This window comes from Lactuca saligna, chromosome 8 (genome assembly GCF_052625555.1).
Source record: "Lactuca saligna cultivar CGN05327 chromosome 8, ASM5262555v1, whole genome shotgun sequence".
In the NCBI taxonomy this organism is placed as follows: domain Eukaryota; kingdom Viridiplantae; phylum Streptophyta; class Magnoliopsida; order Asterales; family Asteraceae; genus Lactuca; species Lactuca saligna.
The window spans coordinates 82,154,098-82,226,186 of NC_136424.1; the positions used below are offsets into that span (position 1 = coordinate 82,154,098).

The 72,089-nt window shown below is 37.0% G+C and overlaps 1 protein-coding gene and 1 long non-coding RNA gene across 3 annotated transcripts; one reads left to right on the forward strand and one right to left on the reverse strand.

The window, feature by feature from the left end:
• The first annotated feature begins 48,020 nt into the window (after nucleotides 1-48,020).
• LOC145008768 (uncharacterized) lies at nucleotides 48,021-50,913 on the forward strand. Of its 2 annotated transcripts, XR_013663630.1 has the most exons (4): nucleotides 48,021-48,902; nucleotides 48,991-49,250; nucleotides 49,822-50,341; nucleotides 50,452-50,913. It is a non-coding gene; the product is annotated as an uncharacterized LOC145008768 (long non-coding RNA). The 2 variants fall into 2 exon arrangements; XR_013663629.1 differs by having other exon boundaries at nucleotides 48,035-48,902; nucleotides 49,822-50,913.
• Nucleotides 50,914-51,118: 205 nt separating this feature from the next.
• LOC145008767 (UDP-URONIC ACID TRANSPORTER 1-like) lies at nucleotides 51,119-53,616 on the reverse strand. Its single transcript, XM_078967381.1, has 4 exons — nucleotides 52,925-53,616; nucleotides 52,534-52,637; nucleotides 52,023-52,251; nucleotides 51,119-51,648 (listed from the first exon to the last, which is right to left on the reverse strand). Exons 1-4 carry the CDS (start codon nucleotides 53,381-53,383, stop codon nucleotides 51,502-51,504), a joined length of 939 nt encoding a protein of 312 aa, XP_078823507.1. The 5' UTR covers nucleotides 53,384-53,616; the 3' UTR covers nucleotides 51,119-51,501.
• Nucleotides 53,617-72,089: the final 18,473 nt, after the last annotated feature.

Consider the following 72,089-nt stretch of genomic DNA (forward strand, 5'->3'; position numbering starts at 1 on the left):
CTAGGATTTCGGTGGCATATTTGTGCTGCGAAAGATGAATTGATTTTTTCGTTCGTGTGACTGAAATGCCAAGAAAGTAGCTTAGGGGACCAAGATCTTTCATTGCAAATTCCTTGGCTAATAGTTGCATGAATTTTTGGCGTAAGTGGGGTGATGATGTCACGAGCAAGATGTCATCTACGTAGAGAAGTAGGAAGGCCGTATGTGATCCGTTCTTGTAAATGAACAAAGAATGATCACATTTGCTGTGTTTGAATCCCAAAGTGAACACGTAATCAGCGAATCGTTGGTACCAAGCCCGGGGCGCTTGTTTGACGCCGTATAAAGATTTCTTGAGTAAGCAAACATGGTCCGGATAGGAGGGATCGCGAAACCCTGGGGGTTGGTGCATGTACACAGTTTCATGTAGGTGCCTGTGTAAAAATGCGTTTTTCACGTCAAGTTGGTGAATTTGCCATGCATTTGAGAGAGCAATGGAAAGAATTGTCTGTATTGTTGTTGGCTTCACCACGGGACTAAATGTCTCCCCACAGTCAATTCCTTCCTTTTGAGACCTGCCATCACAAACCAAACGAGCTTTGTATCGCTCTAAAGAACCATCAGACTTAGTTTTGTGGCGATAAATCCACATACTCCGTACCACATTCATATTCGGAGTTTTTGGGACTAACTTCAACGTATTATTGTCAATAAGGGCCTGGAATTCATCGTTCATGGCTGTATTCCAATCCGGATTTTTGAGAGCTTCCAAAAAAGTTTTAGGTAAAGGTGAAATAGACGATGTAGAATGAAGAATGAAAGGTTGTTTTGGTTTAGAGATGCCGGACATACTTCTGGTGTGGATGGTTCGATTGGAGGTAGATTGTGACATGGGGGGAGGGGGGTTGTTGGTTGCTGTATGACAGGAGATGGATGTGAAGCCCGATTAGAACGACGTGAATAAGTAAACTGGATGGGAGGTTTTTGAGATGGAGTGGGATTAGTGGTTGGCAAGGATTCAGAAGAAGAAGACCATAAGGAAGGATGGGGATCTGATTCAGTTTGAGATTGAGTGGAAGTAGTTAATGGTGAAGATGGCAATTTTGAGAATGGGAATATTGTTTCGTCAAAAATGACGTGGCGGGATAGGATGATGGTACGGGTTTGGATGTCATAACATTTATACCCCTGATGGTTGGATGGATAACCCAAGAAAACACAGGGTGATGACCGTTTCTTTAACTTGTGTGTAGTAGTAGGAGAGGTGAGGGGATAGCAAAAACATCCAAAAGTGCGTAAATGAGAATATGTGGGTTGGAGATTGTATAGAAGGTGAGTAGGTGTGAGTTTATGTAAGAGATTACTCGGAAGAATGTTGAGAAGATAAGTGGCGTGTTGAAGAGCGTGTTGCCAAAAATGTAATGGTACCGTGGAGTGAGCAAGAAGAGTCCGCAACACATTATTTATTGAACGGATTTTTCTTTCCGCTTTGCCATTTTGCGTAGATGTGTGTGGACAAGAGAATCGAAATTGGATGCCATTTTGAGAACAAAACTGATGGAAATTATGATTGTTATACTCGCGGCCATTATCACATTGTATTGTTTTGATTGTAAAGTGAAATTGGGTTTTGATGAGTGTGAAAAATTGAACGAAAGTGGAATAAACTTGAGATTTGTGTGCAAGTGGGTATGTCCACAAGAAATTAGTTTTGTCATCTAAGAATAACAGATAATATCGATGACCACTAGAACTTAGCACAGGTGATGTCCACAAATCTGTGTGAATTATATCAAAACGTAAATGTGTGATAGAATTTGAAGCATAAAAAGGAAATTTAGATTGTTTTCCAAACACACAGGAAGAACAAACAGGAGATAAAGTTTTAGAACTAGAACTAAATTTCAAAGTAGACTGTAAAGAAGATAAAATATCAGATCACGGATGTCAGAGCTGATGGTGCCATAAATCCTTGGTTATTGCAGCAAAAGTTGAGGGTGTTGTAACTTGGGATGATGATTGAAGTGTGAAAGGATAAAGATCGCCAGAACTATTGCATCGAAGAAGTGGTGTCCGCGTCTCGAAATCCTTCACATCAAAACCGAAAGGGTCAAATTCCACAGAAAGATTATTGTCAGTGGTGAACCGACGAACAGATAAAAGATTTTTGATAATATGAGGAGCATGAAGAACATTTTTGAGAATTAATGGAGGGAAAGGGTAAGGCAAAGTTTGATGTCCGGTACCTTGGATTGGAATAGTGGAACCATTACCGACAGTAATATTCCGAAAAGGGCGATTATTTTGATAAGACGTGAAGTTACCTGAATTATTTGTCATGTGGGAAGTAGATCCTGTGTCCGCATACCAATTTGTGTCAGGTGGGTGGAGCGACATCGTGTGGAAAGCCTGCTCCAAATCAGTTGGCATGTAGCTGGAGTCGTAGGTTGCATAGGCCTGCTGGGGTCAGCTTCCAAGAAGACCAGGTCCATTAGATGGAGGTCTGGTGTTACCAAGTTGTTGTGTAGGATAAGGGCACGGTGGATAGGCCCATGGTGAGTAGTTTTGGAATGCCCATGGAGGTGGTGTAAGCCATGGTTGATAGGAGCGTGTACTAGAACCCGAACTATGTTGAGGTTGATGTGAACCGTTGAGGAAGCCCCGTCCCCTGTTGTTGCTCGATCTACCCCGACCACGACCTCCTCTGCAACGACCTCGTCCACGAAAAGAGTTAAAATCAGGTTGTTGTTGATTGAATCGGTTGTTGTTGTCGTTGTTTCTGGGGTTCACAGGTGTTGTGGATGCTGTTAAACCGGTTGTGGTGGCGCTGATGTGAGGTGAAGGTGCAGCTGCGGCTGCTTGATGAGCTTTGCGAGATTCTTCCATGATTAGTTTTGATCGGACTGCATAAAAATCAGGAAGAGGAGTGGTTTGTTGTATGAGCATGGCAACACCTTCGTAGCTTTCATTAAGACCGGCAATTAGTTGTAAAACGAGCCTTTGATTGGATATCAGGTTTCCCACGTTGGCAAGCTGGTCCGCCAACATCTTCATAGCTTGGCAGTAGGAGGAGATGTTGGGATGATGATCAAGGCGGGTGGAAACGAACTTGCTGTCGAGATAGACAACCCTTGAACTTTGATATCTTGAAAAATATTTTCGAGAGCTTACCAAGCCTGTAAAGCAGTAGGCTGAGGTTTCAGGATGGTATGAAGAAGATCATTGGAGATTGTACTATAGATCCACTGAAGAACAATCGCGTCTAGACAAGACCAGATTTGAGATTCAGAGGTTACTGTGGCCTTTTCGGCCTCAATGGCAGTTGAGGAAGAGGGGGCGGATGGTGGTGGCTTGACTTCAGGGTCGATGTGATTTTCAACTTGGAAAGCACGACAATGTATTTTGAACAACTCAGCCCATGAGGTGTATTGACCGTTTTCCATTTCAAGAGTGAATGGAATGAAGTTTCTGATGTTTGTAACAGTGATGGCTGGGTATTTTTGGGATCCATGGTGGAAGAAGATCATATAGAAGAAAGAAAGAAGTTCGGCGGCTGAGAAAGGGTTTTTAGAAGATTATACGCTCTGATACCATTTTAATAATCTATTAAATGCGTGTGTATTTCATTAATAATACAAGTATATATACATGCTGTGATACACTGGATATGAACGATATCTTTACTGACTAATATCCCATAATACTAGGAAACATTATCTTGCTGTGTTGATACTATAATCTCGGCTAATAGGGACATTATGCCAGCCTTTGCTTTCATTTCGCGACTTTCCTCAAACTGGAGGAGGAAGAAGTAATTTTCGAGGAAGAGGTAATTTTCATGGAGGTTCAATGGTACTTCTCAAGAAACATAGTTGGGTTTAAAAACCTTAGAACATGATTGCCATATATTTTTTGGGGAATTGTTGAATTTTTAAAAGAGTAAATTACATGAATGGTCCTGTGGTTTGGAGTAATTTGCACGTATGATCTCGATCTTTTTTTTTTAACTCGACGGTCCCTACAATATGATTTTGTTGCGTCTCTGGTTCTGTCACACATACAAAGACTATATTGTCCTTATCTATTTTTTAATTATTTTGTTATTTGTATTTTTTTTCTTCTATAATTTATTTTTATTTGTTTATGGGCCTTTGTTTATGAGCTACCCAATAATTCTTTCCATACTTCCACCCATTTATGTGTTGCCGGGAGGAAAGCGCCACCTCACCCGCGTTGTTAGATTTAATCACCAATGGAGTAGATCATCACCATATTTTCCACCAAGAAGACACCAAACTGAACCCATTCAAACCAAAATGCATTCCAAACTAAAATCCATTCAAACAAAAAATCCTAATCAGAAATCGAACCACAAATTCATATGAGAAGAAAGAGAGAACATTTATATACGTCGGTGTGGCTGCAACGGCGAATGTACCGACATCGGATATGAAAGCGAAGGTGTAGATATGCAGAGATGGTGCTGATAAGCGAAGTAGATGGTTGATGGTGCAGATCAGCGACTTTCGAGTCAAGATCGATGAAGTTCAAAGATTTTCGGAGGCTTTAGAAACAGATCAACGATGCATGAACGTTTCAAGCGTCTATGTTGTGGGGGTTTGACGACGTCCTATGTTTTCTAGAGGCTTTATAGTACAAAGGTTGTTTTCGGTGTCCGGCCTGGTGGTCCGGCAACATCTGGTTTACGTCGGTTTTAGAGTTGATCAACGACGTATGAAGGTTTCAGGCAACATAGGTTGTTTTCGCCGTCTGGGCTCCGATGTTCGGTGATATCCGGTGGTCACCGAAACCTATGTTCGGTGGTCAACTGTTACTCTTGAGAGAGAGAGAGAGAGAGAGAGAGATTAGAATATCTGATATGGAGTGGGTTTGGGTGGTGGTAAATGTGGATTTGGGGCTTAGGTTATTTTATTTATTTTATTGTTTAAATAATAAATAAGTAGATATTTAAATAATAATTTAATTATAAAAATTAGGTGAGGGAAGTATAGTTTTTTATTATGTGGAAGGAACTAGAGACGCAACAAAAAGATATAGTATGGACCTTCCGAGTTAGAAAAATAAGTTAGGGATCAAATGTGAAAATTACCCCAAACCATATGGACCATTTGTGTAATTTACTGTGGCATCCCTAATTTCTCGGCCAGAAAAGACCGATTTGTTTATGCTTGTTTTTAAAATCAGAGTACTCTTTTAAAGAAAACAGTTGCGGAATTTGTTCACAAAACAAGATATGATCATAACTTATCAAAACATTTCTCGAAGAGAATGTATTTTCATTTAATAATAAAACCTCGAGATGTCATGTTCCGATACAGACATATAAGCATAAACAGAACTTATATTTAATTACACAATTGATTTATATCTCCTTTAAATCTCTCTGTGAACTATGTCTTCGTATTAATACCTGTGATACAAAGAAAACTAAGTGGGTCAGGCTTGGGAGCCTGGTGAGCATATAGGGTTTTCATCCTACAATGTTATATCATATATTTATAAATATAGAACATTCAAACTTGTTCAATTTAACCATATAAAGGCAACTCTTATCCCACCCCATCGATCCTCACAACGACACGATCTAAACTCTCGTATCTAAAATTTTCCTCTTTACCCGATCCCTACTCACGGATCTAAAACTATTATCTTCACCCGATCCATAATCACGGATCTAAAACTAACCTTTTCACCTGATCCATACCTACGGATCTAAAACTAACCTTTTCCCCTTGATCCATACTCACGGATCTAAAACTAACCTCCTGATCTGATCCATACTCCCGGATCAATAATTGTACCCAATCCATACTCCCGGAATAAGGACAATTAACTATACCTTAATCCTGATATGATCCATACTCCGGGATCCATAATTGTGCCCAATCCATACTCCCGGACTAGGGACAATTAACTATACTTTAATCCTGATCTGATTCATACTCCCGGATCAATAACTGTGCCTAATCCATACTCCTGGACTAGGGGCAATTAACATAGTCTTAATCCATACTCCCGGACTAATAACAAGTTTTATCTCTTTACCTAATCCATACTCCGCTGGATAACTAGATCAACAACAACAACATCGGGGCCTCTCACCTGTTTATCACACATCAACTATCTACCCATGTTCTACCCAACATATTAGTAGATAAGAATATATATTTTTATACATATTTTAAAACCTGTATAACATTCTCATTCAATACCTATTCCACATAACAGATGAGACATACCCACATAACACGTATTTCATAGAGAATAAATCAGATCTATGAGATAGAAGAAAGTGAATATACATTCACGCATATAATAACAAAATATATACATAACACGTATTTTATATTAAATACTTAATAATTATGCGTTAGAAGAAAGTAACCACACACTCACTTGATTAGAATATGATCGAACAACACTACGACTTGTAGAAGTAGTATTCTTCGGTAGATCTGGAAGATCTTCACAAAAACCGGGCTCCTCGCGGGCAGAGCTTCGGCTCGGGAATCACACTTCTCGGGATCTTCGGGGCCTCGGGACTTGCTTCAGGGCTCGGGAATGATACCGGGGCTTCGGGATATTTCTTGCACGAAAAACGATGCAAAAATGCGAGAAAACGGGAAGAAATGGGCAAAGAAGTCGGTTGCCCTCGACACCCTTTTATAGGGGGCTGGAAGCCCATTTACGCTGGGTGTAACTTCACATTACGCTGGGCGTAACGTGGATCAGATCGCTGACCCCCCCCCCCCCCCCCCCCCCCCATGGATAATATCGGTTAATTTATAATTAAATTAAATATCGAAAATATTTAATAAACTTCAAAAATTCATATCTTCCTCATACAAACTCCGTTTTTTATGTTCTTTATATCCCCGCGTAGGTGAGACTACGCTCTACAACTTTTGTTTAGACTCTGTCGGCTAATTTTAACTTTATTTTTATTATTTATTTTTAGTAGGCCGGGACAGGAAAACTCCGTTATAAAATCATAACTTCTTTATCCGACGTTCATTTTCGCCTATCTTTTTATTGTTTTACTCCTATTAACGAGACCTTCGATTCTCATTTAGATTGTTTCGGCTAAAAACTGCTCGGTCTCAAATCGAGTATTCGGGTTGCATACCGTTAAGTCGAAACTTAGAAAAATCATAACTTCCTCATACGAAGTCAGATTTGGGCGTTCTTTTTATGCACGCTCATGGTTTAACGAACTCTACGACTTTCGTTTAGATCGCTAAGTCTAAATATCACTCTAACGTAAATTCACTTTTTACGTCGGTCAGCGTCGTGTTGGTTCTGTCGCGAAACTTTGATAGGTCATAACTTCTTCGTTATAACTTGGATTTCGGCGTTCTTTATATGCATGGAAACCTTGTAATATATTCTATAACTTAGTTAAGATTATTTCTTCAAAATAATCTTCCATCAAAAAGTCATTTTTGACGCTTAACGTCTCTAATTGACTAGCCCGGATCTACAGGCGTTACAATTATCTCCTCCTTAGGATGATTACGTCCCGGAATACTCAACGAAATAGGACTTGCATAATGATTCCACACGTGATTTATTCATCCTTGGTAATAACCGTAACTTCTATGTTTCCTCGAAAGAGTATTTAACTCTATGCCTTTCTTGATCGCAGAAGATGCCCAATCTTGCATCAGCTTATCGTACTATGTTGTACTTTCAATCGTGACCTTCAAGTTACCAAATAAGTCCTTATTGTGGACTCCTTCTTCTTCTCAGGATAAATACTTTCATTTATCTATTGTAACAAACCGATGGGTCATGCTCTATTGACCTCTCACCGCATGATGCGACGCTTACACTCGGTCTTTAATAAAGTTAAATTCCAAGATGGAATATACCTTTCTTCATATTCTAATGTGATATAATCACATTTCAGCATGTAGCATTTCTACCTGCAAACTTCTTTTAACAACGAGCGCGACACTATCAATCGCATTAACTTCAACCTTCTGACTTAAGTCAGATGTTACATCTAACTTGGTCCTCTAGACCACGTAACATACTCCTCGTAGTCGAACTCAAATTTAAATATGACCACTAGGGTCGGAACAAAAACCATATTACTAGTCATTACCAAAACAATGGTAATGACATACCAGAATAAAGTGGAATCAATTACTAGCTTCTTGGTAACCTTGTGACTTTCCCTGATCCAAGTGCAAGTCCTGTGCTTCCGGTAGTATATGCATCTACTATCTTTCACACCTAATCATACTCGTCCCAAGTATTGTCCCGCAGTCGACCAAGTCACCATACAAGTAAATCACAAAACAGTTTAACACATACGAATGTGTCCAAGTAATCATAAACCATTTCCCTAGACTCTATTAGGACTTCTTCATTGCTCAATCTTCAATCATCAACTCTACTTCAACTCGATTAGTGATGAAAATATCAGACGATGAGACAATTTCAAGAATTTCACCAATCGTTCCATCATCCTGCCAATCGAAGGTGTACTTTAGATGTACCGTACTCCTCTAAATGTACTTTTATTTCATAAGACATACTCTAAAGGCAAGATACCACTCTTACGATATCTTCTGATAGGTGTCATCCACTATCATAAGCCTTCTTCATTTCCTCCATTTACTCAATTTCTCTATGAGTCTTCACCATGACCCCTTGTACATCCAAGCAGACATTCGGTGTACCAAGCGAGAATTTTAAGATAAGAAAGATTTAATTATGATAAACGTATAAATCTCCTTATCACCCGGAAACGTTTACATGCTAGTTCTAATATCGTAGCCATACGCTTAGAATCCTAAACACATAAGGTTTCCATATCCGGTCAGCAACAGACCATAGATCCGAACAAATAATAGCATCAATATAGCTATCACACAAAACATTTAGCACATAAAAGCTTTTTAGGCATCATTCCAAAAATAAACTAGTGCTTGTGTCAATTTAGGTGTACTACCTAACATATTTTAGACACACTCCTCACAATCATTACTTAGCATTCTAAGTTTAAGTCTAGAAATTTCCTACAAATTCCTAGTTCGCTTAAACTAATGCTCTGATACCAACTGTGACATCCCCAATTTCTCGGCCAGAAAAGACCGATTTGTTTATGCTTGTTTTTAAAATCAGAGTACTCTTTTAAAGAAAACAGTTGCGGAATTTGTTCCCAAAACAAGATATGATAATAACTCATCAAAACATTTCTCAAAGAGAATGTATTTTCATTTAATAATAAAACCTCAGGATGTCATGTTCCGATACAGACATATAAGCATAAACAGAACTTATATTTAGTTACACAATTGATTTATATCTCCTTTAAATCTCTCTGTGAACTATGTCTTCGTATTAATACCTGTGATACAAAGAAAACTGAGTGGGTCAGGCTTAGGAGCTTGGTGAGCATATAGGGTTTTCATCCTACAATGTTATATCATATATTTATAAATATAGAACATTCAAACTTGTACAATTTAACCATATAAAGGCAACTCTTATCCCACCCCATCGATCCTCACAACGACACGATCTAAACTCTCGTATCTAAAATTTTCCTCTTTACCCGATCCCTACTCACGGATCTAAAACTATTATCTTCACCCGATCCATAATCACGGATCTAAAACTAACCTTTTCACCTGATCCATACCCACGGATCTAAAACTAACCTTTTCCCCTTGATCCATACTCACGGATCTAAAACTAACCTCCTGATCTGATCCATACTCCCGGATCAATAATTGTACCCAATCCATACTCCCGGAATAAGGATAATTAACTATACCTTAATCCTGATATGATCCATACTCCCGGATCAATAATTGTGCCCAATCCATACTCCCGGACTAGGGACAATTAACTATACCTTAATCCTGATCTGATTCATACTCCCGGATCAATAATTGTGCCTAATCCATACTCCCGGACTAGGGACAATTAACTTAGTCTTAATCCATACTCCCGGACTAATAACAAGTTTTATCTCTTTACCTAATCCATACTCCGCTGAATAACTAGATCAACAACAACAACATCGGGGCCTCTCACATGTTTATCACACATCAACTATCTACCCATGTTCTACCCAACATATTTGTAGATAAAAATATATATTTTTATACGTAGTTTAAAACCTGTATAACATTCTCATTCAATACCTATTCCACATAACAAATGAGACATACCCACATAACACGTATTTCATAGAGAATAAATCAGATCTATGAGATAGAAGAAAGTGAGTATACATTCACGCATATAACAACAAAATATACACAGAACACATATTTTATATTAACTACTTAATAATTATGCGTTAGAAGAAAGTAACCACACACTCACTTGATTAGAAGATGATCGGACAACACTACGACTTGTAGAAGTAGTATTCTTCGGTAGATCTGGAAGATCTTCACAAAAACCGGGCTCCTCGCGGGCAGAGCTTCGGCTCGCGAATCACACTTCTCGGGATCTTCGGGGCCTCGGGACTTGCTTCGGGGCTCGGGAATGATATCGGGGCTTCGGGATATTTCTTGCACGAAAAAACGATGCAAAAACGCGAGAAAACGGGAAGAAATGGGCAAAGAAGTCGGTTGCCCTCGACACCCTTTTATAGGGGGCTGGAAGCCCATTTATGTTGGGCGTAACTTCACATTACGTTGGGCGTAACGTGGATCAGATCGCTGACTCCCCCCATGGATAATATCGGTTAATTTATAATTAAATTAAATATCGAAAATATTTAATAAACTTCAAAAATTCATATCTTCCTCATACGAACTTCGTTTTTGACGTTCTTTATATCCCCGCGTAGGTGAGACTACGCTCTACAACTTTCGTTTAGACTCCGTCGGCTAATTTTGACTTTATTTTTATTATTTATTTTTAGTAGGCCGGGACAGGAAAACTCCGTTATAAAATCATAACTTCTTTATCTGATGTCCGTTTTCGCCTATCTTTTTATCGTTTTACTCCGATTAACGATACCTTCGATTCTCATTTAGATTGTTTCGGCTAAAAACCGCTCGGTCTCAAATCGAGTATTCGGGCTGCATACCGCTAAGTCGAAACTTAGAAAAATCATAACTTCCTCATACGAAGTCAGATTTGGGCGTTCTTTTTATGAACGCTCATGGTTTAACGAACTCTACGACTTTCGTTTAGATCGCTAAGGCTAAATATCACTCTAACGTAAATTCACTTTTTACGTCAGTCAGCGTCGTGCCGGTTCTGTCGCGAAACTTCGATAGGTCATAACTTATTCGTTATAACTCGGATTTCAGCGTTCTTTATATGCACGGAAACCTTGTAACAGATTCTATAACTTAGTTAAGATAATTTTTTCAAAATAATCTTCCATCAAAAAGTCATTTTTGACGCTTAACGTCTCTAATTGACTAGCCCGGATCTACGGGCGTTACATTTACCCTTTTAAAAAATGTTGTCACATTTTTCGGGACGATTTCTTGTTGGGCCTTTGTATTTATAGTTTGAAGATTGATAAGATCTATTTTTCGGCGACGAGCTTCCTCCATTGATTCGGATTTTTTTTAAGAAAAAGTAGAGTTTTGTCTATTTTTCTGCAAGTACGTCTTCACTACTCACTTTTCTGGATAAAGACATCGCCCGTTTCCCTTTGTTCCTTCTTGGTGGTCGATGAAGTTGGAGTTTTGATGGCCCCTCCTCCTCGATGTCATCAAAGTCGTCATTGAGGTCAAGGCCAAAACCCACATCCAATTCGTAAGTTTTTGTCATTTTGTTGGAGTCGGTGGTTGATTCTGAATGTGCTGACTCCAAATTAAGGACTCATTTTTTTACCCTTAGGACAAATATGAAATATCCCATTCTTTTTGGTGGTCGAATGGTTTACCATTGTTGGTAACTTTGTATTCATAGCATGTGGTTGATAAAATATTGAAATCGTTGCTAGCACTTTTGTGCATATTTTTAAGATTTTCAAATACGTCGTTAAATTTGGTGCAAGCCGCTCGTAGGTCACGCCATTTTCCATTGACTGCATTGTATGGGCGATCTGTTTCCCTTCCTAATAGCACCATTTTCCATTGACCTGATTGTGTGTTGCCGAATTGCACATTTTGTGATATGAAAATCCAAGCTTTTGATAAAGCGTTATCCTCGTCCTCACCCCAAACCGTAGCTCCTTTTTCTTTTAGTTGCCTTCTTCAAGATGGTTGTTGTGTTTCTACCCTTTTCATCATCATCATTGTTGAGGTTTATAGGTTAGGATCAAGATAATGATACATGAAATGGTTGTGTTTTGAAATTGTTGAAAGGTTGTGGTTAGAATTGGTGAGAATGTTGTTGTTGAAAAGCTTGAAATTGGGGTTGATTGAAGTGTTGTGGTTGTTGTTGTTGGTAGTAGTTTGGGTGGTATGGAAAGTTGGTGAATAGAAGTTATTGTTGAATTGAGGATGTTAACAATTACATATAATTAAGATATGCATGTGCGTCATTTAAAAGTGTTTGGAGTGGTTGGAATGTTTGGAGTGAGTGAAGTATTTTGATTTGGATCCATAATTTGAATAAAAGATGAGAAAATAGAAAGATGTTGTGTGTTTTCTAGTGTGAAATGTAAAATGTTTGGTATCTATAGTTGTAGGATGTATGGTTTAAATTTGTAAATTCAATAATTTTTTTAAACACAAACAGATACATGCGATTCAACGGTCCAATATTTAACCGTTTTCTAAGTTTATTCGTTCTTATTGGTTGTCTTCGTGCGTAGAGGGTGTAGCGTCACAACACACCCACACTCTTTGAATCGGTGTTCACGTGTGGCTAGATGTGCCACATAGGACCTCACGCATAGTTTTGCCCCCCACATCGAAAGACCTAACATCGGAAGCTACTATTCATATACCCTTAGGTTATATGAATAGACTTTAAAAATCGTCAATGTCTTTTTAAATAGTATCTAAAAGTTATTATGTCAATCCCCTTAGGCGATCCCCAATGGGGATTTAATGGTGAGTTTAATGGGGAAAAAGGGAGTTGAATACATAAACCCACCATTGTGGGTGGAGTTCAATGAAGTGGGGTTTAATCCCCATTGAACGGTGGTATGCAATTTTTTTTTTTTTTTTTTAACCATTTCACCAATAAAATTTTTTATTTAAATAATTATACCCTACATATATACACAAGGTATATGTCATTATTTTTTTATTTATAATATTTGTAGTTTACTTTATGTTATATTGAATAATTTAAATCATCAAGGTAATTTATATTATAATATTCTAAACAAAAAATATTTAAATCTTAAAAATATTTTAAAACAATAACATATACAACAATCATTAATTAATAATTTACAATTTGTAACTTTTAATTTCTAATTAACGTAATATTATAGTTTTACAACATTATTTAGAAAAATATATAATTAAATGTTGATGTGGAAATTCATTAAACTTTTAAGGGTTTAATGGAGTGTAGAGTTTAATGAATAAAATGATATAGTTAGTGGAATGCTGATGTAGCAATCCATTAAACTCTTAAGAGTTCAATGCATTGGAGATGACCTTACACATTTCATTCTTTTCTTTATTTATTATTTTTTTTTATTCATTCACATTGTCCTATCTGGAAATCTAACAAAACAAATAATAATCAAGAAATTTTTAATTGATTTTTATATTTTATTAATTGATAAACAAGTTAATATGATAGATTTTTTTCATGAGACATGCTCCATTAATTGAATTTACTGAATTTTACTATCCTAGGCTAACTTAAATTGAAAATTTCATATCATTAATGTGCTGACAGGCTTTTTTAACACGTGATTAGAAAAAGAGAAAATTATTTTATTTGACCATGTTTTTTCCATTAACGTAAAAACAATTTACTAATTAGGCATTGAAATATCTTGAAAAATGTAGATATATAAATAAACAATTTTAATGTTAAAATGAAAATATAAAACAATATTTATTATACTTGTTTATATTTTTTTATATAAAAAAAATAGTTATAAGTTATCTTTAAAAACATAATTACATAGATAAATCAATTCAACTTTTTCTTATTTAGAAATTTTAAAAATTTTAGAAATTCAAAACAACTTTATAATGTTTAACCTAAAAACTATTATTGTAGTTATTTAGATGTATTAAATAATATTTAAAAACAAAAAAAAAAAAAAAAACTTGTCAGTTAAAAACAAATCGTGTTTAGTGTATTTAGTATTAATAGTATTAATATAAATATTAATAATGGGACAGATAAATTGTAGTATTGTCCTATCATTGTATATACTTTATAATGATTTACATATATTAAATAATATTTATATAAAATAAAATTAATAAAAATAATAGAAAGATAAAGTGGGTATATGAATAGTCTTAGCCCTTAACATCTCTCATCCTATTTTATTATTTACATTAAAATAATATAAAAATTGTATATATAAGATTTCCAAAGCTATACTCCATTTTATATCAAAAAGTATAAATCTATCTGTATATACTTATAAAAGATGTAATTTTACTTACATCACATGCATTTGAAACCTTCATGATTTTTTAATTTCTTTCTAATAATTATTATAAATTGGTTTAAAATGTTAAAATTAATGCAAAAAACTAAATTCTAATCATAAATTATGTAACACATGTTTGGGAAAGTACTTTGGTTATGGATTTTAGAGGCCAAGGCTAGGAGCGTTTCAGTCTTTTATGGGTCATGGGTTTTTATCCATAAGGTTTTTAGGCTTGGGGGGTGTGGCTAGGAGTGTAGGGCTTCCCTCCTGTAACGACCGTAAAATTTAAGCCAAATTAAAACATTTTAATTCATCAAAAAAACATTAAGTTCATACATTTTGTTTCAAAATAGTTTAAACATCAAAGTATCCCCCAGAACCATATCACATAAATCATAAAACATGAGCGGTACGATCACGCCAACGAAAATTGGATACCTTTCTCTGATAACAACACTCATCAACTAAGTGTCACTAGAAGACACTACCTTACTTCCGCTTTACACATTCATTCACTACCTGCGAAAACTGGATACCATTCTAAACCATCGGGTCTTGACCCAGTATTATCACGCTATCTCTCGCCCGTATGACGCCATTTCTCTCAACTCGCACCAATGGAAGCTCATCTCGTTTCCTCCCTAGATCAAATCCCTTACTGTGCTGATATAATGGAACATTTCCCAGCTCCCGAGCAACCCTCCTAAACACCCAGCTATAACGTTCATACACATCGTACCTGGACCAATCAGCCTTGGTCTGGAAAACCAAGCACGCCTACGATGGTCCAACCATCCCTAGGATGGAACACCACTACATTCATAGCTCATGACCACAACCATACTCGAAAACAAGGATCTTGTCCTTGCGTCACCCCTCGAACCCTTTGGTTCGACACAACGGAGTGCAACCCACTCACACCTCCCTATCATGACCTCTAGGTCCTCGACCTCCAACTGTAACTATCCTTATACGGTCCTCAGCACCGGTCCAGACTACTCCTGAGTCTGCTAACCTGTTGTCTCACCCTTCTCCGTCCCAATCTCCAATCTGGAACCACTATCATCCTCCTCTTCCAAGGAGACTAAAAACAGGTATGCGCATCATTCAACATTGCCATAACCTCAACGGGCATCCAACCCGTATGTGTTTCGATGTATCTTGTACAATCCCAGTGCTTACTACCAGCAACTGAAGCACTTTCGATCATCCATTCACACTACTGTTTTCCTTTTAGAGGACCCACACTCCTTCTGGAGCTATATACCTTTCCCTTCCAGGAAATCTACTCAACAACCCTTGCCACACCTTCAAGTGCCACTGTGCTAAACTCCACTCTACACTATCCATGTAGAGAAACTGCTATTCTCGAACTCCCATATACTCCGAATTTGATCACATACTAACTAGGCCCACGCACGGCCTTCAGCCAACTCCATCATCATGATCAATACTTAGGGTCAGACCATATCGATTACCATTTCATGGTGACATATTCACTTATTCTCCTCATACCGATCCACTAACACATACAGAGTCTTCAGCATGACTGGACCGCCTTTCCAGGCCTTCAGCCTATCTGGACCACTCTCGGAACCTTCAGTATGTCTGGATTTCCCTCCTGGGCCTTCAGCCTGTCTGGATCGTTCCCTAAGCCTTCGGCCTGACTGGTACGCCTTTCGGCCTTCAGTCTATCCGGACCGCTCAAAATTGCCGTACGTCACCCTATACCATCCTTCCCGGGAATCTCTCCCATGCAATCTGTTGTAGCCCTATTGGGGTTCCGAACTCCATTCCCGTGCCCGGAATCCTTTCCATGGCCTAACCTAGGCCTCACATCAACCAACTACTTTTCCTGAAACCATGGTCTGTTCCCTGCCCACTTGACTATCCCTTGCTCCAATCATGCCACACTCTCGGCTAACAACACTAATAAATCCAAACAACTAACCAACCCTAGATGCTTGCTGTTTCACCGGAGAATTTTCCAATTCTCCCCACTTAGTGTACCCACTACTAACTTCCGCTGACAAACCGGCATAACGTGATAAAGTTTCCCACTCCACTCCAGGAACCAAATCCCTCCGGAGTGAGCAACCTCCACAGGTCACTCTCCCGACACCGTACATCCCGAACTCCAAGGAAATTTGAATCTCAACTGAACACTTCTCGCAACGCCGTTGCTATTCCAAGCAACGAGATCATATACCATACCTTTCGACCAAGAATCCTTCTGAACGCTTACCAACTACAACTCCTAACTACTAAGATCCCTAAACATACTATGAATCATGAAAAAGGCGAACAGATTTACAATACCACATAGTCAACAATATAACAAGTCATCAAAATGGAAACATACCCGTAGCTGCATCCGACTCTGCCCTGACCTCCTCTGATGTAAGCTGGAAAGCGCGCCCCTAAGCCCTTGGAGGCTCCGCTCCACCCTGACCTCCACTCGTAATCCTCAATGTGGTCGGTGTTGGTGTTGGGTTTTGAGCATTCTAACACTCTTAAGTGTACATGCAACCCTAAATACCTTGGATCTATGTTTTCTCTATTATACATGCAAATATGATCTTTCCAAGGTATTCATCCTAACTAGCATAATAATATGATTCATATGAATATATCAATTTAGAATTACATACCTCTTTGATGTAGAATGTCTTCATGAAGCTTGAGTGCCTAGTGCCCCAAGTGTGACACCTCAAATGGTTTACACAACACCAAATACACATAGAATGACTTGAGAGAACTTCACACTTCATGAAAATCGGATAGCCCTTTCTATTCACTTATAGTGGCTGATTTTGTCAACAATAAGATGCTTATATAGTTAGTGACAATTAGGGTAAACCCTAATTGTCATGGCTTTCCATTTCCTTGCATCCATGGGTTCAAATACACCATGGAGCATCTTATGGGTTTTAGCCCATCTTGACAATCCATGAAGCATTAGCCCACTATACAAGTATGGATGATTTACACAATCAACCCATATATTTAATTAGTCTTCTTTTGATCACTTAATTAATCCTAGATTAATTCTTGATCAATACTAATTAAATAATCTTATTAATATATTAGAACTTATAATATATTAACAAACCTTAAGTGTTATTTCTCTCATTATAGTCTATCCAAATGCATGATGCCATGCAACCCAAATGGACCATGCCGGTTCGGGTCAAGTCTCACCAATTATAGTTATGGACTTAGACATTAATCCAACAGCTGGAGCCTGCACCGGTCTTGCAACAAGTTATGGATAATCGACCCTCAAGTGTCCAACCTGATGACAGTGATAACAGATCCTCATATCCTGAATCGGGACCGACTGACGGCAATCCCTCGCATAGTGCCCTTCTTTCCCACACTTGTGACACGCACCACCGGACCTACAAACTCCGGCATGACCCTTCCCACACTTCTCACAAGTGCGGCTGTTCTGACATCCAACCCTAGTGTCAACGGTTTTGGACCGTTTTGGCACCGACTGCGACTGCACCGGGGCCTGCCTCTGCTCTCGCAACTGCAACTCCATCTCTAACTCCTTCCGCTCGGCGGCCTCCTGCAGCTCTAACAAGGTATCACACCTCTGCGTGGACACAAACTGCCTGATGTCCCTTTTTAGTATACTCAGATATCGGGACATCTGAGCCTGCTCCGAAGAAAACTCCAAACAAAACATCGCCCTCTCAGTGAACATCCTGGTGATCTTCGTTACCGACTCTGAATCCTGATTCAGCTCCAGGAACTCCTGAGCCAACCTCTCTCTCTCAACCCATGGAACATAACGAGTGTTGAACATCTCTCGAAACTGATCCCATGTAACCGCAGCCCGCTACACATCCGAATAAGATCCCGTAGTCAACCTCCACCAATCCTTCTCCCCGAGCCTCAAAAGGTTCAGAGCACATCTCACCCTCTGATCCACAGGGAATGAACACGTGAAGAAATAACCCTCCACATTTGAAAACCACCTCATAGCAATGATCAGATCCTGAACTCCATTGAAAGTAGGGGGCTTCGTATTATCGAAGTCCCGATACTGAAAACCTCGACCGACTCCTCCTCCTACCGTTGTTACAGTCGTGGTAGCTGCCGCGGCAGCCGCCTTTCCAAGAGCTGCATAGCGCTCATCAAAGTACTCAACCATGGCGGTCTTGATCGACCCAAACATCTCCAGCAACTCAGCCCGGAACATAGCAGCAACCTCATCATGTAGGATCTCACGGATCATGGCATCTAACTCATCCGTATTCATCTAACCAATGACCTCAGGTGGTACCGATCCACCCTGATCACCCTCTCCTGATCCCAATCCCGAACCGGATCCTGCCCCGAGACGTCTCGTAATCACCATACTGCAAATGCACCACAAGATATTTGGCATTCCTCATAATAACCCCGAGATCCAGCTCCCAACAAAACCCTAGAGGTTGTAACTTCCTTGATACGCGTAAGGGTCCTATGCTTTCAGTAGTACGGGCCCATACTACCTTCCACACCTACCCATATTTGTATCAAGTATCACCACAACAACCTAGCAATAGCATATACATAACGAACACTCGATCCCCACTCCTAGAGGAGCACCATTATCCCATAACCGACCTACCGGTCTCACGCAACCCTCCCATCCATGAAGCTTCCACCAACCCTGCAGCACTAGTGTGTGCTAGCCATACATAATGTTGGACCCCATAGACTTTTGAATATCCAATCCTACCCTAAGCTCCCAATCAAACAAGAACAGAACATAAGGCCAAATCAAACATTCTTAGGATATAAGATCTTAGTTATGTATAACCATGATGCATACACTAAATAACTACATTAATGATGTCAATTTCATACGAAGGAAACCCTAGGCTAGCCGGCATCATATAATCAGGCAATTCTATCATGCAATTCCTGAAGATCCCTAACCTAGTACTAGCATGTTGTTTTAACATATCACATCATCAAATAACTTGTATAGTTTTTTGGGGTCTACTTACTGGCTCTGGCTGATCGTACCCACTACATCCTCCTTTACTTATTTCGAAAAACCTTTTGAAAACCATTTTGAAAACCCTCCTTGATTTGAGACTGGATTCACACGAATGTTCCTCCAATTCACTCAAACCAAGGCTCTGATACCAACTTGTAACGACCGTAAAATTTAAGCCAAATTAAAACATTTTAATTCATTCAAAACCATTAAGTTTATACATCTTGTTTTCAAAATAGTTTAAATGCCAGAGTATCCCCCATAACCATATCACATAAATCATAAAACATGAGGAACAGTACGATCACGCCTTGGCCTTGCCACGATCTCCTGAAGTACCTGAAACAAAACACTGAACTGTAAGCCCGAAAGCTTAGTGAGTTACCCCCAAAATACCAACCACACATAAACATACTCATAACATAGCACAAATAGAACAATCATGCACATCTTGTCTACTGTGGGACTGGTCTGCCGCACCGGGCCTTCATTCCACCTGGTCCACCCTTCAAGTCTAGCCATGTATATCGAGTCTACAGTGTGATTGTTCCGCCCATACCGGGCCTTCAATCCACCTGGACCACTCTCTGAGTCTACAGTATGACTGGTCCGCCCGCACCGGGGCTTCAGTCGGCCTGGTCCACTTTTCGAGCCTCAGTACGTCTAGTCCGCCCTCTTAGGGCCTTCAGCCTATCCGGACCGCTTGCTGGGCCTTCAAAATATACGGTCCACCCTGGGTATGTTGGCCTACAGCACAAAGAAGGACCCGCCTCAACCCAACACCCCCCCCCCCCGGTCGAACAACCATGTGCACATAAAACAATTAATCACATAACAAATCCTTAACCAGACAACAGTCTGTCAGATCACATAGCATATCAACATCCTAATCAGGATTCCGACCTAACCGGTCAGTAGCGTAACATTACCCTATATACCAGGTACCGACCTTAACCAAGTCACTAACATAACACCATCCCAAATACCAGGATGCAGATCTAGCAAAGCAATAACATAACAAACAATACCCAGATTTCCATCCGATAAAGGGCCAACCTTGGTGCCGTAGACCCTGCTGATATAGTGAGGATAACTCACCTGCAATTGCTGACTGAAGAGATAAAACCAAGCTGCTCCAACCACCGACATGAACCTCACCACAGAACACTACCAAAGAACCAATTCCATAAAAACCAAAATTACCAAAATACCCTTGGGAGTCAAACTGGTCAACTCTTGGTCAAAGTCAAAGTCCTCAGTCAAAGTCAACCTTCCTGGTTGACTCTACTCGCTGGGTTCCCATACCCATAAAACTCTCATTACACAACTTAACTCGCCGAGTCGTCCTAAGACTCGCCGCTTCCAACGATCTCTGAGTCCTATCCTGTCCGACTCACTGAGTCGGCAACCGACTTATTTAATCCAAGGCTTTAACCAAAAGAGTTTGGGTTCTGCGACCAGACTCGCCGAGTCCCAGAACAGCCTCGCTGAGTCCAAGGAAATCTTTAACAGACTCGCCGAGTTGTTCTTCCAACTCGTCGAGTCCATGCTTATGTTCATACAACTCGTTGAGTACACCCATGTGACTCGCCAAGTCCCTCTAGTTCTCAATCCATTCAGAGGCTTTTCGAGCCATGCAGGGGCTCCAAACCATAGATCCACTCTACTACAACCAATCCTCACATAAAGTTGCAAACTTTACGTGAGACCAAGGAGATATAGGCTCAAAACACTCTATGGCTAGGTTTAAGGACTAAGGGGCTTCACCAACAACTTAATGACTGAAACTTTATGACATTATGAACCATCACAAGCCTAGATCTGAAGTAGCAACCTCCGATCTAAGCCTTTAACTCGAAATAGCTCTTAAACAAGCTAAAGAACTCCCAAAACAACCACCAAGGATGAACCAAAAAGGAAATGACTTAAGACAATGGCTCCTTACCTCTGAGATCTGCCCAAACTGATGTAGATCCCAGATCTATACAAGCCCCTTGATGCTAGCTTCTAATTCCTCAAGCTCCTTCCACCAAATTCCTCTTCCAAGCTCCAATCTCCTCAACAATGAAGCCTCACACAAAATTAGGGTTTTCTGGAACTCTCTGGGGGAATAAGAGGTTGGGATAAGGACATAAAGTCCTTTAAATAGGGTGAAAACCCTAAGATTAGGGTTTTTCTCATTCTAGCACCAACTCGTCGAGTCCAGCTTCCGACTCGGCGAGTTGGTCACTTAATTCGTGACCCAAACCCCCTCCGACTCGGCGAGTAAGCGTACCTAATTGTCGAGTCCCTTCTTCGAAATTACTCTCTAAACCCTTAAATTATACTTTTGAAATTTGGAATGTTACACCTCCACCTGTCTGTGGATATAAAGTTCATCGGAAATGGACTTGGAATAAAGGAGTTGTGACAATTGGAAGTTTTTGGCAATATTTGTCCCTAATGGAAATATTTAGCAAGTAAGTCCCATGCATGCAAGGGAGGTATGCACGTGTATGGCTGGGTACGCCCAGCGTAAGCTGGGTTACGCCCAACATATAAAGGAGAAGGATCGCGGGTGCTTTAGGCGTACACCCAACATACCGGAGGTACGCCCAGCGTATGTCCAGGGTCCAGAAACCCTAAATTTTAGGGTATGCCACTATAAAAGGAATGATAAGTCTCAAGGTTTATCCTCCATTTCACCCTTGGACAGCCACCACAAAACCCTAATCCTCCCTTGAGTATTTTTGAAGCTTTGGTGTCCATTAGTGAGCATTTTGGTGTTGTAAACCCATTTTCCAAGCAAGAAAGGGCAAAGCAAGGTCGTAGATCAAAGGAAAAGTTGTAGATCTGGGAATTTTGCCTCTTTCCAGACCCTTTCAAGGCATAAAGTTCTGATCTTGATGATTGTTCTCTTAGATCTCTATTAGGAGGAGTTTATGGACTCTTTTACTCCAAAGAATGGATCTTTTGATGAAATCTCGTGTTTGAGCTTAGGGTTGTGTAACATCTGGATTTCTAGGTACCATATTTTAATTGTTTATTTTAAGTTATGAGGAGGGACTTGACGAGTTGATGCTTAGACTCGTCGAGTAGGATCGCGATTGGCTGACTGGATTAATGAACACGCTCGACGAGTCAATAGGTGGACTCGATGAGCCCGTGCTGTGGATGGAAACCCTAAATCCTTGGGCATGTGCCCTATTTAAGGGAACGTATAGCCTTGATTTGCGGCTACCAGTCCAGAGAGAGAAACCCTAGAGAGCTTGGGTGAGTTGTGTGTGAAAGAGAGAGAGAGAGAGAGAGAGAGAGAGAGAGAGAGAGCTTTTTGATCCTTTTTGTTGTGGCTTTGCAAAGAAGAAGGTGTTTCCAGCAAGAGAGGGTTAAGGGGATTTTGATTCTGTGGTTTTCAAGCTTGGGTCTTCATTGTTGAGGTAGTAAATCGATCCCTTCTTCTGTTTTGTACAAGATCCTTGAATCTAGGGTTTTCTCTACCCCTTTATTGGCTTGAATTGATGCATATGTTGTCCCTTTGAGTGTTAGACTCTGGATCTGGACCTTTAGAGGTCCAAAGAGCATTATATATCCTGCTTTATGTTGTTCCATGGAGGAAATGAACCTAGGATGCCATTTTAGAAGCCATTTCACCAAAAGAAGCCTTGGGTGCATTGCATGAGTGTCAAGATTTGACCTTTACGTGATTATTGGACATGAGGAAGTCAGATCTATAGGTTAGAGAAGCATATCTGACCTCAGAAGGTCGTTCGGGTGATTGTCATGGAAGAAACTTGTCGAGTCCATATGGGGACTCGATGAATCGAGTTGGTTTGCCCCGTGACTCGTGACCAGTAGTAGTCATCGAGTGGAAGGTTCACTCGGTGAGTCGAGTGAGGTTTAGAAAGATCCAACGGACACGCTTGGACTCGTTGAGTCACCTATGTGCACTCGACGAGTCTGGTTAAAGTTTAATAGTTGACTTTTAGGGTTGGGTCAACATTTGGACTTTTGAACCATTAGAAGGGTAAAATGGCCTTTTAGCCTTCTGAGAGAACTTTGGAACAGACTAGTTTAGCCTGGAGAGTCGTTATTGATTTGAGATGATTGCTTATGTTTTTAGGTAGGGCTAGGTCATTGTTACGAGGTTCAGGGATACCGAGCATGTGAGTTACTAGACAGTATATGAGGTGAGTCTTCTCACTATACTTTACCTATAGTGGTAACTATGTATGACCAGAAGGTATTATATGGTATGCGGAGTATGTGATATGTGTTGTTATGTGATATGTATGTGTTATGCTATGTTATGAGTACCATGATATGAACTGGAAGGTCAACAGTGTATGGACCGGAAGGTCATGATGATGAGGACCGGAAGGTCATACGGGTAGGGCCGGAAGGTCTACCAGAGTTGGGACGGAAGTCCCCTGAGACACATGGATTGGAAGATCCCATAGATTTACGGCCTTGAGTGGAGTATGTGTTGCATGTGGTATTTTGGGGAACTCACTAATCATTTATGCTTACAGTGTTATGTGTTATGTGTTTCAGGTACTAGCGATGATCGTGGGAAGGCGTCGGCATGATCCGTACACACTGGCAGAAGATTTGTTTTATGATCTTGGTATATGTTTTATCATGATAGAATTTGTTAGATTTGAGATTTGAGAATATTGAATGAGTTTTATGTTATTGAATGTCTTCATGGGTTCATGCATGATATCTAGCCATTTCCATGGAAGTGTGTTGTTACAATTCAAGTTTGGGCTCTTTTCGTAGGTTGCAAGCCACCAAGTTGTCGACTTTATGGATTAAGACATTAATGAGGACTTGCATCTGTGTTTGTAGCTTCTGTTTTGTAGTATTAAGCACTTAATGGAAAAGTGGCTTAACAGGGTTGTACGCTGGGCGTACAAGAAGGTACGCACGGTGTACAAACCATCAGCCAGTACGCTTAGCGTACATAGATGTACACCCCGCGTACATATCAGATTTGGGCTTTGTGTTTTTGGGCCTCGATTTGGGCCAATCTTTGGGTATTTGGGCTTTGATGGGACATCAAGAGTCAGTTAATATGGACCAAGTATATGTTTTGGGCTTAGGGTAAGGCCCATTAGGGTGATTGGGCCCAATTTAGCAAAGTGGGCCATTAGTGGGCCACTAGTGGGCTTGGGAAGCCCATCTAGTGTTGGGCCTTTTTATATTATGATTTGTAGCCTTAGTTGGACCAAGTTGGGTACCCTAAGGCGAATTATTGTTTTGGACTAAGTGATATTTTTGTCATTGATAGCTCGGGGAGTCGAGAGATCAGCATTTCGGGGATCTGCCAGCTAGCAGCAAGGGGTTATTCGCAGGATTCTATAATCAGCTTTGCGAGGTGAGTTTTCTCCAATAGGAACGGGTCTAAGGCACTAATACCGGCCCGTTTATGTATGTTAGTGTATGTACAATGCCAGGAAAGGCCCGAGGAAGGTTTATATGTATGTTTCTGAGCTACGGTTCGATATCAGATGGTACCCGAGGCAGTAGTGTATGTTTAGTTATACTTGTTGTCTTTTTGATACTTGTATATGCCTGGTATGGGGGTGAGTGTGGGTGGGGGCCCGTATCTCATCACTAGCTGAGGGTGGACAGGGTTCCATATCTCATTGGTAGTAGAGTAGTGGCGGAGCCCAAGATAGGCGAGGCCTTGAGGCTAGCAGTTATAGTATAGCGATTGTTTGTTATGTACTATCATGTTTATACATTATTGTTGTATGTGTGTAGCGAGCAGGGCTTGGAGAAGGACGAGGCCTAGTAGAAATAGATATGTATACCGAGCGAGGCTCGATGCTAGGCGGGTCCTGATGTCGGATTCTTCCGATGCCTAGTTGGGCCGGATGTAGCGGGCTAGGCCCAATGTTTGTAGTATGTGTTTAAGTGTTTGGTATATGGTAGTATGGGGAACTCGCTAGGCTTTGTGCTTACAGTTTTCAGTTTTGGTTTTAGGTACTTCCGGTAGCGGATGGAGGAGCTCGGGATGACTGCATTGCACAGACCAAGAAGATTTAGCCTGGGAGTCTTTTACTCTAATAAAAGAACATGTTTTGAGATGATACCCTGATTTGATATAACAACTTTTGTTTATGAATGATATGATTTGTTTATTATGGTTTTTATTAATTAATTGAAAACAAATTTTTGCACCGTATTTTTGGGACGCTACAAACTAACTAAACTATAATATTAAAATATCATATTTTACTTCGTTAACTAATATTTTCGTATTTGAGCAATTGTCATTTTAAAGTCAAAACTTTTGTATAATTTATGATTTTATGCAAAGTAATTAAATTATTAATTTCAATATAATGTTAAACGGTTAATTTAAATCAAATTTTCAGTTAAACTTGAAAAAATCAAAAGACTATTTTATAAATAGTTAAAAGTTATAAATTATAGTGTTAAACCTAAATTGTAATCCTAAAATAAAATAAAATAAAATAACATGAAACTATTTTTATAATCGTCAAGAATTTTCAAATAAGTAGCTTAAAAATAACTTACGAATAGTTAAAAGTAATATTATATATAAAAAAGAAAAACATCATAAATGGCCCCTATGGTTTCCAAAAATATGAAGTTCAGTCCATGTGGTTTAAAAACATCATAGATGGTCCCTGTGCTTTTAAAACTTTTGGCGATTGGTCCTTATTGCTAACTCCATTAAATTTATCCGTTAACTAAAGGGCATTTTCGTCTTTTCACGATCACATGGACCATTTATGAAGTTTTTCTCTTATTTAATATTATCATTATCATTATTATTATTATTATTATTATTTAATATTCAAGGTCTCTCTCTCTCTCTCTCTCCATGACCACCATCAACCTCCCAAGATCCACAAAACCATCGCCACCTTTTACCATCATGAATCACCTTATTCCTCCATTCACCATCAGCGAACACCGTTCCCAGCTCCACAATCTCCATTCCAGCCACCGTTTCACGAAGACCCACCTTCACCATTTCACCACCATGACCACCAAAACCACCACCCATCACCACCCTTATTTCCTCAAAACTTCCAGCCACCTTACCCTACAGGCCTACTCCATAAACCCATAGCAATTGACCTTCAAACAAACCTTCACAGTGTGACATCCCCATTTTCACGACCAGAAAAGATCGATTTTGTTTATGCTTTATAAAAATCAAAGTACCTCTTTTAATAAAAATGTTGCAGAATTTGTTCCCAGTAAAACATGATAAATACTTTATCAAAGCATTTCTGAAGAAAAGTATTTTTATTCATTTTAAAACATTTGGGATTTCATCGTCAATACAGAAACATAAGCATAAACAGAACTTACATTCATTATTACTAGTGATTTATATCTCCTTAATCTCTCAGTGTAATGTGACTTCATATCAACACATGTGATATAAATAAACTGAGTGGGTCAAGTTGGGAAACCTAGTGAGTACATAGGGTTTTCAACCCACAATAAATAAGTTTATTAACTTTATCAAACCAAACAAACCCGATTACCCGTTCTTGTTATCCTCACTTTACGTCCCTAAAACATCTAACCCAAAGGACCTAGTCTAAGGGACTTTAATCGGTGTGACAACACATACTTCGGGGATTCCTCAGTAATTCATGTCAAATAAGGCAACCATGTGGGGGATGGAGTACTGCTGGTGAGCACACAGTTCAAATAAACATACAGTTCAAATAAACACCTACAGGTTATGAGTCTGCTAGCGTTCCACTAGACTGTCTAGAATAGTCCGTGGTCGTCATCTATACTCCGCGAGATGACTGGATCATCAATAACATCTATAATGAGGCATCTCATTATTTTATTTTGTCACACAACAAATATTACATCTACCCATGTTTTACCCAACACATTTTGTAGATATAAAATACATATACAGTTTAAATCATTTAAAACATGTATAAAATCATTCATCCAACATAGATAGCAAGTATACAGATAATATGCACACGTAGCACGTAATTTATATAAAATACTTCATATCTATGTGTAAGCTGAAAGTAACTATGCACTCACTTGATAAGGTGGTGACTCGGTACTCGGACAACGCTTCGTTTACTTTAAAATAATTTCCTTCGACGAAACCTACTATTATTACCACTAGAGTTTAGTATATTATTTGTCGAGACTAATTAATAGTCTAGCTATTATTACTATTATATAAGCATTAAACAATACTTATATAACCCAGAATAATAGCCCAAGTACTTATTATAAGTTCCTAATAATGTTACTATAGTTAAATAAACGCTATATTAAAAATAGTGTAAGTGTAGCTCACTTACAACGGGTTTTATAGAAAACCGGACATTGCTTGGAGAAGCGTTCCCGAGCCGAAAATCTCTTCTTCTCGGAGCCGTCGAGTTTTTCGGGGCTTCCACCTCGTGCTAGGGAGGTTCCCTAGGCTTTTCGGGGGGTTTCGGGGCTAGAGAGAGGTTCTAGAGAAAGAGTAAAGAGAAGAAAGAATGGAAAGGTGTGAAGAAAATGAGGGTGAGAGATGCTCTATTTATAGGGTGAAAAATAGTTGAACTTGGTGCCACATATCACCATCTAGTGGCAAGAATTGGGGATAAAGCAATGGCCAAGATTGTGCCACATCACCCATTTTCGCACAGCACACTTCCGACTTCTAAAATCTGTAACTTTCACATAAGACCTCCGTTTTTGACGTTATTTATATCCACGTGTAGGTAAAATAAGATCTACAACTTTCATTTTGACTTCGTTGACTAATTATTAACCGATCTTAAATTTAACAGTACGAGGAGATTATACTGTTAAATGTCGACGTAAAATTCATAACTTCTACATACGGACTCCGTTTTCGTCTGTCTTTTTACCGCCGAGTTCGTATTAATGAGATCTTCAACTTTGATTTAGGTCGCGTAGGCCAAAAATCGATCGAACAAAAATTCGAGTTTCGGACCGTGCACTACTATGTCAAATGTTAGAAAATTCATAACTTCCTTATACGAAGTCATATTTGGGCGTTCTTTTTATGGACGCTCTCAGTTTAACATATTCTACGAATTTTGTGTAGATTAATAAGGATAAAAAGTTCTCCATCGTAAATTCACTATTTACGTCTCCCGGTGTCGTGCCGGTTTTGCCGTAAAACTTCGACGGACCATAACTTATTCGTTATAACTCGGATTTCAACTTTCTTTATATGAATGAAACCCTTGAGATGTATTATACAACTTGGTTAAGATTTTTTATTCTAAATAATCTTTTGTCAAAAATTCATTTTCGACCCCTATTATCTCTAAATTGACTAGTCCGGATCTACGGGCGTTACACACAGCTTGCTAATTCCAGTCTCCATTCACTTACCTTCATCAACTTCTTCTCTCCTCTTCATCCCCCTACACCACCCACACAAACATCACTACCCAACGTCACCTTTAATCACAAAAGACCTCCCATATTCCTCCATTATCATCGTCCCAAATAGCTACAAATGTAAATAATAAAAGATAAATGAAGAGGCTAGTCTATTTAGAAAGCAGAAAAAGGAGAACTGTGATCGAGATTAAAAGAAGAAGGAGGAGGAGGATGCGACGTTGGGTGACTATTTTTTGTCGATCGGATTCTATGAATTGAAGGGGGATCCGATTTCTAGTTTGATACTATTTTTAGTTCCTTGGCTGTCTCTCTCTGGTATGTTTAATGGAATCAACCACCGCCAGTCATCCTTCTCCGATTATCCCTCTCACCATTGATGTGAAACCTCGTCGATCTAACCCTTTGTCGATGTTTCAAGGTCCGGTCTTGCCGATCTAACCCTTATCGGAGTTGCCTATTAAAGAAAGCCCAAGCATCGCCGGACCCACACCGACGATGAACAGATTTGAAAGGGGTTGACGATTGGAAGTCAACTGAATGGAAAAGGGTTGACGACCCAGATTAGGGTTAAGTGTTCTTACTTAACCCATTAAGGACTTAATTGTAACAACGCAAATTTTTAAACAAAATTTTCATTTAAAAATCCCATAAATCTCATTAACTCATTTCACAAATCCCAAGTATCCAAATTACTGAAACACAAAGTTCATAATTAATTGATTATAAATCCAGGATCCTCAAAACATAACTCTCTCTTGTGTGTACAATCAAGTATGCGCCTTCGTGTGATCCTGAGAATGTTGGATTAATGTCTAAGTCCATAACTATAATTGGTAAGACTTGACCCGACCCGACATGGTCCATTTGGGTTGCATACCATCATGCACTTGGATAGACTATAATGAGAGAAATAAGACACTTATGGTTATTAATATATTATAAGTTCTAGTATATTAATAATAAGAATAATAAGATTATTTAATTAGTATTGATCAAGAATTAACCTAGGATTAATTAAGTGATCAAAAGAAGACTAATTAAATATATGGGTTGATTGTGTAAATCATCCATACTTATATAGTGGGCTAATGCTCCATGGATAATCAAGTTGGGCTAAAACCCATAGGATGGTCCATGGATGCTCCATGGTGTATTTGAACCCATGGATCCAAGTAAATGGAAAGCCATGACAATTAAGGATTTACCCTAATTGTAACACTATATAAAGATCTTATTCTTGACAAAATCGGCCACTAGGATCACACTAGAAAGTGAAGAAAAGGGCTAGCCAATTTCATGAAGTGTAGAACTCTCTCAAGTTATTCTAAGTGTTTTGATGATTGTGATTCCATTTGAGGCTTCCACACTATTGGGGCTAGGCACTCAAGCTTCATGAAGACTTTCTACATCAAAGAGGTATTTATTCTATCTTGTTACACTCATTGTTTTGTATGCTAGATTAGGATAATACCTTGGATGTTCTTATTTGCATGTATAATAGAGAAAATATAGATCCAAGGTATTTAGGGTTGCATGTACACTTAGGAGTGTTAGAATGCTCAAAACTCAACAGTGGTATCAGAGCCTAGGCTTGTTTTCTTGTTATACCTGCAATAGAAGCTGAAAAAACGAATTTGTTGTTGTCTGATCATCAGACTCGGGGAGTTCATCAGGAGACTCGGCGAGTCCATGCCTAAAATGTGATCAATTCGATCCAACTCGACGAGTTGGACCCCCAGACAGCATATTTTCGAGGTTTTTGGCTAGAAATGGACTAGGAACATTACCCTAAGTTGTTTTTGAACTTATAAACTTGTTTTTTAATGTGGTAATGTTCATGCTAATCCATTTTCAAAGATAATTGTCAATAGATTCATGTTTTGTATTAGTTTAAGGTTTAGACTAATTACATGAAGAAGTTTGATATGAATTATCTTGTTCTTATGAGTTGCTTCGATTAATAGAAAAGTTAATTGAAATAGTTGCTTTCAATCCATTTTAATCTAAGAGTTGAGTATAAAATGTGTTTGTGTAACTTGTCCTCAAGTTACATGAAGAGTCACATTAAAGACTCATAAAACTCATAAAAGTTGGTAATGGTTACAAAATGAAGAGTCTTGTGTCATTGAATATTTTTTATGTCTCCATAACTTGTCCTCAAGTTATGGAAGTTCAAGAGTCACCTCATTAAAGAGTAAAAGTGTAACCTTAATTAATTCCATAAGTTATACAAATATAGAAAAGTTAGTTCTTTTATTAGTTTAAAGTCTTCCATAAGTTATGGAACTTGAAGAGTTTTTTGGATTAAAACTACTTTAAACACATAAGTTATGGAATTAATTAGTTTTGAATAGTTTCAAAACTTGCCCTCAAGTTTTGGAATTTGAAAAGTTTTCTCTTATGAATACTTTAATTCCAAGTTAGCCCTTAGAATTCTAAAGAGTTTAAATTCAACACTTATACTATTTATAACATTAATGGTTAATTATCATATATATGTATAAGAACAAGTCGTTTTACCGTTAGTAGGCCTCATTCACGAAACCGGTCTATAAGGTGGGTATAAGGTTGTTGCCTATAAATTGGCGACTTAATGGGTGTATACTCTCACCCACCGCTTGCTTGACTGGTGGAGGGTCGTTAGCCGAACGGGTAGGACAATGACTTTAAATTCTCATTAAAAGTATAATGATTATTATAAAGTAACTAAATATTTTATTTAATTCGCAATCTTAGTTACGTTAGGAAAAATGTGAATTTGGTGCTAGCCCATGGAATTCACACTTTGTACCTTACCAAGTCGTTGGTGGAGCGTGTGTGGTTAACCGGCACACTAACTTGACTAGTAAGGACCACGAAGGGTGACTTAATGTTTGTCATAGATCAATGGAGCGTGTGTGGTTAACCGGCACATTGATTAGGTGATAATATTAAGGGTACCAAGTGAATTGGTATGGTTATTCACACCTTGTTTTGTGATCCTCGGCATCCCAGACACAAAATTTGAGAGGGCACACTCGAGATTGAAACACGCCATTGAAAAGTTCAATGAATCTCCAAAGATCTAGGAATTTCAAATCCAATTAAAACCTAATAAATCATTTCGTTTATCTTGGTGGAAATTGGTGAATCGTCATTCACCTACCTTCAAATATTTTATAGCTTGGATTACGGCATACCTCTTCTAAGTTATAAAATAGTTTGTTGGGTCCTAGCCTTAATATTTCATATTGGGTGTCATATTAAGGACTTTAAATCAACTATCTTGAATATCTCCCAAAACATGTCTGGTTTAGACATGTATGATCTTCCCAAACTAGCTTTCCTAAATGAAGATGATGTTCCAATGGAAATCATACTTCTTTCACCTCCTCCAATTATTCTCCCTACCCCACAAGTTCTTGAAAAGTTTAAGGTCACTAGAGCCCTATTGGCAAGTAAAGGTCTTGGTGTGGTCACATCTTGGAGATGTAGTCACATATTGACAAGCCGGGAGAGTTGGGTGTCAAAGTCTTGATAAAGTTGGTGGTTCAATCACTTTCTAAGTCACATAGTGAGTTCTTTTGGAACACCTATGAAAAAGACTATGACAAGACCCTTAATGATTTTATCTATTTGTTAAGATCAACTTCCTCAAAACTTGATTGACATTGACAATAGTGACACAGGAAATCCAGAAAAGCATTCTCTTCCCTATGGAAAGGGACCGGCCATAGTCAACTCGGTTGACCAAATGGTAAAGAGAAAAACTAAGTCTGTGATAGTCCCGTGTACCATTATCAAAGGGTCCATATGTTTATATTTCCAAAGAAAGGGGCATTGGTTGCAAAGCTGTCATAATTTACCTAAGGATGTTAAAGTCGATAAGTTTGACTCTACTTCAGGTAAAGTTCACTATCTAACTCTGCTAAGTTTCTATTCTGAGATTCTTGATACATGATGTGACTGGGTCACATGGTGATGTTCTAAGAATCAAAGAAAAAGTGAAGAAACTTAAAGAAAGAATATGCTGAATCTGATCGCGTAGATGGATTTCTATCGCGTAGTTTGAAGATCGGATTCTTGAGCTACTTCTTAGGAGTTATGAGATGTTGCTTAGGAATAGATAACAACAAGTTTTTCATATGGATTGTAAGGATAAGTTTTTCTGCTAAGTTTTTAAAATAAAAGAAAATTTTTGATTTTATTTATTTTGAAATATCCTTACAATGGCATTTGAGGAAAAATTGTTGCTAATATGATTCCATTAAGAGCAAGAGTGGAAATATGAAATTGATTCCTCTATTTGTGGTAGTGTCTGAATTTACCAAATGAAAAAAGTTTTTCATCACCTAAGTTTCAATTGGACAGAAACTTGGAATCATACAAGTTGTATTGTATGATGAATGAGAATTTTCATCTTTGAAAATTAAGACTAATTCTTTGATCACATGTATATGTGAGTCAATTGAAGGACTAAGGAATTAGGTACACTGGGTGTGTGTTGGTCAAGGTCCACCACAAAGATTGATTTGTCATGATTTACTAAAGATTAGTAAATATGATTATACTTATAAGGTTAAGTATAATTCTGTAACATTGGAAAGGATACAATGTATGACAAAGCAAATGAGAAGAATCAAATTAGGCAGAAAGATAAAAGTTTCTCAAATCTGAAAAGATGGGAGAGTACTTTAGTATCATATTACATGATCATCTTAATGATTATGAAACCATATCACAAATTCATACTCTAAGAACGTCTTAGTGCATTGTTATGGCTAAGAAGAGAGGTCATGAATTGTTGGATTGGTTAAAATCAAGAAGATGAGTCATACTTCGTTCCAAAACAATTCTTAGAGTCTTACTCCAAGATTGTAACCTTGAGTGACATAAAGTAAGGTTTAAAACACTTATCAAATGTAGTGTGAAATGTTTCTACTCTTGTACATTTGAGATTGGTAAGTTGTGATGTCTTGGATGAGACAAAGACCAACTAAGACCAATTGTGTGAAGTGTTAGTCTTGATAAGAATCCGCACTATCCCTTGAATATTTTTTTTGTCAAGGAATGGTTCTTGACTGGGGAAACTTATATGTCAAGAGGACAGTGGGAGCCTTAAAGATCCTAAAAGAGTTTCAAGATTTAATCAAGAGTAAAACCTGTAATTTATCACTGGCACACAACTTAAGGTTTGCAACCTATCGTGTTGACATAATTCTTATTTCTGTACCTACTTCAAATAAGTTGAATTTGCATGTGAGTTATCAGAGTTCAACTTGGAAGCATTGGTGGGCCTTGTGCTACCAAGGTGACAAGAAACTAAGATTGAACAAGTCTAATCCATGTAAGGCTGAATTTGTCACTAACCTTATCTTGTGATTATGGTTTTAACAAATTCACATGGATAGGAACTCATACACTTTAAAATCTAAGTGTCATAAGGTTTCTCTCCGATTCATGAAAATGATGGTGAGGAAACGCTCTCACTAAGTAGATTTTACGTAGATAGCAATTGTGTTATTTGCATTTTTCAAAAGTCGTTAGTGGAGCGCGTGTGGTTAACCGGCACACTAACATGGACTTGTGAGAAATGGTAAATGCCTAAGCAATTGAGACTATGATTATGGCATCCCTTTTCATAGTTCTGAAAATTGTTTAGACACACATGTGAGCTATATAAGAAAGGGTGTATGAATCTAAATTTTAGAAGTCCAGCAGACTTCTGGAAATATGTCAGAGCTAGTGAGAGCATAAGTGTTATGCTAATAATCACAATGTTAGTGGGAGCATGATAATTATTATTAGAGTTGCAAGTTAGCAATGTTAATTATAGAAAACAAAAGTTTCAATTCGTGAAGTTTCAGGGGTTGAAAAAGTCGTTTTTGCTATAATTAAGGGAGAGAAAATTATACTTCATTTCAATTCTAGAAGCTTAGATTGAGATATTAATCATCTTTAGTCAAGGATAGATATATATATATATATATATATATATATATATATATATATATATATATATATATATATGAATTCTATGTCTGAATGGTTCGACTTAATATATATATATATATATATATATATATATATATATATATATATATATATATATATATATGAATTCTATGTCAAGGATATATATATATATATATATATATATATATATATATATATATATATATATATATGAATTCTATGTCTGAATGGTTCGACTTAAGGAAATTCTATATATATTGCGTTCTCAAAATTCGATTATCACTACGGCATCCCTCTTCATAGTTAAATTTTGAAAACATGGCAAATAAAATTAAATAAAAAATATTGTAGCAAAAGACTGGTCTAGTATCATGTCTTTATGTCAAACATCATGAATCGTGTCCCATATGCTTCAGATATAGGATCGATTGCATGTGCTATAATACTCATCCTTTCTAAAAGTTTCAAAATGCTTGGGGTATTAAGAAGGGAAAAGGTTTAGAACTGGATATGACTAAAAGGATTAACCAATTGTCGAGGACAATCTAAGGTTTACCAAAGATTGGTTTCTCAAGGACAATTGGAAGTATAGTGATAATTCTGGAAGGACCATATTGACATAATCTGTAAGGAGGTAACTCTTGTTCAGAAGTGATAGTCAAAATGGAATCTGGAAATGTTTCAAAGTTAGAAATTATTCAATCTGTGTTAGATTAGGAAACTTAATGCAAGAAGGATGTTCCCAAGGAGCTGATCTCCTTTGGAATGCTCTGTAATGGTTGTTGTCAAGTCTTTCTGACTTCGTGCATAATCATTACAAGAGGATCAATGCATATAAGTTTAGAATCTAACAGATTTCAGTAAATGACATGAATTTGGAATTCTTGCATTTGCAGTAAGGATTTGGGAGTGTGAAAAGAGAATCATTGAAGTTGTGTTCAATGGATCTAGTTTACAAAGAAAAATATCATAGACAAACATAGTATGCATACTTGGTGTGTGCCATGACTAGTGTTTAGAAAACATAGTGTACATGCTTGGAGCATGGGACAACTATTGTTTTAAATTCAAGAATAAAGTTGATAGTTGAAACAGTATACAATGAATAATGTGTAATCATATGGTGATAAATAAAAGGTGTTTTATTTATATTCATAAGTTCTGAGACCATATTGGATTCAATTATTATTGTGTTTCACTTTGCATGTTTTGACTTCCCGAATAAACTAGGTTATTCTTCCGGAATGACTAGGTTATTCAAACCATCCACAGTCGGTCATATGTTGGAAGTAGATATGAATTAAGACTGTCATGAGTTGGCTTGTAGAGGTCTAAGGTGTTGGACAAAGGGCTACAACACTCATGAGTGCTCATAAGTTCTGAGTGTTGGATTCAACCCGCGCTCATTGGAATCACTTCATGGATTTTATCACGAGTGATCATGAGACGATAATATTTTATATTCTTCAAACCTAGAGATATGAGTTGTTACTATGAGTTGATGGTACATTGATTGCACGAAAACGCATTTGGTAACTCGGTGCTATAAAACGTGCCTTTGTGTATGATTCAACAAGTAGTAGAACAAGCCATATGAGTCGAAGTTTATCCATTCCTTTTACCTTCGGGATAAAAGCGATATCTGTGGGCCCCTCGATGATTTGATGATGACAAAAGGAAGTGCTCGGCCGGGCCAGGACTGATTTGATTTGTTCAATTAGTCAGTCGTCATAAATCGGAAATCGGGAAACAACAAATGGACAGAGAGAATGATTATAATCCATATCTCAGTCCATATGATATCTAGAATGGAGGAATATATGATCCCTTATCTAATGGACAAGTCATTGACAAGGTCAGAGTTCATCTACAAGGTCAGAGTTTGACAGAAGCTTTTGAGAGCTACGATTGCCAGTTGGTACCTGAAGTCATACGCAATAATAGTTTTAGACTTATCCAAGTGGGAGACTGTTGGATTAATGTCTAAGTCCATAACTATAATTGGTAAGACTTGACCCGACCCGGCATGGTCCATTTGGGTTGCATACCATCATGCACTTGGATAGACTATAATGAGAGAAATAAGATACTTATGGTTATTAATATATTATAAGTTCTAGTATATTAATAATAAGAATAATAAGATTATTTAATTAGTATTGATCAAGAATTAATCTAGGATTAATTAAGTGATCAAAAGAAGACTAATTAAATATATGGGTTAATTGTGTAAATCATCCATACTTATATAGTGGGCTAATGCTCCATGGATAATCAAGTTGGGCTAAAACCCATAGGATGGTCCATGGATGCTCCATGGTGTATTTGAACCCATGGATCCAAGGAAATGGAAAGCCATGACAATTAAGGATTTACCCTAATTGTAACACTATATAAAGATCTTATTCTTGACAAAATCGGCCACTAGGATCACACTAGAAAGTGAAGAAAAGGGCTAGCCGATTTCATGAAGTGTAGAACTCTCTCAAGTTATTCTAAGTGTTTTGATGATTGCGATTCCATTTGAGGCTTCCACACTATTGGGGCTAGGCACTCAAGCTTCATGAAGACTTTCTACATCAAAGAGGTATGTATTCTATCTTGTTACACTCATTGTTTTGTATGCTAGATTAGGATAATACCTTGGATGTTCTTATTTACATGTATAATAGAGAAAACATAGATCCAAGGTATTTAGGGTTGCATGTACACTTAGGAGTGTTAGAATGCTCAAAACCCAACAGAGAAGTACCTGAAACACATATCACATAACACGGTAAGCACGAAGCTTAGTGAGTTCCCCAAAATACCACACACATCTCATTAGCCACTCGAGGCTATAACTCAATAAGACCCTCTGGTCAATGTGTCTCGGTGGAGACCATCCGGTCCCACAACTCGAGTGGACCCTCCGGTCCTGACTCAATAAGCTCGTAATACTAATACTCAACATAAATCACAAAGACATAATGCAAGATATCACAATACTCAAGTAAGCATATAAGACCCCCTAGTCACACATAGATACCACTCATGGTAGGTATAGTGAGAAGACTCACCTCGTAAGCAAGTAAGCAAATACACCTCGTGCACGAATCACCAATCTAGCCTCCGCCTAACACATATGATAATTATCTCTAATTAACACTTAAAATCACAACTCTAAATAAACTCATATTATCCCCTCCCTAACTCTTGGAAAGGGTAAAAGAACATTCTACCCCTCTATGGTCTCACATTTGGTCAAAACCCTAAAAGTCAACAGAAATCAATACTCGAGTCAACAGTCCACGTTGACCCTACTCGTCGAGTGCATCTAAGCAACTCGTCGAGTCCCCTTGTTTCTTCAGAAGATTTATGAAATACCAAATCAACTCGTCGAGTTGACCCATCAACTCGCCGAGTTACAACATGATCAGATTCATCAGGACAAACCCTAACCAGCTCATTGAATCAACTCATCCACTCGTCGAGTCCTTTCAAACTCTTTACTCATTCAGACGATTTCAAGGCAGGAAACCACCTCAAACTCTAGATCCAACCTCCTAAGGCCCAAATAAACTTTACTTCCATGCATGGCACTTAGGGATTAAAATGCCAAAAACATGATCCATATAGGGTTTTACACACAAAGGCTCTACTATGGTTGAATAAAGCTAGGACCTTTGGACTCTATGGACCTCACAAGGTCCAGATCTGATGTCTTAATGCTTAGGAAGCACAAGTTGCACAAAATCTCAAGGAAATATGGAAAAAGCGCCAAAAGTTCCTCATTAACAAGATCTAAACAATATGATGAGCAAGATGATGTATTTGACCTTCCAACAAAAGCTCCAAGTGGATGAACACTCGATCCCACAACCTTTCCTTGTTCCTTTAATTAATCTCACTTCTTATCTTCTAATGATTCACCAAAACACTCAAATATTAGCTCTATCACTCTCTCTTAGTTCAAATGGCCGATTAGGGTTTCACACAAGGAGTTAGGTAGTCGGTGAGGCGGAAATGAGGACATCAGTTCCTTTAAATAGGTCCCCAACCCGGAGGTTTAGGGTTTCATCTCACAGCGCCAACTCGGCGAGTTGGTCCCTCCGACTCATCGAGTTGGTCATTAACCCATGTGGCCAAAATGTCCCTACTCGACGAGTTGAGGCACCAACTCGTCGAGTCGCCCAATCAAACTCATAAATAAATACATAGAAATATTATACCTCGGAGTCAGGATGTTACAATTCTACCCCACTCGAATTAGACTTCGCCCTCGAAGTCATGCTCTAGAAATAACTCTAGGTACTGCTCGCACATCTCAGACCCCGGCTCCTAAATCCACTCGTGTCTCATCCGATACTACCACCAAACCTGAACTTAAGGGCACATCTTTATTCCTCAGGACCTTCACCTTCCGATCCAAAAATTGCTATCGGCCTCTCAATATAGCTCAGGCAATCATCGACCTGAATGTCCTCCAAAGGGACCACTGGCGTCTAATCGTCTACAAACCTCCTCAACTAGGCATAAGGACGGTGTCATGAATCTGGCTCGACTCCTCAAGTAGCTCTATCGTCTTGAGCACTATCTCGATGCTCCCCATCATTTTCTGACTGACCGCACTTCTCACCCGGATGGAACTATCCACTAATATATGGAGCATAAGCTCCCATTATCTCCAATGTGTAACACCAATTCCGAAGACAGGTCAACTCCCGACCTAGAAATGGGACAGCCACAGGCTACTCTTAGCACTTTCGGCGATACAACTCCACAACCGTTCCATCCTACGAAACTATCTCACCCAATCACATTGTACATGCAATCACTAAGTTCTCCTTAACCCAAGCGAATGTTGCAATCGATCTGTAGCCACTCATCCCTTCCAGCCTTGTTGTATACCTATTACTACTATTCATGCGTGTTGTGGTCCTCCCCACACCAACGCGCCAACCCACCCATGTCTAAACATCAGATGGAAACCATAATCACTTGAATGGAATCCATCTGAAAACCTGAAATCTCAATCTGCCTATATTTCTTACGGACAGAGCCAAACTCAAACACAAGAGTTTAATTCTACAGCAGAATTGAACTCGCTCAACTCCACCTGATACTCAACTCATGCCCCAAGATCCGAGGATCTACCTCATGCATTACACTTCAATCCCTCCGACTTACAACAACCCCTTCCCTAAATTGGGATGTAACGGTGTCCGGCCATCACTGAAACCCCACTCTCACTCCTGATCCTATCACCAGATTCTCAAAGTCTCAATTGACGAAGTTACTCAACCCTAAGAACACCTCCATGTCACACGTTGCCTAGAGAAGGCTATAGCTCCCCACAGTCACACAACACTCCCTCACTGGCTCGTGAATACTACGGCTCCCGGTAGTATCACGACACTCCCTTGCTGACTAGTGAATGCTACGGCTCCCCGTAGTATTACAATACCCTCTCTCACTGACTCACGGATGCTACGGCTCCCCATAGTCCTTCAATACTCTCTCTCTCTCTCTCTCTTTCTCTCTCTCTCTCACTGACTCATGGATGTTACGACTCCCTATAGTCTTACAATACTCTATCACTGACTCATGGATGCTATAACTCCCCGTAGTCTTACAACACTCTCTCATTGACTCGCCCGAGGCTCACTCCTGGTTTTCCTCTGATAATCCCAAGTGATTACTCCCGCTCGGATCCACTCGCTCTCTTATCACCCCATAATCTCATCATTAAGTCATCACTACACTGAATTTACTAACTCATGCTCTGCAGCCCAACATAGATAGGTGCAGAAACCACCCAGCTTATGCACCACCGCTCCTAATGTAAATGCTCATAGACAAGGCACTTTTCTCAGCGCAGTTACACCCTTGGACAGTCCTACTCTGGCGAAATATAACTGATGTGTTTCCACTAGAAGAATAGTCACTCGGTACTCTACTTGCCATCTCACAACTCGAGTCTCAACATGACCAAAAATTTAGGACATCAAACACTGGTACCTCGGTACATCATCACAGAATCTCATGATGTCTTGCCTCCACCACTAATTTTCTACTCACGACATCATACTTGGATACCGTGATTCACCATTGTAGGATCTCACAAGGTCTTGCCTTAACCACTAATCTTTCACTCACGGCATCATACTTGGATACCGCAATATACTCCAATCTCACAAATTGAAACAAGAAGGGATCATCAATGACTGAAAACACACTGACAAAAATCCGAAACTTCGTCCTCTACTGATCACAACCCATACGAAACTACTCACACCGACTCTGAGATTGGTTGATAAATCAATTGATATCCCTCCTGGAGTATAGATCGCAATCTATACTTCAAACTAGCAGATTTCTAGTTATTAAACCCTAACCTCAACGACCGACACTCTCCCACTCAGCCCTTGCAATCCGAAAAAAATCCCAACCACAATAAAATTCTCTGACCAACAGCCACTTGTCGTGGATTCACTCATCCTCTCTTAAGCACATACACATACATCATCTCGCCTTGTATCTGACCTTGTCCACCCATTACCCAAGTCTCGTAAGTCCGTGTCCCATATTTTCATAACTCGTCCTTTAACCGCACTTGCACAAATTACTGATCCTCTCAACAGAATACAAGCTCTCCCCCACTTAGGGTTCCAACCATCACTAATTGGTATGCCAAGAGTCTAACCCACAGACTGTTTCACCTGATACACCACACTTGACTCTTGGAACATACCATGTACAACTTGATGATCTTCCCAATAGAGACCAAGCAACTCCAAATATCCTGATTCTCAAGTGAAATCCTCAGAAACTTCCCAATGTGACTGTTTATAGTCACCCGGAATCTCATACCAGCACACTACCGAACCTCTCAACTATCCCGAATTAGTCTTAACCCTCATTTTGAAGATAAACAACTATCACACACCTCATCTCTGATTCCTCAACCGACTTCCTATCATGCGGATTATCACAGAAGAGGGATTCCTCCCCCCTCACCGTCAATGTCCAAAGCAAACGACGAGGGCCACCACCCCGATATACTCCTTTTTATTACCCAAAACTGCTACTAAAGTATGCCTTACTATTCTCCACTAAGGCACATTCTCATCCTCATCCATCTCAGTCCCCACTGCTAACTCCATTATGGTATAAGGAATACCTCGCAGCAGACGTACTCCAAAATACTCTGGTGAAAATACTGCAACCATAAGCTACCCCACCGGGTTTACCTCCAAACTTCGAAACCAGAAACTCGTTATCTCTTTCACTCCACACATAAAACAGAAATAGTAAAATTCTTGTCACAGAAAGTGATATCTTAACTATCGTTCAGACGCTCAACCCAAACCTCAATCCTCCACAAGCATCATCTCTACTTCTCCTTGAGTCCTACGACTCCAACTAGCACTTCACCAGTAAAGCCCCTCGGGATCTAACTCAATTTTCCTCACAATATTCGCTCCACTTAAGCTTGACTGACATGGCCCTCTGTCCCCCCACAATCTACCATCTCAATTCTCAATCTGAACCACCACAACGGGATAACTGATAAAGACAGAAGCACTCCCTGCTATGAATCATAGTATGTGAACCATGTTATCTCTTCTCAACCTGCTATTTAGGACCTCTGGAATTCTCCCTGTTTCAAGTATGGGTCCTATGCTTTCAGTAGTACGGGCCCATACTACTGGGTTTTGTATACCACACCATCCTATGGTGCATATACAACCCTAAATGCCTTGGATCTATGTTTTCTCTAAATATACATGTAATGGTATTTCCAAAGCATTAATCCTATAACTAGCATGCAATTGACATAAACAATATGAAATACTAGTTAGGATGACATACCTTTTATGTAGCTTGAAACCTTGTTGTATTTGGCCTTAAGAGCTTAGCACCAAAAGTATGAATGCCTAAAATGGATCACTACTCACCTAGGATAAAGGTGGCTCTTGAGAGAGAAACTCCATGCACCAAAAACACCTCATGAACTCCAAGAATATATGTGTAGGCATTTTTTGGTTAAGGAGTACATATTTATATGTTAGATTCCAAGGGTTATTGGTATAATCCAAATCCATACACATGGGTATTATGATACATGGTTCATGTAGCCCAACTATTTATGTGTCCATACATAAACTTGGTCCAACATGGATCATAAGCTCAACACATATAAATATAACTAATTACAATAATTAGTCCCCACAGATTTAATTACTCTCTTTTGATCACTAAATTAATTCCAAATTAATTCTTAATTTAACCATTTTAACGATTCACGATTCCTAGAAGATCAATTGTGATATGGTTTTTCATATTCATTAAGATGATCATAAAAGATGATACTGAAGTACTCTTCCATCTATTCAGATTGGTGAAACTTTTATCTTTCTGCCTAATTTGATTCTTCTTATTCGTTCTGTCAAACATTGAAACTTTTTCAACGATTCAGTATTAAGCTTAAACTTATAAGCATAACCATGTTTACTAAACTTTAGTAAATCATGACGAATAGTCTTATCGTTCTTTGTGGTGGACCTAATCAGCACACAACCAAGTGTATATGATCCTCTAGTCCTTCACTTGACTCACATATACATGTGAACAAGGAATTAGTCTTAATTTCCCAAATATGAAAATTCTCATTCATCATACAATATAAGTTTCATGATTCCAAGTTTCTATCCAACTAAAACTTGGTTGATGAGAATCTTTCCTTATTTGGTGAATTATGACACTACCACAAACGAAAGAATCAAATCTATTTTCCAATATTGCTATCAATGGAATCATATAAACTAAAAATTTTCACAAATGTCATTGTAAGGAAACTTAAAATAAAAAAACTTTTCTATATTTGTGAAATATTTTGTGGAAAAACTTATTCTTATAATCCAAAAACATATGAAAAAATGTTTCTATCTATTCCTAAGAAATCTATCATAACTCTTAAGCAGTAGCTCAAAATTCTGATCATTGAACCATGCGATCGAAATCCATCTCTTCACGATCAGAATCAGCTTACTCTTTCTTTAAGCTTCCTTTGATTCTCCAAAACATCAAAATGTAATTATATTACATTATGTATTAAGAATATCCAAATAGGAACTTAATAAAGTTAGATAGTGGACTTTACTTGAAGCAAAGTCAATTTTTTTTACTTTTACCATCCTTATGAACTTTCAGGTAAATTTGGTAGCTTCGCAATCAATGCCTCTTCTTTTGGAAAAAGAAACATATGGATTGTTTGGGAATGGTACATGAGACTATCTCAGACTTAGCCTTTCTCTTTACCATCGGGTCAAACAACTTAACCATGGCCGGTCCCTTTCCATTGGGAAGAGAAAGCTTTTTTGGACTTTTAATGTTACCATTTTCAATGTCCATGGAAGTTTGGGAAGTAGATCTTCCAATCAAATTTGCTTTACCAGTGCTCCAAATCATTGTTGATTCAACAACAACAAGAAAATATGTAAGATCGATAAGGGTCATGTCGTGATCTGTCATTAGGGAGTGATAGGGAACTTAGTCAACAACCAACTTCCTTGAGACTTTGATACCCAACTCTCCCGGCTTGTCAATATGTGACTTTATCTCCAAGATATGAGCATATATAGACATTGATTGCCAATAGGGATTGGGTGACCTTGAACTTTTCAAGAACTTGTGGGTTAGGGAGAATAATTAGAGGAGGTGGAGGAAGTGAAGTATGATTTCCATTCCTATTAATGCACGATAAAGGGATTAATCTTTCACCTTGATCGCCATGTGGAATATCATCTTCATTAGGAAAGCTTTATCCAAAAGGATAAGGAAGACCATAGTTGTATGAACTAGACATCTATGAGGGGGAAATTCAAGCAATATGATTCAAGTCCTTAATATAACACCCAATATGAAATATTAAGGCTAGGACCCAACATAATATTTTATAACTTGGAAGAGGGATGCCGTAATCCAAGCTACAAAATATTTAAAGGTAGGTAAATGACGATTTACCAATTTCCACCATGGAAAAAAGAAAAATAATTTTAGGTCTTAAATGGATTGAAATTCCTAGATCCTTTGAGATTCATTGAACCATTCAATGGCATGTTTAAATCTTGATTGTGCCCTTCAAGTTTGTGACTGGGATGCCGAGGATCACAAACAATGAGTGAATAACAATGCAAATTAGCTTGGTACACTTAATGTTACAACCACCTAATCAATGTGTCGGTTAACCACACACGCTCGATTGATCTATGATTAACATCAATCTACCCTTTGACATGCATTTTCAGTCCCAGATTAGTGTGTCGGTTAACCACACACGCTCCACTAACGACTTAACAAGGGGCAAAGTGCAATTTCATAAGTTACCACCCAATTCACATTTTCCTAAAGTAACTAAGATTGGGAATTTAATAAAGTTTAGTTACTTTATATTTATCATCATACTTTTAATGAAGGGAGAATTAATGTCCTGTCTTACCCGTTCGGTTAACGACCCTCCACCAGTCAAGGAAGCGGTGGGTGAGGGTGGACACCCATTAAACTGCCATTTTATAGGCAGTAACCTTATACCCCCCTTATAGACCGACTTCATGAATGAGGCCTACTAACGGTAAAACTGACTTTACTCTTATACATATATAAAAATATTAAACCTATAATATTATAATAGTATAAGGGTTGAATTTTAAACTTTTAAAATTCTAGGGTTTGATTTGGAATTAAAGTATACATGGGGGTGACTTTACAAATTTCAAAACTTGAGGGCAAGTTTTGAACAAATCAAAAACTTTTGGATTTCATAACTTATGAGTTTAATATGGTTTTTATGGAAGACTTTTCAAATTCCATAACTTGAAGACAAGTTATGGAAGACATAAAACATTTTATGATGACATTAAAAATAGAGACTCTTCCATTTTCATAACCTATGAGACTTAATGTGCTTTTAAACGAAAAACTCTTCATTTTCCATAACTTGAGGACAAGTTATGGAGTTCATAAAAACCATTAAGATCAAATTACCAATTAACACAATAATCAAGTAATTTTTCTATGAACAATATCAAACTCATAAGCAAAGATAATTCATATCAACAATTTTCAAGAACTTAGCTAATCAGATGAACTAACACGAATCTTGAAACTTTGACAATTATCCTTTATTTGGATGAGAATAAACATTACCATAACATCAAATTCAAATTTTATGAACAAAAACATTTTGTGGTAATGATTCTAATCCAAAACAGGGCCAAAAAAAACTAGAAAATTTGCATCCAGGACAACCAACTCGTCAAGTGCATGAGCTGACTCGTCGAGTTGGTCAAATATGTGAGTGGACTCGATGAGTCACTCATCCAAATCGGCGAGTCCAAGGCTAAAAACACGCGACTCGGCAATTTAAGCACTGAACTCTACGAATTCTGCTGTCAGAGTGCGGAAATTTTGATTTTTTTTTTTTTGTTTTGAAAACCAATAAAAACATCAAATATAATAGAAAACAACCCATGACTCTGATACCACTATTGGGTTTTGTATAATACACCATTCTATGGCGCACATACAACCCTAAATGCTTTGGATCTATGTTTTCTCTAATTATACATGTAATGGTATGTCCAAAGCATTAAGGCTATAACTAGCATGCAATTGACATAAACAATATGAAATACTAGTTAGGATGACATACCTTTTATGTAGCTTGAAACCTTTTTGTATTTGGCCTTAAGAGCTTAGCACCAAAAGTATGAATGTCTCAAATGGCTCACAACTCACCTAGGATAAAGGTGGCTCTTGAGAGAGAAATTCCATGCACCAAAAACACCTCGTGAACTCCAAGAATATGTGTGTAGGCGTTTTTTGGCTAAGGAGTACATATTTATATGTTGGATTCCAAGGGTTATGGGTATAACCCAAATCCATACCCATGGGTATTATGATCCATGGTTCATGTGGCCCAACTGCTTATGTGTCCATACATAAACTTGGTCCAACATGGATCATAAGCCCAACACATATAAATATAATTAATTACCATAATTAGTCCTCACAAATTTAATTAGTCTCTTTTTATCACTAAATTAATTCCAAATTAATTATTGATCAATACTAACTGATCGTAGGGTTTCTTTTTATGAGTTATTGGTTGTTATTTAAGGCAATCGATCAAAGGTGAAAGAAATTTGGTTTGTGTGGAAAACAAACTTAGTTTCAATTTTCACACGAGATTTGGTCAAGTTTATTTTTTTTGTTTTTTTTTTTTTTTTAAATTTTCGTTTCACAACACTAATGACTTATTTGGAGTGTTTTTAGGAAATCAATTTAAAATTGAGGTAACAAAGACAACCAATTTTATTCTTTTTGGTAACAAGTCTTTGTTTTTGGTAATTTGAATTAAGAATGGGGTCCCTCAACAAAGAAATATTGTTTTGAGGTGGAGTTTGAAATAAAGCACACAAGATCTTCAATAAAAGTCTCACATGAGTTAACATTGTTCTTGAGGTTTAAGAACAGCATTCTTGTTGCGTTTTCTAAAGCGGAAGTGTAAGGGAAATTGTTTGGTGAAAGATAGTGACTATCTTGATTAGTTTTCTTGGATTGAAGAGGGTTCTTTAAGTGGTAAACAACATGTTACAGTGAAGAATAATATATGGTGGGTCAATATGTTGGATACGATTCATTTTTCCGCAATTAAATGCATCATATACATTTTGTAATAGATATTTTAGAAATAAGTGAAGATTTTTCCTTCAAAAAAAAATTAGAAAAAAACCAAAAAATAATTCCGGAGTTTGAAACAAACCCTTTTCTTTGAAAAAAAAATTTGAAAAGTACTCTAAAATGTTAACAGTTCCCAAATGAGGCGTTCGAGAGAAAATTATTTTATAAAAACTGGAAAAAAAAAATCGTTTTTAAAAAATTAAAAAAAAAAAAAAAACTCATTTTTATAGATTACTTAGTTTCCCTTTATAAAAAATAAAAAATAATAAAAAAAAAAAAAAAAAAAACTCATTTATATAGATTACTTAGTTTCCCTGAAAGGCATAGAATTTCTTTTCGTAATTATACTATATATATTAAAATTATGTGGCCTTAGCTACAGTATCTAACCACAGATACTGTTCCTTAGGTTACTTACTTTACGATGGTTAAGTTAATTCGCACCGCACCACCTCAATGCTCTGCAACTATTTTCGTTTCCACGCGTTCTTCTCTGCCTCCACCGACTTCGTGCTACCAACAGGTGTCCTCCACCGTTTCTATTCCCAATAATATTACTCAACCATATCTTCTCTAAACCGATTCAAGTCCACGCCCTTCTATCATAATCCACCGCTTTCCTTCTCGACGATAATGTCCTCCACCGTTTTTATCCCCCAATACTATTGCTCCGCCACACCACTCTCTTCATCCACGTCTTCTACATGGCCTCAAAGTCCTTCAAAGAATGGATTCCCGTATGTTTCCTGTGGAAGATACGATGTATGGGACTAACGGGATGCTGTATCAGGAGCACCTGCTCGATTATCGACAACGCTTACGATAATCCAAAAGGCCTCAACATCACAAATTTCGGCAATCGCCAAACTACCTCGGCTTAAAATTGTACAAAATTAACTCCATGGAATCCATGATAAGTTCCTTGAACCTCTTCAACTTCATGACTTTTATTATTTCTTCTGTTTCCAGCCTCCACACTTCAATTCCCCTAATTTGTAACTCTTATCTGTTCATTATCAGGGTGATATAATTTATGTGGAGGGGCATTTTGGTTATGATTCAGATTTTTTGGTTCTTGACTCACTTATGCGTCTTTTCATGAATGTTGAAATGGAATCACATGCATTATAAATTTCAAGAATAATGAGAGGATTAGTAATGCAACCATGTTTGCCAGCATTTTCAATTTTCTTTAGATTGTTCCTTAGAATAGGTGATTACGGAAGTGTTTGGACAGAGATATGATCAGAAAATGACCTCGCTTGTGGTGGCATACCAAGTGTTTGTTAATATGTCTGAGTGAACTGCAGTTACCTGATTCTAAAATTAGTTGCGTACTCCAACGTTAGTTTCTCTGAAATCATACTTTTTTCCATGAAATTCAATCATTACTTGAACTATCTTAACAGTTTTCCTCTTCTTGTGTGCTCAGTCAGAAATTGTTGGGCAGAATCCAATGGAAAATAATTGGTGAGAAAGAGAGGGTGAAACAGGGGTGCCGTTTTTGTTGCTATCTACACCAACTGCATCTCACATGGAACATATTTCGTTGATTCACTTGAGGTGGTGATGACAACAACTCCTGGTTGCCACCATCTCCAAACGCTAGCTGCCTCCGCTAAAATCTCCTTCTATCGCTAGCCAAATTCCAGATTAACCCACCACAACTGCTTGAGCAAAAAGATGAAAAAGGTTAGGAGTATGTTGAGCAGTAGAAACTAGAAAGGTTAATACCTGAGTTATTATTCTTTATGTCTTATTTTGACTTTTATGATCAAACTTTTGCCTATGGCTTTGTTTTGCCCAGTGATTTTGCATCACCGAAGTTGAAGTTGATTTGTATAATTTGCATTATGTATCTTCAAGAAAGTTTCGCATATTAATCAGATGGAGACTTAGCAAAATGATTATATCTTTTATTAAGTTTATTTGTATCTTTATGTTTAATGTATCAGAATTGATGGCGATTTGGACACACTAAATTTGAAAACAATTCTGTAAATAAGCCACTAGCTCAGCTGAAGAACACTCACGGCAATTCACTGTTTTTTTTTTTTTTTTAATCATAATCAATGAATGGATGTTTTTCTCCGGTAGACTGGGCATCTTTCTTTTGGATACTTGAAGTTTTGTTGTAAAAGGGATTAGGTATCCTTTTCTACACACTTCAATATTTTGAATGTGTGATTTTGTTTTGTTTTTAATTTGTTGAAGGTCATTTATTCTAAAACTTTTTTTCTTTAATTGTGTTATTTTTTTGCAGCTTTATACACAACATTACCAACACCGGCAGCTATCTGGACATGTTCCCTTCTTGGCCTATGAGAGTTCACCTAACCCCAAGAGTAATTCTTTTTTCCCTTATTAACTTATCTTTGACCATTTCTTTATGCCATTTTATTCATTCTCTTAACTACTAAAAAACAATTTTCAACTTCAATATCTCTCAACAACTCATCCTTTTCTTGTACCCAATCAATCAATTTCATTTTCGTTTCCAAGTTTGAATTTTTAAGGCATTTTTGTGATAAAAAAACATGTTTCTAAGTTAATCAGGATGATTTTTTAAGACATCTTTATACTGTCCAAAATCAAATTTTTTTTAAGCTCACTTTTAAGTTTTTAATATCGTATTTTCTCACATACCAATTTTTCAAAGATTACATTTTGAACCTACTTAAATGATTAAACATTTGTAATTTTGGCAATGTGGATGCGCTTGAAACTATAGCAACTGCTGAGCATTTTATTGCAACTGATATAGAATGGGATCCTACTGGAAGGTAACTTTTTCAAATATGTGTATGTACTAAAATGTGCATTTACGTGACATTGTTTCATTTTTTTAACCTACATATACAACAAATTGATTTTTATATGAATTATGCAAAAGGACAATTCAGTTTCAATTAAGACCAAAAGGTGAAATATTTTAGTCAGTGAAGAAAGCAACATCGTGTCATGAAAGAAAAGAAAACAACGGGTATTGGGTTTGACCAATTTTACTCTTTTCAAAAAGCTTGGATTTGAGGATATTGATACGGTTTATTTAGCACAATTATTCGGGACAAATTGTCTTTTTGCTATTAAGGTTTATGGATACCGAGTTTTTGAAAAGAAGGAAGAAGATGCCACGGGCACATATGGAAAGACAAATTTCGAGAAATTTGCATCATCACCTTAAGGATTTTTTTGGAAGACATATATGTTTCTATTATTGGTAAACTAATTGAAATCATGTTGCTATTATATTGTTTCTTATCGTGATTTTTTTTTTCCTTCAACATTATAGATTATGTACTTTATAACTCCCATCTTTTGGATGTCATCTATGTTACCTGTTATCTTTCTAATATCATTTCTATGTTGTTGTTATGTAAACCTACTTTTCACCATATATTAACTTTTTTAATATGAACGATCACTTCGTAAATATATCAAAGTTAACCACGACTAATCCAAACACTGATAATTAGAAAACAAAAGTCATTACAACCCATGCGGAGCATGGGATCTACGCTAGTTATTAGTTTAAACTTCTTCATTGACACAAAAATGCATATGAAAAACCATCGTTTCTTTTTGTTTATAATGACATGATAACTTTCTTTTGCAAAGGTCTATGAAGCTCGAGATTTTGGTTATCTTTCCAAGAACATGAACTAACCATGTCATAATAATGACCTTTAAAATTACATACCACAAACCAAATCTAAGTTTCACATGAAAGCACTCACAAACTACATGACTTTCATCTGATATATATAGCATGAAAGCTACATGTGAAAGCTTTTTCTCTTATATGTTGACAAAACCAAGGAGTCTATGGTGCTTCACAAAGTCGTTGAATCCAATTCAAAAAATAAACCTCTCTTAGCTCTCACTTCTAAAATCGTAATCAATAACTCAATGCTCTAACTGCTGCTAAAATCGTAATCAACAATCATTTGTATCTCCGCTTGGCTTCTCCATAAGCAACCACCCCCATAACAGTCATCGAGTAACCAGCTATTCCTACAAATGTCACGGGATTTCTGAAAAGAAGTATGGAGATAACAACAGCTACAGCTCCTTTCGCATTCCCAAGTACCTGATGATCACATATTTACATCAACTTCAATTAATCAGGGTGTGAAGTCCGCATAGTTGTTCAAGGGTCAAGTCTGAGTTCGAAATCCAATGTAAATTGGGCTTCCTTATGTCAGCTACTGTATACCTTTTGCAGAAAAAGTATGTGATGAACGTCACTCATAACTTGTTTGACTTTTTCCGTCAAATCGACAAACTATTTTATTTCAATTTTTAATAATAAAAGGCATTGGAAGATAGAAACAATTAGTGTTAATTCTCAATTAAAGTTCATATGTGAACTACTAGGTTTGACCTATTAAAGTCAAAATGCATCTTTTTTTAATTGGTATATACAAAGAAAGTGCATTAGGAACAAAAGGGTGAGAGAGGAACCTGGAGTGTCAATGCACTTGTGTTCTTGGTCACCAAGAAATTGGTCAAGTTGGCTGCATAAGCCATGGTTGAATTGATCAAAAGCAATAGCCACATGAATCTATGTTTCAATGCAAGAGAAATGGTAACTTCTATCACATCCGGTTCCATTATAAGTGCAGCTGGCAATAAAACAACGATAGCAATCGGGGACATATATAGCAACAAATTCATGGAATTCAATTTCTCCCTGCAAATAGATGGTAACTGTTAGTGAATTACATATTCAAATTCACTTTATGGCAAAATGTCACAGTATAATCATTTTATTCCAAATAAGATTTTACATATTCCAAGTGGGAATTTACATGTGACTTTATAGCAAAATGTCACAGTATAATCGTTTTATTAGAAATGGGATTTTACATGTGACTTTATAGCAAAATGTGGCAGTATAATCGTTGTATTCACTCGTTTCTCCTAAATGAGATGTTATTAACTTAATGACAAGAACATGAATTTACAGATTTACCCCTCGGAAGAAAGTAGGATGCCTTGAAGAACCGACTTGAAGGCCCTAGCAGCGGTCGCACTTATGCACATAATAAATCCATACAAATGAAAACTTGGCTCACCCTGCCAAAAATCGAATAATTTATCCTACTTAAAAGATCAATTTTCAAGAAATCGGAAAATGTAACAATGACCATGTGAATTTACATTTATGTGACGAATTACTGACAATTAAGAGGTTTCCAATTGTACATGTAGTTTAAGATCTAAACGAATTTACTTAAGATCAAGAAAATTAAGCATATATCAAGATTAAATCTCAAGTCAAGAACAATAACCCCATAATCTGATCCTTATTTTATCCGAAAAAGAAGTTCAATAATTCAAGAAAAAAGAAAGAAAAAACATACCCCACTGGCAATCACAACACCAGTGACAACAGGAACAAGAGCACCATAGGTAACCCAAGCTTCTCTCTTTAAGGTCATCAGATACGCAAACATGGCGGTGAAAAACGGTGTCGTTGCACCGACAGCTTGGTTGAAAGAAACCGGCAAAAATCTAAGAGAAATATTCCCACCGACAACCGACGCACAAAACACAATGCTGAGAGTTGCAATCCTTAAAAACTGCGACCTCGATTTGATCTTCTGAAACGGCACAACTTTGAGAAAAACAATGGAGATGTAACTGAGGATAGCACAGGCTGACATATGACACATTGTGAGAAAAATTGGGAATTTGAAGCCATAATTGGAGAGCAAGAACTTGTTGAGGAGAAGAACACCGATGTTCGATGAGTACCAGAGGATAATGAGTGATGAAATGAAGAAAACTTGTGAAGAGGATGGTGATGAAGAAGATGACATTCTTGTGGGGGTTTTGGATGGATCTAAGGAAGAAGAAGGAGATGGGTCATTTGTGATTAAATTACAGAAGCAAAAAAGTGGATTTTGATTCGGATCTGTGTAGGATTTGTTTTACGAAGTGGCGATGTTTGTGCCGTGATGCAATGAATCTGTGTCGGGAGGTGAAGATGGAGGTGGTGTGGGGATATGTGTGTGCCGGCGAAGAGAGAAAAAGGAGATGTTTTATGTTTAAACGTGTCTGTTTTCTATTTGTTGGTATCCTTTTTCGGAATTATTTTTTAAACGAAGCCAAAGTTGTTTTTAAAAAACTTTCTAAAGAACTCATCATTTTTAAACAGATTTTGTTATGTTGAGTGAACGGAAATATGAATATAAAGACATGTTATGGTAGAAAATTCTCGTGGACAATTATACAGGATGTTTTCGTTTTCAAAGATACGTTCAAAATCTGAAAATGGAAATAAATGATGATTTTTACTAAAAGACCATTAGCTTGTCTAAAAATCAAAGAGCTTTTAGTCATTTGGTATGAGATGTATTAAAAAAACATATTTTTTTTAAGTGGTCACGGCTCAAATCTATACAAGATAAATTATATAGAACTAGATTATAACCCGTGATATACGGTTAAAAATAATAATAATAATAATAATAAAACTTATATAATAAGAACCAATATTTGTTTAGTCATATTCTTTCAAACAATTATATAAAATATAATTCATGTATATTGATAAGTTTATGGCCGTCTTTTTTAATTATTATCTGAAATAGTTACAAAAATGAAATGATGTTATATAAATCATTATTAATAAGAAAAGCATTAGGATGTAATATATATGAAACATCTAAATTTGATATATTAAGGGGGTGTTTGTTTTATCTTTTCAACAAACTTTTAGATTTTATCTTTTTCAAAAAGTTAAAAATAAGGTAAAAGATGTTTGTGAAAGGGAAAAGATTTTTTAAAACAAACTTTTCAGAAATAAGGGAAATGAGTATTTGGAAAAGTCACGTATTTGTGACTTTTTGGAACTTTTGAAACCTTGACACTTAAATTACTCATATACCCCTCAACTACCACTACCCTAATCAATAAGCCCTTCGAACTTTTAGTAATTTTACATATAAAAGTTAAACCAAACACTTTTTAAAAACATCTTTTGACTTTTGTTTCTCAAAAGTTAATCCAAACACCTTTTTAAAAACATCTTTTATAAAAAATTCTTTTACAAAAAATCATTTTGCAAAAATGACTTTTGAAAATAAAAAGATATCTCAAACACCCCCTAAATACGTAAAAAATTATACATGATAAAACAATATAAAAAAATATTAAAAACATGTGTAGTTAATGGATTTTAAACAACTTATATAGTATATATACTTTTGAATTTTCAATTATACAAATATAATTTTCTAAATTTTCTCATCTCTCTTTAAATGAGAATATAATCCATGTCTCAATAATAATAATAATAATAATAATAATAATAATAATAATAAAATACTTGCTTAAAATAAAGATGATATACAATTAAATATTTAAAGCTAAACATTTTGTAAGTTTAAAAATTTATATGTTTGTGACATTAATATTCAAGCGGTAATAAGTTTATGGCCGTCTTTTTTAATTATTATCTGAAATAGTTACAAAAATGAAATGATGTTATATAAATCATTATTAATAAGAAAAACATTAGGATGTAATATATATGAAACATCTAGATTTGATATACTAAATAGGTAAAAAAAATTATACATGATAAAACAATATTAAAAAAATGTTAAAAACATGTGTAGTTGATGAATTTTAAACAACTTATATAGTATATATACTTTTGGATTTTCAATTATACAAATATAATTTTCTAAATTTTTCATCTCTTTAAATGAGAATACAATCCATGTCTCAAAAATAATAATAATAATAATAACAATAATAATAATAATAATAATAATAATAATAATAATAAAATACTTGCTTAAAATAAAGATGATATACAATTAAATATTTAAAGCTAAACGTTTTGTAAGTTTCAAAATTTATATGTTTGTGACATTAATATTCAAGCGGTAATAAGTTAACTAACCGATAGATATGTTAGCACCCAAATGTTTTGATTAATAAAATAAACTAATTATCATCAACTAAAAAAAATAAAATATTTGGATAAAACATTCATTAACGTTTAGAAAAATAAGGCTTTTTTTAGTCTCTAAAAGTGCATAATAATATGTAATGCATATATATGTCATAATGCCGCATAGATGTTGTACTTAATGTCTAGTTAATCGGTTCTTATAAGAGTTTAGAAAAGTCCTCCCATTATAAACAGTTGTATATATTACGTAAATTTTTATATTTGTTGTTTAATGTATTGATTTGAATACAGTTTTCTTTGGTTCGAGTGTTGCTATATATTACATTTAAAAAAACATATATCAATAAACCACATAAGCTACAACACCCCTCAACAACTATCTATTAATTTATTTGTAATCATGGGTAATTAGTTGTTTAAACTTTTGATTGTTTTCGCCCTATAACATGTTAGTGATTAATCATTATATTTTTTTTAATTGAGATATTTAGAATGATTTTTTGTTAAATAAGAAAAACATATTTAAGATTTAGATTAAAAAACTATAATTTTACAAAATGACGTTAAGGAAAAAAGAAATGATAATTATTTATCCTTAACGTTTGGGATAAAACATAATTTTTGGCTATGTAAATTTGGAATGTTTAATTAGATAGGAGTGAATTTGAATTCTAATTTGGTATAGCATTTATATCAAATGTTTGCCTTTTAAAAAAACAAAACATTTATTGCATCAATAATAGACTTTGTAACTCCTCACAAACGGAAAGTCGAGATCATTTAAAATTAGTAAGTTGTAGAGTTTGCGGCATTCCGAAAGAAACTTTTTATAAACCAATTTGTGATATATTGTTAGCTAATTGTTTGATCTGATCCTCGTGAGAGTTCATGAAATATAATTAGTAAGTTGTAGAGTTTGCGGCATTCCGAAAGAAACTTTTTATAAAATGTTATTTCCATTATAATATTATATGTTATATGTTGTATTTCTTAAGATCGGATGGAATGATGAGTGGGGAAGGGTGAGGGGTGAGGTTGCCGCGTTCTCTCTTCTTCGATGATTGGTGGAAATGTTTTTTTTTTAAATAATCATTAAAAAACGGTAAAACACACACAAATAACCATTTGCATATAAAGAAAAAAAGATCAACTAAAAGATTTGCAATTGTTTCCATGTCATAAGCATTCACCTGTTTGGAACCATCACCGTATTTATGAGACCTTCACATAAGAAACTCCCATCTAAGATTTTACATGTTCAATAATATACATTATAAACCACCAAATGCTAAAAAAAGTGAATTTCAATACAGAGCTTTTAAAACAAAGGTGGAAGGCTTAGGATTGTAACATGTCATCACCATTTACCCATAACTTACTTGGTTGTAAAAACAATATGTCGCATCCACCTAAACAAAGGATATGAATTTGTGAAACATGCTATGTTTAAGAATATGTAATGAAAAGACATAATAATCTCATTGAAATCAAACTGTATATCTCAAAATACATATAGATGTTCTCCAACAAAATGCAATTTGAGTAATTTGAAATAAAAATAAACCTTTAAGCATTTCATCAAACATGTTATGGGCATCATAGAATTATGCAAGAGACCTTACAAGTTGAGGGGCAGACTCATTGAAAATTTCAATTCAAATAGAATACAGACTTCAAGAAAGGATCCACATTACCCACTCTTTTGAATTAAACAAAGGAAAATCGATTACCATTCTTGCTCAATTTATTAGCAACGTAGACATTAGTAAGTGAGAGAGTGAGAGAGTATAACTTGTGAATGATCTCACCCACTAATTAATCACTTGAAATCTTCACCGGATCTTTAAAAAAGAAACGAACATACCCTCAATGAGATTCCCTCTAACCGTGTGAGAAAGGGGTTGTATAAAGAGAGAAAACTAAAATGAGTATATACACATAAATCATAGAAAACAAACTTCATCAAGCAAACTAAAATTATGAATGATGTGCTGTAAATTGGAAGAAGCAAAGTTACGTATACTAACCTCAAATGGAATGACAGAAACTGTAGATGGTGTCGATAACCTTATAAGCAATACCTCCCCCTGATCGAGATAATTCCGAACCCAAAAACCTTCCCCCTATCGAGAAAATTTTGAACCCAAAAACCTATAGATTAACAGATTCAGTACATGAAGAAGACAAAAAAAAAAAATAAATAAATAAAAAAAAATGAAGTCATTTCAAAATCGGAATGGGTCAATTTGTGGTTATTGATTGTTGATTTCCAAAGGCATGAATGGAATGCATAATATAAATATAGAAATTAAGAGATGAATTAGGATTCCTGATTTATTGGGATAACAGCCAAGGTTTTAAATTAAGATCCCTGGTTTTGGGGGATGACATCCATTAACAAAGGAATGGAAGATGAGCGGGAAAACAAATTTCAGGTGAACAGAAAAAGGACACGTGGCAAAATGAAGTCTAAAAAAATGACAAGTGGCAGGTTTTTATTAAGCATGGAGATGAAGATATATATATATATATATATATATATATATATATATATATATATATATATATATATATACACACACACACACACACACTACCAACGGCTATATGCCTTTAAATGTAATTTTTTTTACCCTCTACAACATCTATAAATACTCATACTCATTTACCTTCAAACAAACCCTCTTCAACCTCTATTTTCTATAAAAGAAAAGAAAAATGAATCCCGACAATGAAACCCCAATCTCCGATAGAAGGAAAAAAAACTCATGTTTCGAGTTTAAGCACCCTTACTCGAAACATTTTTGTTATCGATTCATCATCACAAAAAGTTTATCGTCCCCAACTCAATGCTCTCATTCAACTCGAAGCTTTGCAATTTTACCTTGAGGAAGTTGGAAAACCATTCAAGTGACACGATTGTTGGAAATTATTTGTTAGATGTCCTAGGTGGAAAAAATACGAGCAAGAATTTATTTTTGGAGTACAACAATCAAAGCGAAAGAAAACGGGCTCTAATGGTTACACAACTTCCTCTGATGCTCGGGTCGGTCTAGATTTAAATTAGGAGGATGAACTCGAGCTAGAAGAAATTGTCCGACCGATGGGTAGGGACAAAGCAAAGAGGACGGGAAAAGGGATTTCTTCAGGTGCATCGGATTTCAGCATGGACGTTGACGAAATGCGGAAAATAACAGCGTCGTTTGATTAATATAATCCTAATTTCTCTTAACGTTTGGTGTTCGACAAAGAAAATGAATAAGTAAGGAAGAAGGAGCGTGCGGAGAGACAAGAAATTGAGGATATGAAGTTCTTGATGGAAAACACCGACCATCTCTCGGGATCGGTTCTCGAGCTCGTGATGAAAATGAAGGAAAAAGTTATGAAAAAATATTTTCCATAGGTTGTTGTTGGTTTGTTTGATTTTTTGTTTATGTTTTTTTTTTTTTAATTTTCTACTTTTTTAAATCTTAGGTTTATTGTAATTTTTATTTTAATTAATGAAATGCATTTTCTTTTTAATTAAATTTTTTGGTTGTTATTAATTTAAAAATTATAAATCATAAAAATCAATTAAATCTTATATTATTTTTTTTAAAACAGTAAGGAAAGTTTCTCAATCTTAGTTTAGGTGATGGAAAGAAAAGAAAAATATAATATAACCTACAAAAAAATATGAGAATTTTACCCCCACACCTTTCGGTCTAATTATTTGTTTTTGCCTTTTGGCTTAAATACATGAATTCGAATCTCTTAACAAATTTAAATAACAATCGGATTGTGATGGTTATATCGAACCCCACGATAGGGTTGATAATCAAACTAGTTTTCTTTAAAAAAATTATAATACATTATTACTTTGTAATATATATATATATATATATATATATATATATATATATATATATATATATATATATATATATATATATATATATATATATATATATATATATATATATATATATAGAGGTTCAGATTCATTTGAGACCATTCTAATTTTGTGAGACCGTAAGATCAAATCTAAAAATAATTTTAAAATGCAAAATAAATGGAAAAATCCAAAAATTCTTTTTTTAAATATTATTTTCGGAACTTGAGTTAACTAAAAAAAATATTAAAAAAATCTTGTTTTTTTTTTTTTGAAAAATACGTGAAATATTCTAAATAGAATATTACACTGACATATTCTAAAAAATAATTTTAAAATGCAAAATAAATGAAAAAATCTAAAAATTCTTTTTTTAAATATTATTTTCGAAACTTGAATTAACTAAAAAAAATTAAAAAAAATAAAATAAAAATTCTATTTTTTTTTTGAAAAATACGTGAAATATTCTAAATAGAATATTACACTGTACATATTCTAAAAATAATTTTAAAATTCAAAATAAATGGAAAAATCAAAAAATTCTTTTTTTAAATATTATTTTCAGAACTTGAATTAACTAAAAAAAATTAAAAAATAAATAAAAATAAATAAATAAATGCGTCTCACGGTCTCACAAAATTAGACCATCTCACATGAACCTAACCATATATATATATATATATATATATATATATATATATATATATATATATATAAAGAAGTTATATATTCATTTTTAAGAGTTGAATAAGAAAATTAAATTAATATAGTAAAAGATAATTATTTATCTTGAACTATGTTAGTTGAATGAGTTTAAGTATAACATACTGTATATTCTTATAGAAACCTAAAAACATTACTATATATAATAACATATCTTGAACACAAAAACTCATAATATAGTAAATGTTAGTGTACTTCATCTCATATAAAGCGATGTTTATACAGATTTGTATTTATAAATGAGGGTGCGACAAAATAATGTTGGAAAATTACCAAAATGGTATTTATGAATTGGGTGGAAATGACTTCAATCACCAGGAAAATTAAAATTAAAAGAATGGAGATTATATGATTGTTAACGTATCATTCCAAGAATACGTCAAATGTAACGGAATGATTATCCAAAGAACGGTCTAACTAACCACCATAACCCGGCGTAAGTGCTAGGTTCGGGCCCTCGCCCTTACGGAGTGCAAGGGCCCCGACATCCTAACACCAAGGTCCATAACATGCCAAAACAGTATCAGATTGCACACCAGAACGAGAAGTGTAGCACTTAGAGAGTCGTTTCTTAGTAACACTACACCAATAGCGGATAACCACTAGTGGTGCACGACTTGCCAATAGGATGCATCAACGTCCTAACAGTCCAAACAAGGCAAAAGGTGTTGTCGGGGACATGCTCCCAGGGCAATAGTTATAAAAGGACTCTTCTTCTCCAGAAGAAAGGATCGCTCCTTCTTTATCTAATATAAAACCCTAATCCTCCCATACTCTTACTAACTAGATCGTCGGGTCTCATTCCGGGACCCCCTCCCGGACGACGACTAACGTCGGCTCTTTATTTGTTGTGATTCTCAGGCTTAACCAGATGACGCAACCCATTAACGCATTAAGATCAGAGACATATCATAATATTTTGTGTCATCCAGGAATGTGATCAGAGTTACCCAGCCTTAAAACGACCCTAGACAGTGGTATTGACGAGAAAGGCACCTACAACGTCCGGTGGGGGAGAAACATGCCCGAAGAGACTAATGTAGTCGCTCGATGTCATACAACCAACTACCTCGGATAGACAAGCCTTCACCCACACACCAATAACACAGATGCAAGGTCAGATAACAGAAACCACAACAACAACAATCATCGACCTATGTCGACCGCCACCTGTCAGAACAGAACAGTCGGTTGCAAGCACGACCGCAACGCCCCAGTTGATAACGGCTTAGTTGTCACAATCGGTGGTTTTTGGGCCACAACTGTTACCGCAAAAGAATGGGGCAAACACTTGGTTCCCATGGATCATGTCGCCTTCCGCACATTTCTTAAAGTCCAAACATGGGTTCTATGTAATGGTTAGCACGCCAAACACAACGCTTTCTGTGGAAGAGTTATTGAAGTTCAAATCTAACACAAATTAGCATTAAGATCCCAAGAACGAGGTCCTTACAATCAAAAGACCACACAATAGGTACGAGCGTCGCGAGGTCGACGATGATGTGGAGGTGCTATCTAGAAATCTTGAACATCAACTTCTCATCAGAGGACCCGAGACCACGTGAATGGAACCCCAAGGATCCGCTCCTAATTACTGTTTGTATATGCCAAAAGCAAATCCACCGCATCTACATAGATAATGACAGTAGCACCGACATCCTTTACGAACATTACTTCCGATAGTTGTCGAGTTCCTAGAAGGAAGACTTGAAACCACTAACAAGCGGTCCTTTGGTCGGTTTCACATGACACAACCTATGGCCATTGGGTACCACACACCTCTCCCTCATGCTTGTTAGCCATGATAGGAAGGAAAGCATCACACGAATGATTGAGTTCTCAGTAATCTGTTTCCCAACGGAGCAAAACATATTACTCGGGCGGCCGACACTTTTCCAATTGCAGGCCATACCGTCAACCATTCACGATACCGTTAAATTTAGCACGTATATCGGTTCGGATACAATTATCGCTAGCACCCCACATCCACGTGTCTTCCATCAGATTAATGTAGCCCCAAAACTAATTCGAGACCCAAAAAATCAAAAGAGAATTGTCGCACAGTAAAACACATGATCCACACAGATCATCTAGAGCAAGCAATACGAGTGGGTGCAGACCTATCAGCGGAAACCAAAACCAGGTTAATCACACTCTTAAAACAATTCTCCAACGTATTCGCCTGGTAACCCACAAACATGATGGGGTGGACCGCAAGGTCATCGAACATAGCTTAAACATTATATCGAGAAGCGTCCCGTTCATAGAAAAAAGGAAGCACGCGAGCGAAAGGATGAAGGCAATCAATGAGGAAGTTGCAAAGCTGTTAGGCATAGGCATTCTATGGGAAGTAATTTTTCCCACTTGGATAACTAACCCCTTGATGGTAAAGAAACATGAAGGGTCGTGGCGAATGTGCATGGATTACTCTGACCTAAACAACGCCTACCTAAAAGATCATTACCCCTTTCCGGAGATAGACCAAAAGGTTGAATCCTTAGAAGGCTTCCAGCTTAAGTGCTTCCTCGATGCTTGCAAAGGTTATCACTAAGTCCAAATGTGTAGGGGAGATGAGGAAAAGACAACATTCCACACCAATCATGGCATGTTCTGCTACCAAAAAAATATCGCTTTGACTAAAAATGTTGGGGTAACATACCAGCGCTTGATGGACAAAGTCTTCATTGACCAAATCGGCTGCAACGTGAAGGTTTACATTGATGGCATGGTTATCAAAATCCGTCATGAAGCAATATTACTTGGAGATATTAAGGAAACCTTCCGGACCCTGGCACAAGCACAGATGAAACTTAATCTACGAAAGTATACCTTTGGAGTAGATGAGGGCCAATTCCTAGACTACCACATAACCAAAGAAGGAATCGCAGCAAACCAGGCCAAGATTCATGAATTTCTCAACTCCAAGGCTCTTCACAACTTGAAAGGGATTCAGGAGATCAATGGGAGATGAACGGCGCTCGACGGGTTCATCGCTAAGTCAGTTGAAAAAGTGAAGGGTTTTGAGCATTTTAACACTCCTAAGGTGTACATGCAACCCTAAATACCTTGGATCTAGGTTTTCTCTATTATACATGCAAATATCAATCTTCTAAGGTATTGTTCTAACTAGCATAATATGAAGTACATATAATATAATTTCTAGTAGAATTACATACCTCTTTGTTGTAGCTTGATTCCATGGAGCTTAAGAGCCTAATGCCTCAAATATGACACCTCAAATGGTTCACACAACATCACCAACATCTTGGAATAACTTGAGAGAAAAGTTTCTTATGCTCAAATTGGCTAGCCCTCATGTGTACACACACTAGTGCCAATTTCTGGAGCCATGGGGTCCTTATACATTGTGGGTATTAGGGTTACACCATGTAACTCATGTCTTTCCATATTCTTCATGCTCCATGGGTTTAGCCCAACATGAAAAACTATGGATCATAAGCCCACATACATAAGAATGAATGATTTACATAATCAATCCCCATATATTTAATTAGTCTCCTTTTAATCACAAAGTTAATTCCAAATTAATTATTGATCAATACTAATTAAATAATATGATTTCATATTAATATATTAGAACTTATAATATATTAACAAATCATTAATATCCTTTTCTCACAAAAGTCTATCCAAATTGTTCCGATGCCATGCAGCCCAAATTGACCATGCCAAGTCGGGTTGAATACATACCAACAATAATTTAGGCTTAGACATCTAATCCAACATTCTCCCACTTGGATAAGTCTAAAACTATTATTGCATATGATTCCAAAACCCGAATAGCAATTGTAGCTCTTAAAAGTTGTTGTCAAACTCTGAACAAATTAATGACACGTCATTAGATAAGGGATCATATATTCCTCCATTCTAGATATCATATGGACCGAGACATGAATTATAATCATTATCTCTGTCCATCTGTTGTTTCCTGATTTCCAATTTATGACGACCGACTAATTGAACAAATCAAATCAGTCCAGGCTTGGCCAAGCACTTCGGGGTGTCATCACTAAATCATCGAGGGGCTCACAGATATCGCTTTTATCCTTTTAAGGGTAAAAGGATTGGATAAACTTCGAATCATATGCTTTTTCTACTACTTGTTGAATCATACACAAATGCATGTTTTATAACATCGAGGTACCAATGCGTTTTCGTACAATCAATGTTTAACCAAATCATAGTCAACAACTCATATGTCTAGGTTTGAATAGTATAAGATATTATTGTCTCATGATCACTCGTGATAAAATCCATGAAGTGAGTCAAATGAGCTTGGGTTGAATCCAATGCTCAGAACTTATGATCACTCATGAATGTTGTAGTAACTCTTGCTATGTCCAATACCTTGGACATCTACAAACCAACTTCATGACAATCTTGCCTTAATACTTACTTCCAATGTATTATTGACTGTGGATGGTTTAAATTGTTGGATTAGTGTCTAAGTCCATAACTATTTTGGTATGTACTTGACCCGATGGTGCATGGTCCTTTTGGGTTGCCTTCACCAAAGCAACTTGATAAGATGAATTATGGAGAGAGAAGATTATTTATGATTTATTAATATATTATGAGAATAATATATTAAAGGAGAAATAATATTGTTTAATTAATATTAGTCAAGAATTAATTGATAATTAATTTTGTGGCTAAAAGAGATTAATTAAACTTAAGGGACTGGAACTGTAATTATAAGATAATTGCATTTGGGCTATGGATTACCTTGGAATAATAGGTTGGACAAATTCTATGGGGAAACCCATTAGAAATCATCCAAGGGTTATTCTAAAAGGGTCCATGGGCTGCTTAGGGGTTAAGCACTCAAATTTGGATTTCCAAGTTGAAAACCCTAATAGCCTACATGTATATATAGTACCCTTAAGCCCCAAAAACGTGGCTAAGAGTTCCACTAGGGTTTCTGGACGTTTTGGGCAGCCTCCTCTCTCCTTATTCTTCATCCTCTTGCTCTTGGTGTTTGTGAGCCATTAGAGGAGTGACACTTGTGACTCTAAGCTTTCTAAAGTCATTACAAGGAGGATTTGAGATTGTTATTGCTACATAACAATCAAAAGTAATTATCTAAACCCTAATTTATGTTTATAATATGTTTGATATGTGCATATTTAGTGTGTATTAAGTGTAGTTTATTATTCATATATTAGCTAAATTGTTGCATATTATGGACAAAAGGTACTTAAAAGTGTTAAATTATGTTTTTCAGTCCAAAGATGAAGCTCGGAAGCGAAAGGAAGCAAGAGAAGCGGTTAGGAGCTCAAGAGTGGAAAGAAGAAAGAAAACACCCATAAAAGGCTTCTACTCGTCGAGTTGCCCCTTGACTCGACGAGTCCGGTCGCGGATTCAGAAAGATAAGCATTCGGAAGTCAAGATAGTTATCGGATTACGACTATTGTGAGAGGGACTCGACGAGTCACCATATGACTCGACGAGTCGGAACGCATATATAAAGATAACTCTACAATGCGAGAGGGAAGAATTTCTGGGAAGTTTCAGAAGTGCTTAGCTGCGAATAAGAAGCCAGAAGAACCCTAGAAGTCGACCAAGGAAGCTAGAATCCAATACCGGGAGTAATTAAGGTGTAATTTCACCATTCTACTTAATTCTTTTGTTTTGTCAACATGATTAAGCAACTTGAACTTATTCGTTTGCTGTTATTTACCTTAGTTATGAACTAATTTCTTTAGACTTCTGTTTGGGAATACAAAGTTGACAATATGGTTTGATTGATGATTGATTGGTAGGATTAATTCCAAGTTGGTGATTAATTGTTATTTTAGCTTGCTAAAGAACCTTGTGTATGAATGATAATTAATTTTCTGTTAATAGGAAGATAATTGATTAGCATGAACATCTATTGATTATCAACCTCATATGATATGTGACCACTATACCATATGTCTAGGATTAATGAACATGAAACTAGGATTAATAAGGAAATTGAGTAAACTCATGTGCAAGCTTGTAAGATGACCATCAAACAAGAGGTTAATTAAGAATAACAAATTAATTAGCTATTGCAAGTCTAACTTAACCCGAATAATTAATCTAGCAAATATAATTAAATTAAGCAATTGGCCACTGTTTGAATTAGTTTATTTGCTAAGGATTAGGGTAGTGAACACAAACTTAATCACTTGAATCGGTAACCAACGAAAGAATTAATCCATTACACTATTACCTTAAAATCAACCATAAAGTTAACCGATTTGAACTAAACAGAAGTTTCTTTCCCATTATTGAATCTAGTTAATTTGTTCTTTTCTAGTCTTGCATTAGTTTTAGTTAGTAAGTTTCTAGTCTTGTAAAACTAGAGAAAAAACCCTTATTTGCTAAATTAACTTAGATAGAATTAGTTTTTAATTTAATTTGCCGTTCCCTGTGTTCGATACCCTGCTTATTTAGCTATACCACAATTGATAGGTTCACTGCCTTTTGTGTGTTATTTGATAATTAAAGTAGGATTAAAACTAAGTGAGTTTTACACACATCAAGTTTTTGGCGCCGTTGCTGGGGAACGGTTCTAAAATTAGCATTAAAATTCTAATTCAATCGATCCTTTGTGTAAGATTTATCTTACACAAAGTTAATTTCTGTTTAATTTTTGTTTAAGTTTTTTTTAGGTTAAAAAAAAAAAAAAAAAAAAAAAAAAAAAAAAAAAAAAAAAAAACCGCTGATTTTAACTTGAACTCGCCGAGTGCATTCACCCCGACTCGGCGAGTGCGACGCTGAATCAGATTTAATTTTTTTTGTTCTTTTTTACGCGTTTTGTTTTGTTTTTGTTTGCAGTTGGTTCATGACCCGAGGATCTGCTACGCCTCTAGTTCCCCCTCTTGAAGATCCGGAAACCACATTAAGAAGAAACAAGGGCAAAACCGTTGGAGAAACCGCTTCTTCAAAGAACTCACCACTCAAAAACCTCAAATCCGTTTTTAGCAAGAAGAGGAGCAGCAAAGCAGGAGCATCCAGTGCGTCGTTGACAACCGAAGATCCGATCCCAAAAGACACCGATTACGAGACCGAAGAAGAAAGCGAGCACACATCCGAGTTTGAAGACGACTTAGCCACCGCTATGGCTAATATTGACGAAATCCCCATGGGGGAGTGGAAGAAAAGGATGCGTGATGACACCGGCCCGGGACTTGTGCAACCCGCAATCCCCGCTACCGCTACGTTTGAACTAAAGGGCCATATTCTCGCTCAACTCAAGGAGATACCCTTTCACGGGAGAGATCATGAAGACGCCTATAAACACTTAGATGAAGTGAATGATGTGGCGGATTACTTCAATGTACCTAATGTGCCCCGCGAGATCCAGCTACTACGCATGCTTCCTGTCACATTTAAAGGAGCTGCAAAGGATTGGTTGAAGTCACTCCCTCCCGGATCAGTTACCACATGGGCCAAAATGAAAGAAGAGCTCATAGATCACTTCTGCCCACCTTCCAAGATAGCCAAGCTAAAGAAAGCCATTGCCAACTTCGAGCAACAACCCGGCGAATCCCTATATGAAGCTTGGGAAAGATACAAGAGCCTACTTCGAAATTGCCCCCACCATGATCTCAATAGCCAACAAGAGGTCTCTATCTTTTATGATGGAGTAAATGTCACCATGAGGCAACTACTCGATTCACAAGGCCCACTCACCCGAAAGCCACCTCCGGAAATAAAGGAGTTAATTGAAGAATTCTCCAGGCACTCTAGAGAATACCACAACCCGAGGAATGAAGTGAGTCGAGGAGTAGTAAATTCGGTAAACGATGGTATGGCGGCGGTGATAGCTAAACTCGATAGCCTAGACCGAAGAATGAAAAAAATGGATCAAACGATCCATGCTATTAGAGTTGGATGTGAAAATTGTGGCGGTCCCCATCTTACCAAGGAATGTGATCGAGACGAGAATGGAAATAAAAAGGCTCAAGTATTTTACTCCAGCGGCGATAGATACGATGAAGACTGGAGGAAACCGAAGAAGGAATGGCTCCCATACGAAGAGTACAAAAAGGCTAAGGAAGAGAAATATAAACAGAGGGAGAGGGGATATTATCAAAAGGAAGAACCGGTGACGGACAAGAAGACGAATTTAGAAGAAATACTTACAAAATTCATAACCGCGTCCGAGAAAAGACATAATGATCATGATGTGGCAATGCAAGAAACCAGAAACATGTTGAGGAATCAGCAAGCTTCTATTCTCAACATAGAGAAACAGTTGGGCCAACTTGCACATCAAGTAAACGAAAGAAGACCAGGCCAACTTCCGAGCGACACCCAACCCAATCCAAGAAACGAGAACGTGAGCGTAATAACCTCCAGCGGTGAAGAAGAATTGACAGAAACACTAAATGTCTCCAAGAAGAAGGCAGAAAAGGAAGAAAAACCAAAACAAGAAAAACTCGATCCGACTCGCCGAGTCACCAAAATGGACTCGACGAGTCCAGTCGGGAATGAAGAAAATGCCAGTTTTCTGAAGCCATACAATCCTCCTTTGCCATACCCATCCAGAGCCATGCCTTCAGAAAAAGTTCAAGCCTATAGAACCTTCATGGAGCATGTTAAAGCTTTACAAGTCAATATGCCATTTGTGGACACAATGCTCCAAACTCCTAAATACTTTAACTTGCTTAAAGGCCTGTTTGTTGCTAGGAAAGATCTTGCTGAAGTCGCGGAGATATTGATGAGTGAGCTGCCTGAGAAGAAGGGTGATCCGGGTAACATAGTAATTTCGTGCCAATTTGGTAATGAAGTTTCTACACAAGCATTGGCTGATTCAGGGGCAAGCATTAATTTGATGCCCTATTCATTCTTTAAGAAGCTGAATTTACCAGCACCAAAGCCGGTAAATATGAGAATCCATTTGGCAAATAAAACAATAATTCATCCACAAGGCATATGTGAAAATCTCCTTATCAAGGTGGACAAGTTTATTTTCCCAGTAGACTTCGTGGTGGTGGAGATGAAAGAAGACCCCGAAATACCAATTGTTTTGGGAAGAACATTCTTAAACACCGAATGTGCCCTAATTGACATATGTGAGTCTACTTTGACATTAAGATTGGGTGATGAGTCGGTGATGTTTAAAGCTAATCCAGAGGTCAAGCAAGAAGAAGTAAAAGGAATGGAGGTCCAACACGCCGATGTGGCATGCCTTGATACGATGCCATTTGGAGAAGAGTCGAGCACAAAAGAGGATGAGGACATAAATGGAAGCAGAGCGGAAGCTGATCACCAATTCACTACTAAACCTAGAGCACGGACCGCTATGAAATATGAAGTTATCAAATTTAAAGAAAAGGAGGTTCAAAAGTTGGTGAAAAAGCATGGGTTGAAAAAGAAGAAGAGGAAAAGAGAGACCCAAATAGCTGAGGATGATACAGAGAAAAAGAGAAGAGACGAATTAAAAAGGGCTTACAAGAAAAAGATTCACGCCTACAAGACTAAGTATAAATCACAAAAAGTGAGGCATACATTCCCGATGCTTGAAGATGACAAAACGTAAATGGGAAGGAGTCTAGCTAATGACTCCTCAAAAAAGAAGCGCTTGGCGGGAGGCAACCCGTCGTTAGAGTTTGCTTTCTTTTACTCTTTAGTTTTTTTTTTATTTTTTATTTTTGTTTTGTGTTTCAATTTTAATCTCCCAAATCATCGGACTTGTCTGCTTAAGGGAGTGCCTAGCTTAAGGGTGGGGTGAAAAGATTTTGAATAAATAACAAAATTTTAAAAATTAGTAATGTTTTACAAGAGACTCGCCGAGTCTGACCATGACTCGACGAGTATATATATTGATTTCAGAAAAATTTTAACTGCGCGATTGGACTCGCCGAGTCTGACCCTGACTCGACGAGTCGATTTTTATTTACAGAAAAAAATAATCATTTCGAAATTACTTTTACATCAAATAGGGTTTTAACCCTAAAAATTCAGTTTTCACAACCACACTCGCCGGGTGCCTCTCTCTACAACTCTCTCTCAAGCATTCAAGTGTTCTTCAACTTTTCTTCCAAATTCTCAAGATTTAAACTCAAAAGGTAACAACTTTCTTCTTGATTTCTAGATAGAATGTGATTATAAGGTCATTTATACTTGCAATTTCATGAAAAAAACCCGTTTTTGAAAAGTAATTAAATTCTAGGTTTTCGATTTTTTCATGAATATTGTTGTTTTGAACGTTTATTGTGGCCTTATTACTTAGTAGGAAGTCCCTGAACAAAACCCTTTCAATAATTTAAAGTTTTCATGGTTCAATTTTGTGAGACCCGTCGACCGACTCGTACAGGTCGCACGACTCGCCGAGTCGGGCATGGTCTCGACGAGTCCAGTCGATTTACAGGAACAGTTCGATTTTTTTTTAATTATATTATGTGTTTTCTGGGTCTGGTTTATATGTTTTGCAGGAATCATGTTTAGAAGAGGACAATCTTCAAGTGGTAGCCAAGGGGAATTTCCATGGTTGAATTTCCCGCAAATCGAATCCGCTTCAACAATGCGGAAGTGGAAGAAGAAGCTTTCCGATATCAAAAAGAAGGAGGTCTATGTACCGAACAGAATTGATTGGGAGTGGTTGCAAAATGTGCGATATGAAGAAGAATTAGCTCCGTACCTTCTAAAGGAGTTCCAACATGACGGCGAGTCGATGATATGTGATGGTTGGAGCCGGGTCTTCCGCATACAAGAGTCGGTATATTTGGAGCTTTGCTTGGAGTTTTTCTCCACGGTATCTTTTACCGGTGGAGTGGATTTATATCATCCGGCGAGCTTCACGTTTTGTCTTGGGGGCGAGTATCATCAATGCTCGGTGGTGGACCTTGCCTGCCGACTAGGGATTTATGATCAACCTTTGGTTTCAACGAACCTCTTTCGGGCCTTTTTGGCAACCACTCACATGGTGTTCCCCGATGGAGTTACTGGCACGGGTTGGTGGAATACTATAGGGAATAAAGTTTATATCCCGAAGTCAGCACAAGAAGGGAGCATCCGATCCCCGACTCACCGCCTCATTCCCTCGACGAGTCGCTTTGTATTTCCAGATATTTTGAGACGGCGCGCTGCTACTCGGCGAGTCTATCATCAGACTCGACGATTCATTCATTTGTTGAGCCGAACGACTGCTGATTTGATGCTAATACTTATACCACTTGCATCCTTCTAATTCCATATCCATTCTTGAAGATCTTACGCCGATTTTCGCATATTAGAGCGACCCACATGAGACATGGATGGGATGTTCCCATGTATGAAGTTTATTGAATATGGAGCTTAAATGAGAGTGATCAACCTATCCACTGCTATCCCAGGGGAGTTTGTTCCAATTCCCTCTTTATTTTTCTGTTTTTATGCATAATATGCAATGAGGGCATTGCATCACATAAGTGTGGGGTAGGGGGTTGGTTACATAATAGTCAAATTTTAAAAAATTTGCATACCAAAAGGATTATTTAGGATTTAATTTAGAAAATTTTGGTAAAAAAAAATTAGGATTCCATGTTAGAATTGTGTTAATAATTGCATGAGAACCCAAATGTTTAGTTGAGCCTATACACGTTCTAGTGCATTTGTGGCTTCCTTATTTCAGTGAAATCATGAGACAAAAACACGACCTTGCTCAGCCTGAGGGATGCAATATGTTTAGCAGCCTAAACCTGAAATGTATCCAGGAAGATTTTTATCATTAGCCAATAAAGGTTGAGATTGAGCGCCCCTGCTTAAGCATGTAGGGATTTGAGTGAAAAAAAAGTGAGGTATACATGTAATAAAAAAAAAGGAGAGAGAATTACAAGAAAAAGTTTGAAGAATTTTTGGAGCATCAAAGTCAAATATCAAATATGAAGATCGAAAATTCCAAGAACTTCAAAAAGTTGAAGATACCAAAAATCAAACAAAAAGGTGGTGAATTCAAAGATATCCAAGATCAAATTATCAAGCAAGTGAAGAATTCCAAAGAGCTCCATAGTGGTATCGAAAAGTTGTA

Excerpts from the sequence above, each read along its gene's own strand:
- LOC145008767 (XM_078967381.1), bottom strand. The coding sequence starts at position 53,383 with ATGTCATCTTCTTCATCACCATCCTCTTCACAAGTTTTCTTCATTTCA. Across the intron at positions 52,252-52,533 it reads ATCCTACTTTCTTCCGAGGG|GGAGAAATTGAATTCCATGA; the intron begins GTAAATCTGTAA and ends ATCTATTTGCAG. Across the intron at positions 51,649-52,022 it reads CAAGTGCATTGACACTCCAG|GTACTTGGGAATGCGAAAGG; the intron begins GTTCCTCTCTCA and ends TGTGATCATCAG.